Here is a 72089-nt window from a genome sequence, read left to right on the forward strand (position 1 = left end):
CATTTTCTATCTTCCTTTAATCCAAAAATTCTCAAATAAATCATGGATGTTTTTTATTGTGTTGAGATATTAAAAGTGATTTTTAATTAATTTTCCTTGTTGATTTTTGTTCTGATTGAAAATTGTTTCTCAAATGTGCTTCATTGAGTGACTTTTTTGTGGCTAGTTATTAAATCATGGATGAAGTTGTCACACAAAGAACAGAGACCCGTCCGCTCCGTGCTGCAGGGAACACTCGCTTGCCAAACTTCATAAGGAGATGGAACAGGCTTTTAGCCATCTTTTGCTTGGTTTCAATATTTATTGATCCTTTGTTTTTCTTCACAATTCATGTAAACAAGGTATGCTTAGTTTCCTTTTTTTTTTTAAATAAAAAATCTTACTTTTACCTGTTTCAAATAAAATAAAAACTTTCATTTTTTGATTGTAGGAAACCAAATGTATTCCTATAAACTGGGTAATAGCAAAAGCTCTGGTTGGAATGAGAAGCATAACCGACTTTGTATTTTTACTAAACATTCTTCTTGAGGTAACTTTCATTTTAATTAAACTAGTTTTTTTTATGTAGTTCTTTAACTGTGATTTTAAAAGAGAAACTTGGCAATATGACTGTTTCAATATTTTTCAACTCTTACTTTAGTGGCCCTTAGTACCTATTGCAAAATGGATATTTTATTTATAATTATAAACAAGTTAATTTAGTGCAAAGTTGTAAAAATTAGTAATACTTGAAAGTTGAAGGAGAATAAATGAGATGATTTAAAGTGACAGCAACAATATAAAATTGCAGACAATAGAAAAGAAAGAGATGGCTAGAGTTTAACTAATGATACATGAATGAAGAACACAATGCTTCTGTTAGAATCCTTAAATCTAATTTAATTGAGTTTGAAGCAATACTCTTGATAAAATAAAAGTATATATGAGACAAATAAATTTGGGTATCCAATAGCAAAACCAAATTGTTTTCATAGGTACTGGTTTACTATTTGGATCACAAATGGGTCACCTAATGTTATATTTTAACTTTTGAATTGGATTTTAAAAAGTTGAACAGTTTGGTTATCAATTTGGTTATAGAGAACCGGTTTTTTTTGCACACCCCTACTATTGATGGTTTTAAATATAATGTTGGGTTAGTGTAACCATATTTATTCTGATGTAATCATAAACTATATACAACCTTGATGAGCTTATTTTTGTTTTTATACTATTATACTTTACAGTTTAGGTTGGCATACGTTTCTCCCAAGTCTAGGGTGGTTGACGGTCCTACAAAAATAGCTCTTAAATATTTTAAGGGTTATTTTCTCATTGACTTATGTGTTGTGATACCTCTTCCGCAGGTATATATATCTTCCTTTTTCCTTTCATACTCTTTACTTTTCCGACTTTATTTTTTAGTTACTCTTTATCATAATATATGATGTGTGTAATATTTGCAGATATTATTCTTATTTCTCCTGCCAAATCCCTCAAAGTCTATTGGAGAACAACATGCAAAGAAGCTCCTTATCATATTGATCCTTGTCCAGTATATTCTCCGGTTGTTCAGATTTCTACCTCTGCTGATTGGCCAGTCTCCATCTGGTTTTATATTTAAGTCTGCTTGGGCGAATTTCGTCATAAATCTTCTCTTTTTCATGCTATTTAGCCATATCGTTGGTTCATGCTGGTATCTCTTTGCTCTACAGGTGAGTAATAGTTTAATTTAGTTAATGAATGTTAAATAATTTGTAACTTTTAATTTATTAACTTTTATCTGATTACTTTTTTTTTCTAGAGGGTTGACCAGTGTTTTTTAGAAGCCTGCCATCTTGCCGGTCTACCTGTATGCAAGGCATTGATAGACTGTAATTCTGATTTTCCGGGTATGTCCCCTGCATGGAGAGCTGATTTAGGTGCGGAAAATTGTTTAAACGTCACATCTGGTGATTTCTCGTACGGAATATATGCGAATGCTCTACCGCTGACCGTACAAGCCAGTGTGACGAGCAAATATATATATTCCCTCTTTTGGGGATTTCAGGTATTCATTTTGTTCCTTTATTTTTTCCCTCATTTGTAATTACTATCCCTTACCGATTATTTATTTACTTACCAATTATTGATTTATGATGCAGCAACTTAGCACCCTGGCAGGAAAACTGACTCCCAACCATTTTGTGTGGGAAGTCATGTTCACCATGTCCACCATTGGATTGGGACTCTCCCTTTTCGCAGTTCTCATTGCCAATATTCATAATTTTCTCCAAGGTCTCGCACGAAGGTTGAATGTTTTTCTCTAACTTATGGTATTCTAAGATGTTTCTTCCTTAGGATTGCAAACAAATTAAATGCATTTTATTCGTTGCTGCTTACAGGAGGCTCGAGATGCAGCAACGAATAAAATGCCGTGACGTGGAGCATTGGATGGGCCGTCGTGGCTTATCTGAAGATATCAAAATGTATAGAATGTTCTAACTCTTTCAACTAATCACACCAATTGCTAAATTGCTAAATTGCATCTGTCAAATAACTGTCATGCAGAAGAGTAAGAGAAGCTGAACAGAATGCTTGGGAAGAAACACAAGGTGTTCCGGATGAAATGATTCTCTGGAACTTGCCAGAGGGACTCGTGACTGACATACGTCAGTTCCAAGAGAGCGTCGAGCATTCTGTTTAGAGGAACGTGCGGCTGGGTGCGGAATCCGTTTAGTGCAGACAAGTATTTGTGGTTGAAGGCTTGGATAATGTTGCAGACAGTAGAAATTTCTGTCTTGTAGGTTTAGTGTGATAAATTTATTTTGGTTAAGACTTTTGAAGTGTCTGAATTCTTCTGCTTTACTTCTGGTGTGGTGGTCTTGGCAGGGATTCAGAATTACTTCTGGTTTACTTCTGTAGGTTTTTGTTCAAAGAACATCATAAGAAATTATGTATTCCTCTATTTCCGAAAGTTTAATGTGTTATATTATTACTTATCTCAAGCTGTTGGTTTGGTTCAATTATCATTTGAGGATGCTCCTTGAGTACTTAAGTAAAATTTGCAGCTTTTCAAACCCTTGTTAAAATCATATGCATTTCTAATTGATAAATGTGGCCTATTTTAAACATTCATATATATACTCCAGGTAAGAGAATGAGAAACAATACAATATGAATTATTGATTTCGTCCTGTAAAAGAATGTTATTGAGTCAGTTTTGATATTTTTTCTTGCACTAGTATTCGATATAGTGATTCAAATATAATCTATATAATATCTTATTCTAAGCTAACAGAAACTACATGAGGCTGGGTGCACTGATATTTGCTTACCAACTGGAACTGAGTGAATTCCAGAAACTTGGAAGACTCTCAAACTTAAGCGCTACATGAATCAGTTCATTTTTCAAATGTGCTGCTTCTGGTTACAGCATTTATTCTTTCTTCCAATCTTAGGAGAAACAGATATGTATGACTCAATTGCATCTTGAAACGGTAAGGAATAAACTGGACTTGGTCAGAGCCATTGATACATAGGTAGTGTTCATTATAATCTTTGTTCAATTATGCTATTGTTGAACTTTAATTCATGTTAGATAGTTCATGACAGTAGGAGATATGGCCTTAAATTGTGGTTCACTTGCATATGGAATATTTGGAAGATAAGAAATGGGCAATTGTTCTACAATAAGGAAGTTCTCGTAGAAAGGATGGTAGAGAATAAAAAAATTACCTCTTAGAATTGGCTGAAAACTAATTCAAATAGCATCAAATACAACATAAGCAAGCCTAGACAGCTAGAGTTCCTTAAGTTTCAAGCTGAAGGTGTTGGTTTCGATTTGGTCAAATCATCAACTAGAGAGTGGTCTAGATGAGGAGTGCTTAAAGTGTTTCAAGGGAAGCTATTGTTTTGATCATTTCAGGATATGTTGGGGTCGGAGGGAAGTGGATTAGTAGTTCTAGTTCATTTTAGGCTTCCTGTAGGTTGAATTTGGTGTTGTAAATATTTATCTTGAGGTTCTGCAGCTTCGGTTTGTTGCTGTCTGCGCAAATTGATTTTAAATTTTGGTGTTGCAAATTTATATATCTTGAGGTTCTGCAGGTTTGGTGTTTCTAATATTCTTCTCGAGGTTTCTGTTTAGAGGTTTTTTTTTTGCTTTTGATTTTATGCTCTTATGTAGTCTGTGCGTGTCGGTGTTTTTGCTGTAGCTGTTGGCACGGGAAGGCAACTGCTTTGTTGGAAGAATATATTTTTGTTGGATCTGATGGGTGCAAGAAATGGTTACAGTTGTTATTGCTGTTTAGGATGTTGTTTAGTTTTGGGGCTCTGTTACAGAATGAGGTTTGGTTTGTATTCTTGATGAATGTGTTTTTCAAAGACCAATTACACAAGTATGCATTGGTGTTTTTTGATGATATTCTTGTGGGTTACCTTGGTCATACTATATCGAAAAAAGGTGCGGAGATGGATAAATCCAAAATCCAAGCCGTCATGGATTGGTCGGCGCCTCAGTCACTAAAACAGCTTCATGGTTTCTTAGGCTTATCGGGTTACTATCGACGTTTCATTTGTAATTTTGCTATGATTGCCTAACCATTGATTGCTTTATTAAAGAAAGTTGCTTTTATATGGTCGCCTGCAGCAACAGGTTCATTTATTACACTGAAAAGTGCAATTGCATCTGCACTTGTCCTAGTTCTTCCTGATTTTCAAATGCCCTTCACATTGAAGACTGATGCTTCGAGATCAGGCATTGGTGCAGTCTGTAGTCAGGAATGCCATCCTATTGCATATTTTTCAAAGAAACTGTGCCCAAGCATTCAAACACAATCAGCCTATGCCTGAGAACTGTATGCTATAACAGAGGCTTTAGCCAAATTTCGTCACTACCTGATTGGCCACAAGTTTGTCATCAAAATGGATCAGCGCAGTCTTAAATCACTTACTGAACAATCTATTCCGGCCCCAGAACAGTAGCAATGGCTTCACAAATTCCGGACTACGACTTCACCATTGAGTACAAACCAGGAGTGAATAATATTGCAGCTGATAGCCTCTCGCGTTCTTTCTATTTGGATCTGTCGGTACACACACGCTGCAACTGCTCTCTATCATTCATTCAGCTGTGACTGAGGATCCTATACTGGTGTAAATCCGGAATCAATGTTTATTGGGAACCTGTCTGTCACCTCATTATCAGGTCAAGCAAGATATGTTATTTTGGAGAAATTGGTTGGTTATACCTCAAAACCCTGATTTGATCAAACTCATTCACACTGAATTTCACTCATCACCAATTGGGGACAAGCTAGAGTTAACACACTAAGGACAAAAGTTATATTACCATAACCAATTCTCATGATGAGAATGGACAGGTGGCAAATGATCACGAAATCAAGGAGCAAGGACGTTGAATGAGAGTGAAAACACGTAACAGAAAGTAAGTTGAGGGGTTTTTTAAATAGGAAGAGAATCACCAATGATTAGGTGTGGAATTTAGTGGTGGAAACCTGACTCCCTTCTCCTTTGCTGAAGCTTATGCTTTTCTAGATCCTTCCTTAAATTCCATGTATTGTTTCTGCAATTAGTTTACCTTTTCCATCATTTTATTACTGAGTTGTAACTGTACTGTTGCATTGCAGTGATTATAGTACAATTTCCAGCTTATTTCCTAATCCGTTGAGTTAAGTTATTAATTCATAACATTTGCCAACAAGCAAAACACTCAACAACATTACCAGCTGGATTACTTCAACCTCTTCCCATTCCATAATAAATTTGGAAAGATTTGTTGCGAATTGCGATGGATTTTATTACGGCACTGCCACTGTCTAATTCATATACTGTGATTCTTGTGGTTGTGGATCGCTTATTCAAATGTAGTCACTTCGTTTCCCTCAAGGCTGACTATAACAATTACAAAGTCGCAGAGGTTTTAAATGACAAACAATTGCTGCTTTGAAAAGTAGTGGATTTTAGAAAAAAGTGACTAATAAAATTGTATTGTAGTACTAGTTACTGACAGCAATAATTTATGGAGGGTAATGAATGGAAGTAGAAATAAGAAACTTGCATTGGCCATCAATGAGGAGGAGCGACCGTCGTAGCATTACCGGCATTGAATTAGCACAACTAAGATTCAATCATATGAAGTCGGTATATCATTTATGACAAGCTTGTACATGACAGTTATTGGATGTAACTGATTATGATAGCAAATTATAATTTGCTAATAATTAAAGTGATTTTGTTATCCATTTCTTTCTGTTTCATATCAACTCTACATTGTACAAGCTGACATGACTACAAGGAAGTGTCAAAACAATGATATGTGGTTAGTTACTAATCTAAAGAACATCATTAATCATGAATTTCAAAAACTATAAATTCACCTCAAAACATATTGGCCCCATATTCTATCTGTTATTATTATTATGATTATGATTATCTCTCTCAAATAAGCCAAGTTGAGATAATCTAGAGGAAAATTGTAAAACAAACTTGGAGGAGTACTATACTTTTCTATACACATGCCAAAATTGTAGACTAGTATATTATGGTATTTATTATTAGTAGCACTTTGGAGAGAGTACATTGTACTCCCATTTTCTGCTTCACCGCACGATGATGCTAGCTTGGTCTTAATTCAAGAAATAAGTTACTAAGGCATTTGTTTATAATATATAGAGCTAGACAAAGAGTGAGAGTGATATTTGATTTAAGAAAGGACTTATTGAAGAGTACGGAATCAGCACGGAAGGATAAAAAATAGACCAGGAGTTAGAAGGATAAAAATTAATTTTCTTCAAATTAAACAAACCTCATACTTATATATATATGTAAATAAAATTGGAGCAGAATATACTCGTTATTTCGTTAACTACCTTCTAATAACACCATACAACATGGAAATCATCTCCACTATATCAATCTTGCTGTATTTTCTGAAAAGCCTCTCAACATTATATTGTCTTGCATCGAAATCCAGGTTTCCACAAAAGTTCGGCTTCATTGTTTTCAAAGCTTATGTAACCAACCTGCAATGCAATGCATAAACTGGGAAATCGACTGGAAAAGAGAATTGAGCTCAAAGAATTATTAGTGAAAGATGAAGGAGCAATGGTGAATCTGATGCTTAAATTATTCGGATCAATACACTTCTCTTTGCATGTTTACTTCACGCGCCATTATCAACCATGTCGATTATTTTGATTTGCCTCTTATTTAGTTTATGCAGAATAAGGTATCGCTTCCTTTGCTTTCTTGTTAGTACTATCATGAAATCAGGGTTTCAAATTTTGCTTCTGAATTCATGAAATCAAATCTACCTATATTGCATGCTTATTGCTTAGTTCATGAAATCAGGGTCATATGAACTTGGAATCACTTCCATTGTGACTTATGGGCTTGTCATGCAACTTCTGACTAGATTGAAGATTATTAAAGCGGACAATAATGTTCGAGAAGATCAGGCTCTTTTGTAAGTGCACAACTTTTCATTTTTAATGAACATGTTATGTTTCCTCGGCCCATGTCAATAATTTCAGTCGGTCTTACAGTTGTGATTATTTGAGTATATCTTACTCTATGGTTTACTACACTTGTGTTAACTATTAAGTTTCTTTTCTATGGCAGAAACGGAGAACAAAAGCTACTTGGTATTTTGATAGCTGTTGGAGAAGCAGTTGCCCACGTTCTTTCAGGGATGTATGGTAGTGTAGGCAAACTTGAAGTAGGAAAAGCTATCCTCATCATCATCCAGCTCCTTTTTGCGAGTATTATTGTGATACCTTTAGATGAGCTTCTTCAAAAAGGATATGGTCTTGGTTCTGGAATTTCCCTATTCATAGCTACTAATACCTGGTACGTTTTTAGTCTCTGCTAATAAAATATATCCAGCTTTAGTCTATGAAATTTGTGCTATCTTATAGAAATTTCTAACAACAGGGAATCTTTCCTTTTATCGAAACTTAGAAGAATTTCTCGTTATTTTACAGTGAAAACATTATATGGAAGGCATTTAGTCCCACCACCACTAATAGTGGGCGCGGATCTGAATTTGAGGGTGCTGTTATTGCTCTGTTCCATTTGTTGATAACTAGAAAAGACAAGGTTCCTGCTCTTCCTGAAGCATTTTACCGGCAGAAATCATTTGCAACTACAGAAATCATTTGCATCTGAATTTGGCCACATTAATGACAGTGCTACAAACAGCTTATGTCCAAGTACAATATATCAACAAACAGGAGCAAGATCTCCAAGAAATATTGCTAGCTGGCGATTTGTTGTGTATGTTATCAAACTTTTGCATATCACAAAAGGTGATGATGACTCTCAGAGGACTCGACAAAGACTCCATCACAAAATTGATCCTTCGAGAGATAGTTTCTGACTAAAAGGCATCTAGCATGAAGTTTTCAGTGAATTTAAGTTTGTATTCATTTTCAGGAGATGCACAATTGTGTTATAAACCTCAATGTAAGGTACATCCGAACTTTCTTGATAGAAAAGGAAATCAGTGTTCTTTGTGCATGGCGTGTGATCTGTTAATTTTCTTAATCCTTTATTTATTTTTCTTACCTATTTAAATGTGAGCAGGAAAAAGAAAAGTTGTGGTCAGAAGACTGTGAATGTACCTCTATTTCTGTAATGTCTAAATTCATACTTTGGTCAGATGCTTAACAGCAAATGTCAATTTCCATTTTTAAAATTTGTGAATGTACCTCTGTCATTTGAAGTTGAGAGGAAGCCAGAAGCTTTGCGTAAGCTGAAATTAAATAAAAGTGCATAGTCACTAGCATGAACTGCTGCACATGTGTAGACAAATTTTAAAACAAGGATTTATGGTGTGAATTGATATCGAACGAGTGTATTTTAAAACAAGGATTCATATCAAACTCATCTATTTAATTATGCTAAGGATTCATTTATTTACGGTGTAGGATGATTAGAAGTTGGATGAATTTTTCTAATGCAGTGATTAGAAATTCGTTGATAACTATGTATAGTCTGTATAATTTACTTAATACTTTGTTGGTGCTTTTGTTCTGATGTTTTTATTTAGTATTTCAGTGGTGAAGGAATTCGCAATATATTATTACTATTGATTGCACTCTGTTATGACTAATTAGCTCTCCGAAAACTGCAGCAATGACAGAGGAGTATCGCTTTATCCGTGCTCTGATTCCGGAATTGAGTACGACTCGTGCATGATACAAAAACACCAGGATATGGTGAATCGTCACAATATGTGTCTCAGTCGCCTCATGGAGACTTCCAATTAGGCTGAAGCTATTCAGCGAGCGAACAGGCAAATCTGATTTATTGCAATTGGAATTTTGAAGCTTAGAGGGCAAGATTTGATTCAAAGGAGCAGAGCATTTTGATATGGTTATTTCTTCTGATTTATGTGTTCCGTAGTGATTCAACAGCCTTGACGGAATCAGAGCTAAAAGCACATGAATCGCCAGGAAAATGAAACTGATAACCACCTTCTTCACACAAAAACAAAGAATATAAATAACCATCAATGCTCACTGAAAACGTTTGTTGTGAGACAAAATCAACCTTCACCTTCATCGAAATTCTTACGAACTCAAAAGAATTACCCTTACTAAAATTCACATCCATACATACAAAAGAACCCAAACACTCGCCAGAGCCCAAACAGCAGTATTCCACGCAACACAGGGAACACCGTAAATGCGTACCTTAGCCATCCTCTCGTCATCGACATCCTCAGCCTTCCATCTACGGACCTCCAAGAACCAAGATTTCCACCTCGCGTCTCCATCCCCTAATAAAACCTCCAGCACCCTGTTCTACTTCTTCCAATAAATACAAATTGGGGCTAGCACTGAAACCCTTATAGAGTGAAAGCCCTCCATGTCTAACAATGTTTGAATCCTAACTGCTAAACCCGCAATCAAAACTTTCCCCACCATAGCTTTCGAAAATCTGCTCCTCTCCTCCTCCTTCGATTCGTACTTCATAATTACTCTAACTTCTTTATCTACCTTAAGACCATTGTGAGCCACCACTTCCGCATAAGAACAACCCTCCCTCCTGTTATTGAGACCCCCAACCTCGCGCCGATTCGTATTAAGTAGTATGAATAACATTTACTAAACTAGTTGCAACTTATATATTTAAAAATTAAATATCAAAATAATAAGATAAATATTTAATAAGATTAATAAATGCAAGAGTAACACTATGGATTCAATCTAGTTTTGATTTTGTTGTCAAGCCCTAACACTACTAGATGTCACAAAAGGGGCCTATCAAACACTATTTTATGTCACAACTTTGGGCATATTTTGTTATCTTGTTTCAATACAGTTATAGAAGACTTTACTATGCTCAAGACTACCGTTGTAGAGTTGGTATCACATTGTTATAAGTATTGCAAGATGGACTTCGAAGATGCATGATCCATATTTTTAGCACTTGAGGGTGTCTAATTTTCATAGGAAGTGTGAGGGTTTGGCCATTGTTTTGCCAAACAAGCTAGTGTTGCCTTATTTCTAGACAAAGTCTAGTCTAGACTACCCTAGTTTCAACCTAGCCAATATATGATTTGATGTTTTAATAATGATGAAAATTAAGGACGTGTTTGGTTTAATTTTTATCTTCATGTTCATTTGATAGTTTTTATTATTAGTAATAATAATAATCTTGCATGATTTTTATTATGTTTCTAGTTTCAAGAATTTTCAAAGGATTGTAAGCCGTTGACGAGTTATGCAACCTAAAGTTTTACCTGCTTTTCAATTATTGCGAGCAAATTTTAGATTGCGAGGTGCTAACGAGTTGCTGAACAATACATACAATGTTGTTCAACAGCTGAACTCGCAAGCGATAGAAGAAAGATTGTTGCGGCTAGAATCTAAACAATGCTTCTCCACGAGGGAACACTACAATATCCAAGAAGAGATATTGCCGTCTTTGAGCTAACCGCAATGAAGATAGAGAAAATTTTAATCACTCTTCTTAAAATTATACATAAAATGTATAAAGTTAATTTTTTTGGTACGCAAAAAATTATTTTATATTTATCCATAATACAAGTCTCATTTTAATTAGACTTAAATAATTTCACCATATTTATAAAATTTAATGTTTGAGAACATGGCAGAAAAGAATTTAGTTTGTACGCCAAATTGCATAATAAGTCACAAAAATTTAAAATAATTAAATTACATTAAAACTAACATTCATCTCTCATAGCTCGAGTTAAAGAAATTTGACGACTTCACAATATTATACCATCACGAACAAGTCATTACAATAAATATATGATTATATGAATTGATCGTACCTGATCAGAAGAATCGTCGTAGGCTGCTCGGACTGGATCTTCTAGGAAGGAGGAGGAGGGGGGTGTACCTGCAAGGTACTCCAATGCCAAAGTAAGATGACGAGCAAAGGAGCGCAAGTACTAGCTAAGAGTGAGTGAGAATTGAATACCTGACCCTCTAGTTAAAGAGGGTATATATAGCCCCCAGCGCTGGGCCATGATCTCGCTATTGGGTTGGATTCCCAAGCCCAACTAGGAGACTGCCAGGTTTCCTGAGCGGAAATATCGGAGGTGCGTGTACGCCCTCTGTCCTGGTTAACCGCTCCGAAGTCCAAGGGAGGACGCGGTCTTTTAGGAGCCACGTGGGATCCGAGTTATTCGGAGGATTGGATATGAAGGAGCCCTGCGCGGAGCAGGGTCCTCGGCAAGGATGATGTCCGGGGGAGAATGAACGCCGAGCGCGGTGTTGGTGCCGAGCAAGGCGTGTCGGAAGGCCATGAACTATACATGGGCCTCTGAGGCTTATTGGGCCGAAAGCGGTGTTGGGCCTAGTCTTGGCCCAGTCCAGAACAGGAGCCCCCCAAGTCGGAGTTTTCTGGTTAAGAAACTGTGACTTTGCTTCTACGCTCGGACCCCCATTTCTCGTGGTTGCTCGGTGGATCGGTCCTCGTCACATATACGCGCTCGGAGGAAAATCCAGTGGTGGGCGAAACGTCGCGCGTGGGAAGCACGCGCTGACGTGGCATAGGCATTGATGGCCTAGGGTCTAGGAGGCGGCGCCTGTCAGGAGAGGTGACGCTTCGCCTTCCGAGCCTTTTTCCTATAAAAGGGGGCGAATTCTCTCATAAGGGAGTTTTCCTTTCTCTATTTATCTGCTCGGCTTCGATCAAGGGTTCCTCGGAGAATAATTTCCCAGCTCGTTCGTCATATCAAGATCGTTGCTTAGCGAAGGATTCTCCCCAGCCATCTATATCATGTCTGCAAGTAAGTTCGTTTAGCCTGTCGTTGCTTTACTATTTTTCATAGGATTTGTGTTTCGCTTCCGAGGTCTTCGCCAACGTCATCCTCCCCGGGTTATCTAAGCGATGCCCGGGGGTCAGCGTGGGTTGGTAGGCCGGAGCACGTTGGCGTTAAACTGCTTAAGATAAGCTTTCCGGTTGTCGTGTCATCTGTGAGTCCTCGGCTGACGAGTGTTGTTCCTCGATGGGGTTTGGCCGGGGGCTCTGCTGCTCCTGCTCTACCCTTTCGCTTGCCTTGCGGTGGAAGGGTGGATTTGATAGACCATCGAATTCACTTCTCCCTTCTGCGTGCAGGTGAATCAGATTCGAGCGCTACCTCAGGAACTGGCTCGGACACCGACTCGACGACCAGTGATTCCGACAGCTCGACGGCAACTAGTTCCGACGTCGAAATTATTGAGGAAGATGGCACTCCCGCGGCTGAAAGCGTTCACACGGGATCCCCTGGTTCGAATGCCGAGGGAGGGGTTTCTCCTATGCCGTTATTCAGTTATGAACATACCGTTGCGCCCGATTGGATAGCCGAGGAGGCTCTGTCTGTTGTTTCTCGGTATACCGCGTCTCTGGATGGGGCGTTTACAGAAATTGAGGTCCTGGGGGAAGGAGATCTGCCCAATTATCAAATAGGTTGCCCGTCTCCAGACGAACGCGTGTGCTCTCGGTTTGCCGGGGACGGATTTGCGATGTACGAGTACGTGTTCAGGGAGCTCGGCTTCCGGTTACCCTTCTCTGATTTTCAGGTTTCAGTCATGGCGTTTCTATCTCTGGCACCGTCCCAAATTCATCCGAATGCCTTTGCCTTTATGCGGGCATTCGAGATTGTTTGTGAGTATTTGGGTATAGGTGCAACGTCTGCGTTGTTCGGAAGGTGTTTTCGTGTTCAACGGCAGGCGTCAAACGGGCGGTACAGCTGGGTTTCGTTCAGGAACGCCGAGCGTAAACTCTTCGGAATGTATACTGACTCCGTGAAGGGTTTTAAGGATCGATACTTCGTTGTCCGCCCCCTAAGTCCAACGGCCTATTCTTCGGTGTCGGATATGGTGGCCGAGCGGGATGCCGAGGGGGAGATAGTAAGGGATGAACATGGGCAGGAAGTAAGGGAGTTCTGCACAACGTTTCCATTTTTCTGGTGGAAGGGTCATTTTGCGTCTCCTCCGAAATACTACGCTTGGGAGGACGATGACTTGGATGATCAAGACCGGGAGTCGTACTCGGTCCTCTGCAAATACGTAGATAGCTTTACCCTGTCTCGTTGGGTGACGAGGAATGGAGATCCCATATTGAACGAGGACGGGGTGCCGATCACGGAGCAGCGGCCTATTAATACTAAGGCTTTGCTAGCTTGTCGGACTCCCGAGGAGACCTGGGCGTTGTTAGGTTGTGTCCATTACCCTTGCTTTGTGATCTCTGTCCGGTATTTTGCTAACTCGTTTATTTTTTCTTTGCAGAGGCTATGCCGGAGAAGGAGGATAATATCCTGAAACAGGCATTGGATGCGAGGAAGAATCAGAAGAAGAAGAACCAGGGTACCGGAGCTGGAGAGAACTCAGGCTCGGCAGGCTCTCCTCACAAGATTCATGTCGACGAGAGGTTACCCAAGAGACCTCGTGCTTCCGAGGGGGGACGTCCAGACCAGTCGAACCTAGGTCCCGGGCGCGCCTTCGTGTTGCCTTCTTGCTACAAGGATGGAGGCTATTTTGAGAAGTTCCCCTTGGCTACCTCACCGGATGAAGCTCGTCGGATCAGTGATATGGATCCCCCGTCCCTTCAGAAACAGTTGGCGTGCGACAGTGCCGCCGTGGTGAGGGTCTTGGAGATGGCCCAAGTGTTGGCTAGTGGAGGTTCGGGCTCGACCGAGGCCCTGAAGGAGGCCGAGGCGGCTAAGAAGGTGGCCGAGGACAAGGTGAAGACCATGGAGGTCGAGCGCAAGGAGTTGAGGAAGAAGGTCGACGCGGCCCTGAAGCAGAAAGATGCGGAGGTCGCGGCTGAGAAGAAGAAGCTGGCTGACCTTCGACTCGAATGGGCTCCCTCGGCTGACGAGTCGCCGGATGTGGCAGCTCTGAAGTCTAGGGCTGAGTTTGCGGAGAAGATAGAAAACCTGAAAATAAGCCTGGCCGACATGGCCGACGTCGGTTTCGAGCGTGCTCTTAACCAGCTGAGGCTTCTGAACCCTGGTTTGAAGGAGGATAATGTCGGGCTCTCTTCGAGGATCGTAGATGGCGTGTTGGTGCCTGAGTCCCCGGGGAGCGAAGAGTAGGAAGTGTAGTTCCGGGCCTGCGTGTCCGTTTTTCTCGGCCTGCGTGCCATTCTTTTTGTTGGGCTATGCCCGGATAATTTTTGGGGCCTGCGTGCCCGGTAATGATTGTAACCTTTGACATCGCCGGCCAAGTTGGTCGGCAATTTTAATGTCTTACAATTCTGCTTGCTTATATCTGTTTATTTTTACTTTCGGCGTTATCACTGTATGTTTGTTCTATTTGATAACATTCCTGCCGTGCTTGTATGACGAGGTATTTCCTCTATACTTAGAGTATTTGCGGTTGTTCTAGGTGACTGATGACTTATGCTCGGACATGCCGGAGAGTCACCAGTATACTTGTGATATTATTGGTTTTGTGGGCTATGCTCGACCTAGATTGATTGCCCGGGCGTGTTGAGTACGGGCCGGGTGCGCAGAGCGGGTATGCGCTTTTAGCGAGCGCGAGACCGCGGTTGCGGGCAAGTGTTCGCGGCGTGAACGATCCCATCGCGAGCTGGGGTTCTGCCATGCAGGTACTTCCACGGGGGGTCTAGGTGTAGAATCCGCCGAGGGGTCGGTCCATCTATCCGATGAGAGGAACCGATCGTTGCTGTCGTGGAACACTCACGTCCGTACTGACGACGTGGATCCGTGCCCGTCCGTTGCCCGAGTTTGGGTTAGAGGCCGGGCGTTTTAGCTTATGTTTAACTGTAATAACGTCTGAGTTTTTCAGCATTCCAGGGTCGAGCAAGTTTTTCGCCGAGAAGATTCTCGAGGTAGTAGGCGCCGTTCTCGGTTTTGTCATAAACTCGGTACGGGCCTTCCCAGTTTGGGGCTAGCTTGCCTTCGCGCGAGTCTTTCATGTTTCTGCGAAGTACCAGGGCGCCGATTTCAAATTCGCGCTTTATAACTTTGGCGTTATGGCGAAGAGCTATTTGCTGTTTTAGTTTAGCTTCTCGGAGGGCTGACCCTGCTCGAATCTCTTCTACCATATCGAGTTCTTCCCTCATGGCCTCGTCGTTAAGTTCTTCCTCGAGGGGGAATTCGGTGCGCCGAGAAGGCTCTCGGACTTCTACGGGAATTACGGCTTCGGTGCCGTAGGTTAGTCGGAAAGGAGTTTCGCCTGTGCTCGAATGGGGTGTCGTCCTGTACGCCCAGAGTACACTATGTAGTTCCTCGACCCAGGCTTTTTTGGCTTCGCCGAGTCTTCTCTTTAATCCTCGGAGGATGACTCGGTTGGCTGCCTCGGCCTGCCCGTTCGTCTGAGGGTGCTCGACTGAGGTGAAGTGCTGCTTCGTGCCGAGCTTGGCCACAAACTCTTGGAATCTTTTGTCAGTGAACTGGGTGCCATTGTCGGTGATTATGGCCTGGGGGACCCCGAACCGGGCAAGTATGTTTCGTTTGTAGAAACGGAGCACGTTTTGAGATGTGATCTTGGCAAGCGCCTCGGCTTCTATCCACTTCGTGAAGTAATCGACGGCGACCACGAGATATTTATTCTGGTACGATCTGACCGGGAAAGGGCCGAGGAGGTCCATTCCCCAGGTGGAAAAAGGCCAAGGAGAGGAGAGGGATTTGAGCTCGGTGGGAGGAGCTAGGTGCATGTCGGCATGCCGCTGACATTTGTCGCATTTTTGAACATGCTCTTTGGCGTCCTGCTGCATGGTCGGCCAATAGTAGCCGGCTCTGAGGGCTTTCCTTGCCAGCGACCGGCCGCCGAGATGCTGGCCGTTAATCCCTTCGTGGATCTCCTGCAGTACTTCCATCGCCTGCGAGTCGTCGATGCATTTGAGGAGGGGAATGGAGAAGCCGCGCCGATAGAGTTTATTTTCGATGACTGTGTACGAGCAGGCTCTCCTTTTAATGGCTGAAGCTTCCTTTGGATCGTCGGGGAGCTCGTCGTTCATGAGGTAATTGTATACCGGAGTCATCCAGCAATGGTCGTCTCCGATGGCAAACACTTGTATGGCCTGCGCGTTTTTGCCTACGCTCGGGTCGGACAAGATTTCTTGTATCACCGATTTGTTCCCTCCCTTCTTTCTCGTGCTTGCGAGCTTGGATAGGAGGTCGGCCCTCGAGTTGTGTTCCCGAGGGATGTGAGCGACGTCTGCCTTTGCGAATCCTTTCATCTTTTCTTTGACGAGCGATAGATACTCGGCTAGTGTATCGTTTTTGGCCTGGTAATCGCCGCTAACTTGCGACGCGACCAGTTGTGAATCGGTATAAATCACGACTTCCCGAGCGCCTACGTCTTTGGCAAGGCGTAGGCCTGCTAGGAGGGCTTCGTACTCGGCCTGGTTGTTCGATGTGGCGAAGGAGAGGACTAAGGATACTTCGATGAGGAGCCCCTCGTCGTTCTCCAAGATGATACCGGCTCCGCTGCCCGCGTGGCTTGAGGCGCCATCAACGTAGATGGTCCACTTATTCTCGGTGGGTGTTGGGGAGTTGGAGATCGTCGTCATCTCGGCCACGAAGTCGGCGAGTGCTTGGGCTTTTAGCGCTTTCCTGCCCTCGTACTGTATGTCGAACTCGGACAGTTCGAGGGACCATCTCAGCATTCTTCCGGCCATATCTGGTCGGCTGAGAAGCTGTTTGATCGGTTGGTCTGTCCGGACGATGATAGTGTGGGCGAGGAAGTAGTACCTCAGTCTTCTGGCGGCCGTTATTAGGGCCAGCGCGATTTTTTCTATCTGTTGATAGCGGACCTCGGGTCCTTGTAGGGCTTTGCTAGTGAAGTACACTGGCTTCTGCCCGTCTTCCGTTTCTCGGATCAGGGCCGCGCTGGCCGCCTCGCCAGAAACGGCCAAGTAGAGATAGAGAACCTCGTTGCTGTCTGGTCGGGATAGCACCGGGGGTTTGGAGAGCACTTGTTTGAGGTGGGATAATGCTTGTTCGCATTCCTCGGACCATTCGAAAGCTGCTTCCTTCCGAAGAAGCTTAAAGAATGGAAGTGCATGCTGGGCGGATTTTGCGACGAAGCGGGATAATGCCGTGAGCATTCCGTTTAGCACCTGGATGGATTTTTTGTTGGTGGGAGTAGGGAGGTCTGAGAATGCTCGGCATTTATCAGGGTTGGCTTCTATTCCTCGCTCTGTTAAGTAGAAGCCGAGGAATTTGCCCGCCCGCACTCCGAAGGTGCACTTCTCTGGATTGAAGCGCATCTTGCAGGACCTGGCCTGCTTGAAAACCCGCTCGAGATGTAGCGTGTGGTCGGAGTCTTCTCGAGATTTGACGATCATGTCGTCCATATACACCTCGAGCGTGTCGCCGATTTCTCTTCGGAAGACCTTGTTCATCATCCGCTGGTAAGTGGCTCCGGCGTTTTTGAGTCCGAAGGGCATTACGTTGTAGTAATAATTGCCCGATTCGGTCATGAAAGCCGTGCATTGTTTGTCGCATTTCGCCATGGGAATCTGGTTGTAACCAGAATAAGCGTCCATGAAGGACAACAGTTTATAGCCGGCCGAGTTGTCGACCAGTCTATCAATATTAGGTAAAGGGTAGGCGTCCTTTGGACATGCCCGGTTAACATCAGTATAATCAACGCACATTCTCCATTTTCCATTAGATTTTTTAACAAGTACAACATTTGAGAGCCAAGTTGAATACTTGGCCTCGGAAATAAATTTTGCCTCTAGGAGGTCTTTTACAGCTTTCTCGGCAGCCTCCGCTTTCTCGGGAGACTGCCGACGCCTACGTTGTACTACGGCCTTGGCGGTTGGATTGATGGAGAGGTGGTGACAGGCGACCTCAGGGTCGAGTCCGGGCATCTCTGCGGCGCTCCAGGCGAACAGGTCGGCATTGGCTCGAAGGCAGGCTACGAGTTGCTTCTTCGGCAGGTCAGGGATGCCTTTGCCGATCTTCACTGCTCTGTCGGGGTTGTCTCCCAGGGGGATCAGCTCGAAGTCTCCGTCGGGGACAGGCCGGACGGGATGAGGGGCTTTTGATAGTGTCTCTTCCCCGGATTTCAGTTCTTCCTGTGTAAACCTTGCGTCAAGGTCGACTGAGCTGACGTTGGCCGTTGGAAGCTGATCTTCCCGAGGATGCTTGTCTTCGGCTCTTGGTTTTTTGTTGGAGCTGGTCGGAGGAGCGATCAGCTCTAGCCCTTTGACGGAGGCATCGAAGATCCTTCTCGCGGCTTCAATGTCGGCGTTGATGGTGGCCACTTTCCCTGTCCTCGTGTAAAACTTCATCTTCAGATGGACCGTGGAGGGTACGGCGGTTAGCTCGGCCAGTGTGGGTCGCCCGATGATGCAGTTGTACAATGTCTTGCAATCGATTACCAAAAACCTGGTTTTGACTTGCCTGGACGCTTCCCCTTCCCCGAAGGTGACAATCAGCTCGACGTAGCCCCATGGTTTGGTGGTGGCTCCGTTAAAACCTTGGAGGTCGGAACCCACATAGGGAGTGAGGTGCGAGTCGTCCAGCTGAAGTGTGTGGAAGAGGTGGGAGTACATAATGTCGACTGAACTGCCTTCATCTACCAGGACCCGTCGCACATCGAAGTTTGCCATTCTGGCTCGGACGAGAAGGGGAATGGTGGCGTTTGGAGCTCCGCCGGGCAGTTCTTCGAGGTAGAAAGTGATTGGCTCTGACTTTCCTCGGAATTTCCGGAGAGTAGGGCCGAGATCTGCATTGGCGCTGAGTAGCTCGTCGAACTTTCTCTTGACCGAACTGACCGTGAGAGAGCCGGGGTCCCCGCCGTTGGAGATGACCATAGCGGTGGGGAAATGTTCCCAGGTGCTGAGGGCGGTCGTCACGCCGAGCGAAGGGATGAAGTCTTCCGGTCGGCTTACGGACAGTGCGACTTGAAGTGGTCTGCTGTCTGGTGAGTTCCCCTCGTCCGAGTTTCGAGGGATGCCTCTTCTGGGGGGTTCTCCCTTCTTGGTGTATCTTGCCAGGTGGCCCTCTTTGATCAGGGTCTCTATGGCATCTTTGAGATTTATGCACTCGTCGGTCATATGTCCGTGGCTTTTGTGGTACTTGCAGTACTTGGACTTGTCTGTCCCCGGTCTTGTAGGATTTGACTTCGGGGGCCTGATGTTGGATTTCTTGAACTCGGCGTTCTGGCAGTCGGCCAGAATTTTCTCCCGGGAGGTGTTCAAAGGAGTGTAGTCGTTGAAACGCCCTGCTGGTCCTCGCCGTTCTTTGACATCTCGGGATCGGTCGTCCCTTCTTTTGTCTTGTCCTCGGCGCGACCCCGGGTCTTCGAGGTTTGAGTTGCGAGAGGCACCGCTGCCCCTCGGGGCTCTGATTGCGGCTGCCTCGCCTTCCTCAAAGTCGATGAATGCCTTTGCTTTGTTGAGGAGGTCATTCATCGAGTGCACCTTCTCAATCTTAATAGCTTTTTTGAAGTCACTGCCGGGGAGAAGTCCTCGCTCCAAGATGTACCTCTTCATGTAGTCTTCTGTCTGTACTTGGACGGCCTCCTTGTTGAATCTTTCAAGGTAATCTCGAAGAGGTTCGTTGGGTCCTTGTACTACGGCCTCGAGATTGGCTTCCGATTTCGGTTGCCGTCGGGAGGCTGTGAAGTGGCTCAAGAAGAGTTCTTTGAGCTCGGTCCAAGAATGGATGGAGTTCGAAGGGAGGTTCCTGTACCAATTCATCGCTCCCTTCCTGAGGGTGGTCGGGAAAATGCGGCATTTGATCGAGCCTCGGACGACGTGATAGTCCATGACCGCTTCGATGCTCCGGATATGGTCGTCGGGGTCAGTGGTTCCGTCGTATTGGTCCAACACTGGCGGTTTTTCCATTCCCCGAGGGAGGCGGGCTCTCCGGATACTGGCGGACAAGGGGCTGCGGAAGTCCTCCTCGTCGCTCGGTCCTGGTGAATTGTAGTGCCTGTTTCGTCGGGGATCCTCTCGGTTGTTACCGGTCGCAGCTTTGGAGGGGCCCCGATGGCCCTGTTCGGGGGAGGGGCTTCTTTGTTCAGCGGTTTCAGGTTTCTGGTTCTTCCTGTTCTTTCTGTGTGGAGAACGGGAACGAGTCCTCCGGCGGCGGTGTCTTCTCGGGGGAGACCTTGAAGAGGATGGGGAACGCCGACGGTATCTTCTCGGCGGCGAGCGTGAAGAGGAATAGGAGCGTGACCTGTAGCGCCTCCGTGGAGAAGGGCGACGTCGCCGCTGTCTTTCCAGTTCGTGAATTCGGTCATCCTGAATTCTGAGGAGGCTGTTCGTCAATTGTATTTCTTTGAGTAAGCGGACGGTGATGGGGTCAGCATCCTCGGGAATGTTGAGCGGTTCCTCTTCTTCCCCATGACGGGCTCTCCGCCTCTCGGAGGTGTGGGTGAATGAGGAAGCATGTTGCCCGTCTCGGGGGTCGGTCTCATTCACATTCTGGGCATGTTCCGGCACGTTGGTCGTTCTGATCTGCTCACCGTTCTGAACGTGCCCTTCTGGAGGAACATGGTCGACATTCTGGACCTGTTGTAGGACCTGCAACAGCTGGGTGTCCTGGGTTTCATGCCCGGACCTTTGTCGCCGACGATCCCCCCGACGATGATGAGCTAGCTCGCGGGAGGATTCCTCGATCAGCTCGTGGAGGAGGAAAGGGTCAGCGCTTGGGATGTTGTTGTTCTCAGCCATGACGATTGGAGATGATTAGCTTTGATCTTTGTTCTTTAAAGATGGGGAAGCAAGATTCCCACAGACGGTGCCACTGATCGTACCTGATCAGAAGAATCGTCGTAGGCTGCTCGGACTGGATCTTCTAGGAAGGAGGAGGAGGGGGGTGTACCTGCAAGGTACTCCAATGCCAAAGTAAGATGACGAGCAAAGGAGCGCAAGTACTAGCTAAGAGTGAGTGAGAATTGAATACCTGACCCTCTAGTTAAAGAGGGTATATATAGCCCCCAGCGCTGGGCCATGATCTCGCTATTGGGTTGGATTCCCAAGCCCAACTAGGAGACTGCCAGGTTTCCTGAGCGGAAATATCGGAGGTGCGTGTACGCCCTCTGTCCTGGTTAACCGCTCCGAAGTCCAAGGGAGGACGCGGTCTTTTAGGAGCCACGTGGGATCCGAGTTATTCGGAGGATTGGATATGAAGGAGCCCTGCGCGGAGCAGGGTCCTCGGCAAGGATGATGTCCGGGGGAGAATGAACGCCGAGCGCGGTGTTGGTGCCGAGCAAGGCGTGTCGGAAGGCCATGAACTATACATGGGCCTCTGAGGCTTATTGGGCCGAAAGCGGTGTTGGGCCTAGTCTTGGCCCAGTCCAGAACATGAATAAATTTATAAAGTTTATAACTATCGTTTTTGTGATCTATTGTATGAGTTAGGTTTAATAATCTCAACCATTTTTTTTTAATTTAAAATTTATCTTTATTACATTATTTTACATAAATAATAAGGTGTCAGGGTGATATTTTTCAATTGATTCATATAATTATAAATAAAATATATAAATATTGATAAATTAAAATTTATAATATAAATAAGTAGAAGACAATTATGAATTTATAATTAATCATAAATTTAAAATAAAATATTTGATACGAGAATAAAAAATTGACTATAAATCATAACACTTTTTAAAAAAAAAATTACATTAATATTATCTTACTACTATAAAAAAGATATTAAAAGTATATTGTTGAATATAAAATATTTGGATGAATGTAAAATGAAAAAAAAAATTGTTAAAATAACGAAATTGAATAATGAAAGAAAAAGAACGTAAGCTATGCACATGAAAACATTAACCAAACTTCCAAAAGTGGAATCTGGTGCAAAAAGAATGCAGGCTGAAAAATAGACAAGTTTGGTCATCTATCCTAGTTTCCTTGATCCCAACAAGACAGAGGGGCAGTGATCTATATTCAAATCACACAATGAATTTCAAATATTAGGCCATTCCAATTTCCAAGCTAATCTCACATTTTTCTTCCTCTTCGAATCTGAGTTTTGTGCAAGCAAGCTTCATTCTCTCAACATTTTCCTCTTATTAAGGAAGATCTCTGGGTTTCTATAACTCGCTTACAAGCTCAGGAGCTCGTGGATTTATTTTCCACTAAGGTAAACTTCCTCACATCTCTCTTCTTGCATGTGTGTAGTTCGTTTGTGAAAATGGTGTCAAGTATGTTGTACCTTGCTGCTTGATTTTCTCTATGATTACTTGTTCATTTTTGAATTTTTGTGATGATATGTTGTTCCTCTTGTTTAGATCTACAGTTTTGATTTTTATTTCGTTTGATTTCGTTAAGAAATGAAAGAGTTATGCTAGTGTGAAGTTTGGTTGATAAACATGGGAACTAGGGCATGAAAATCGATTTTGGGTTGTTGAAGATGGATAGGTGGCGTGTTTTAATTGGCCGGGCAGACTTTTTGTCTTTTACGTTAATGTATCACATTTTATTTTCTTTTTTTATTTCTTCAACTTCTTGATTTTATTTAAAATACTTCAATAACTTCAAAATTTCCAAAAACAATCATGAACATATTTTAGAGTGTCTATTATTTGATTCTGATTTTTATTTATTTTTTTCAAATTTTGTGACAAATTGGATAATTGTTTTGATTAAATGTCTCATTTGGTCAAAACAATTATTTAATTAATCTTTTGATTTTAATTTTAATTTGTTTCTAATTAAAAAATATGAAAAAAATTATTTACCTTGATCCTGAATGTTTGAATATGATTTTGATGGTTTTTATACAAATTTATTTTGAAATTTGCTTGGTTCTAAAAATTGTTGAAGTTCATTGTTGATTTTGGTCCTATTCTTGCTTATGTTACAAGTTTCACCTTCATTTTCTATCTTCCTTTAATCCAAAAATTCTCAAATAAATCATGGATGTTTTTGATTGTGTTGAGATATTAAAAGTGATTTTTAAATAATTTTCCTTGTTGATTTTTGTTCTGATTGAAAATTGTTTCTCAAATGTGCTTCATTGAGTGCCTTTTTTGTGGCTAGTTATTAAATCATGGATGAAGTTGTCACACAAAGAACAGAGACCCGTCCGCTCCGTGGTGCAGGGAACAGTAGCTTGCCAAACTTCATAAGGAGATGGAACAGGCTTTTAGCCATCTTTTGCTTGGTTTCAATATTTATTGATCCTTTGTTTTTCTTCACTATTCATGTGAACAAGGTATGCTTAGTTTCCTTTTTTTGTTTAAATAAAAAATCTTACTTTTACCTGTTTCAAATAAAATAAAAACTTTCATTTTTTGATTGTAGGAAACCAAATGTATTCCTATAAACTGGGTAATAGCAAAAGCTCTGGTTGGAATGAGAAGCATAACCGACTTTGTATTTTTACTAAACATTCTTCTTCAGGTAACTTTCATTTTAATTAAAAATTAGTAATACTTGAAAGTTGAAGGAGAATAAATGAGATGATTTAAAGTGACAACAACAATATAAAAATGCAGACAATAGAAAAGAAAGAGATGGCTAGAGTTTAACTAATGATACATGAATGATGAACATATGTTTCTGTTAGAATCCTTAAATCTAATTTAATTGAGTTTGAAGCAATACTCTTGATAAAATAAAAGTATATATGAGACAAATAAATTTGGGTACCCAATAGCAAAACCAAATTGTTTTCATAGGTACCGGTTTACTATTTGGATCACAAATGGGTCACCTAATGTTATATTTTAACCTTCGAATTGGATTTTAAAAAGTTGAACAATTTGGTTATCCATTTGGTTATGGAGAACCGGTTTTTTTTGCACACCCCTACTTTTGATGGTTTTAAATATAATGTTGGGTTAGTGCAACCCTATTTATTCTGATGTAATCATAAACTATATACAACCTTGATGAGCTTATTTTGTTTTTATACTATTATACTTTACAGTTTAGGTTGGCATGTGTTTCTCCCAAGTCTAGGGTGGTTGATGGTCCTACAAAAATAGCTATTAAATACTTTAAGGGTTATTTTCTCATTGACTTATGTATTGTGTTACCTCTTCCGCAGGTATATATATCTTCCTTTTTCCTTTCATGCTCTTTACTTTTCCGACTTTATTTTTTAGTTACTCTTTATCATAATATATGATGTGTGTAATATTTTCAGATATTATTCTTATTTCTCCTGCCAAATCCCTCAAAGTCTATTGGAGAACAACATGAAAAGAATCTCCTTATCATATTGATCCTTGTCCAGTATATTCTCCGGTTGTTCAGATTTCTACCTCTGCTGATTGGCCAGTCTCCATCTGGTTTTATATTTAAGTCTGCCTGGGCGAATTTCGTCATAAATCTTCTCTTTTTCATGCTATTTAGCCATATCGTTGGTTCATGCTGGTACCTCTTTGCTCTACAGGTGAGTAATAGTTTAATTTAGTTAATGAATGTTAAATAATTTGTAACTTTTAATTTATTAACTTTTCTCTGATTACTTTTTTTTTTCTAGAGGGTTGACCAGTGTTTTTTAGAAGCCTGCCATCTTGCTGGTCTACCTGTATGCAAGGCATTGATAGACTGTAATTCTGATTTTCCGGGTATGTCCACTGCATGGAGAGCTGATTTAGGTGCGGAAAATTGTTTAAACGTCACATCTGGTTATTTCTCGTACGGAATATATGCGAATGCTCTACCGCTGACCGTACAAGCCAGTGTGATGAGCAAATTACTATAACTTACCGATTATTTATTTACTTACCAATTATTGATTTATGATGCAACAACTTAGCACCTTGGCAGGTAACCTGACTCCCGACCATTTTGTGTGGGAAGTCATGTTCACCATGTCCATCATTGGATTGGGACTCTCCCTTTTCGCAGTTCTCATTGCCAATATTCATAATTTTCTCCAAGGTCTCGCACGAAGGTTGAATGTTTTTCTCTAACTTATGGTATTATAAGATGTTTCTTCCTTAGGATTGCAAACAAATTAAATGCATTTTATTCGTTGCTGCTTACAGGAGGCTCGAGATGCAGCTCCGAAGCCGTGACGTGGAGCATTGGATGGGGCGTCGTGGCTTATCTGAAGATATCAAAAGGTATAGAATGTTCTAACTCTTTCAACTAATCACACCAATTGCTAAATTGCTAAATTGCATCTGTCAAATAACTGTCATGCAGAAGAATAAGAGTAGCCGAACAGAATGCTTGGGAAGAAACACGAGGTGTTCCGGATGAAATGATTCTCCGGAACTTGCCAGAGGGACTCGTGACTGACATACGTCAGTTCCAAGAGAGCGTCGATCATTCTGTTTAGAGGAACGTGCGGCTGGGTGCGGAGTCCGTTTAGAGTTCAAAGACCATTGAAACAGGCTTGGAAAATTATAGTTGCAGGTGTCCAGTTGAGGGCAGTCAAGTATTTGTGGTTGCAGACTTGGATAATTTTGCCGACAGTAGAAATTTCTGTCTTGTAGGTTTAGTCTGGTGTATCGGTTAAGACTTTTTAAGTGGCTGAGTTCTTCAAGTTTACTTCTGGTATCCACAACAAGAAAACGATTCTGCAGAGCTTAAAACTCCGGTAACATCTTCTCATGTTAGAGGAAAGAGTAAAGTGCAAGCAACGCCGTTTTACAGTGCAGTAAATTGTAGCAAATGTCGTTTTGATAGGCTTGAGACTTCGTCTTATTGGATTGGACAAATCAAATTGGCAGAAACTGTTGGGAAACACTACGTTGCTTGTGGATTCTTCAAGCTTGCTTTGAAATCTCAGGCTGAGGTATTGAATAACTAATGTATCAGGACATATATAGACCATATATATTATATATTTAATAAATTTAAAAAGTAAATTTTCTCTTATACATAAGACCAGAGTGAATATATAAAATATGTAAGTTCTGATAATTTGGTATGTTATATTTATTTGATTTGAAGTTTGGTGTGTTTGTGTAGCCAATAAGGAACCTTCGGATTGAGCTTAAGAGATATTTGTCAAGGCATGGACACTTATCTGAAGAGAAGGAATGGAAAAAAGTTGCTGCTAGGTATGGACTATTGAAAGATGAAAGCATCACAAGTGAAATGAACTCAACCACTTGAATTATGATGTATATGTAGGAAAATTTGAAGTGATATGAGTTCAATATGAAACATTACTAATGTTTAGGATAAGTAGTGGTTTGTGTGTATTGGTTGTAATTGTTGTACAATTTAAAATATTGAGTTGGATATAGACATCTAAATAAATTACTAAACTTTTATTATAGTTCCAAAGTGCAGTTTAATACAATTTGTGTACAGTTAGACAGTTAGACACATTATTCTCTATTTCCATCAACTAGCATATCTAAAGTTTAGTCTTTTGTGAAAATTAATGCTTGCATTTTCTTCTATGTTTCTTTTGTTATTTTAGATATGGATGAATATCATATCTATTTTAGGGTTATATTTTATTTATTTTATTATTATTTGCTATTTATTTATTTATTTATTAGACTTTATGAGTAAAATAAATATTTCAAATACTTTATCAGATATTAACATTCATTAAACTAATTATATTTTTAATCTATCAATAAATAAAATAATTGTAATAAATTTATTGAACATACCTTTTTTTTTATTTCTTTGTAATATATAAGGTTCTGTTTGGCAAACCCTTTTTATATACGAGAATAAATTTACTATTAATTTAAAAAATTAAAATTTATATACGGGAATAAATTTACTATTGATTCCAATAATTTTATAAAGAATGTCAAAACAAAAATAATATTTACATACGAGAAATAAATACAGGAAAACATATTTTTATATACAGAAAAATAATAGTTATTGTTCAAATAAAAAAATGTCTTTTTAAAAATACTATGAATTACTCAAGGTGGCCGACAAAAACCTAAATATTAGTGGTTTATAAAAAAAACTCCTATATTATATTGGAACACATTTAATATTTTAAATTTTAACTTATATATTAATATTAGACTTCTTTTTTATCTTTTTTTTATAATTTATTTTGATTTTTTCTATTATTTTTGAATTCCATATTCTAACTGGAAACATAAAACCGATCCACACCAGAACCCGTGCGGAGGCACGGGTTTCACACTAATTTTTTACATGATGTAAGATATAGTATTGTTGAAGAAGTGAATATATAGAGATACAATTTTGAATTTGAAATAAGAAAAGAGTCGTAAAATATAATAATAATTAAATGGTTTGAATGTGTTGAAGAAGTGATCTGACGAAAAGTTAATGCATGATAGTAAAAATGAATGATGTGATGAGAAGATGGGTGTTTATCAAAAACATAAAAGGAAGAATAGTATATCAAAGTAAAAGAAAGAATAAGGAAGTAATACTGGAAGCTTAGGTAATCCACGTGGATAGCCTCAATGGTTAGTATTGGTTAAAAAGACAAATTAAAAATTACAAAAATATTTATCTTTCTTATATGATAAATTACTTTAAATAATATTAATTTTTATTTTTAATATATTTAACTTATATATATTTTTAATTTAGCTCCAATATGTATTGTCTGAATCTGCCCCTGCTAAGCATTTGTTTATACATAGAGATAGATAAAGAGTAGGGAAATTACTTGGACTTAAACTCTTTCTTTTCTTTGACTTTTATGCATAGCATGTGTATGAGAAATCTACATGCCACCCCCGAATTACACTTGGCATCCCCAAAAAGTATGAAATGACATAAATGTTCAAAGATTTTCGTTATCACATTTTAGCAAATCGATGTGAGATACTGGATTTTTCAAATCTTTGGATGATATCAGAAATTTTACATTCATACTAGAAATTTGACAAAAACAAATAAGTTTTGCGGTAGATTTTATGAAATTTCAGGTATTTTTTCTAGGAAATTGTGAAATTTCCGATATTTCATACAAGAAATTTTAAACATTCGGGGTATTTTGAAAATTCATTCAACAGAAAAAAAAACATTGAAATTAGAATAGAGTTTACGGCTGTGATTTAGGTCAGGTGTAATTAATAGAAAATAATAATGTAATTTTAATGGTAAGTAATAATTAGAGACGTGTAATCACATTTAAAATTCTGATTTGGTTTGGTTAGGATAAGTAAGTAATATCTTGGTAGTTTACCGTAGATTCATTGATGCCATAATTTCTTGATCTTCCCATTTTGATTTGAGCTTAAAGCAAAATTCACCTTACTCTTTCGAACCACCGTTCCTAATCCCATATCTTTCCTCAAATCCACTTCACAAACTACTCTTTTTCGCCATATTTCTTCTACTCCTAAACGCGACGATAAACTACTATCCACCACCACCAACACCTCTCTTGGCATGTTTCCAAAAAAGTGACCAATTTGCAAGGTCCGCCACATGTTTAATTTAATGGAATTCCCGTTAGAGATGTTGTTAAATGGAATACTATGATTTCGAGTTATGCTTCTTGTGGGTTTTCTAGTCATGCCTTGTGTTAGACCATCAATCTTCAGTTATGTTCAGGAACAATATGTGAAGCTTCTCTGTATTTTACGAGGCATAAAAACCAATAGAATATGCCGAGACAAGTACATTTGGCTTGCTGACCCCTATTCATGGCTTTTCAGTTGGGCAGTGCTACAAACAGCTTATGTCCTTGTACAAAGATCTCCAAGAAATATTGCTAGCTGGCGATTTGTTGTATCATGTTATCAAACTCTTGCATATCACAAAAGGTGATGGTGACTCTCAGAGGACCCGAGAAAGACTCCATCATAAAATTGATCCTTTGAGAGATAGTTTCTGACTAAAAGGCATCTAGCATGAAGTTTTAAATGAATTTAAGTTTGTATTCATTTTCAGGGGATGCATAATTGTGTTACAAACTTCGATGTAAGGTACATCCAATCTTTCTTGTTAGAAAAAGAAACTCAGTGTTCTTTGTGCATGGCCTGTGAGCTGTTAATTTTCTTAATCCTTTATTTATTTTTCTTACCTATTTGAATGTGAACAGGAAAAAGAAAAGTTGTGGTCAGAAGACTCTGAATATACACCTCTATTACTGTCATGTCTAAATTCATGGATTGTTCAAGACATTCTTGTAAGTCTAGTACCTTCATGATTGATCTTTATTTTATCACTGTAATGTCTAAATTCATACTTTGGTCAGATGCTTAACAGCAAATGTCAATTTCCATTTTTAAAATTTGTGAATGTACCTCTGTCATTTGAAGTTGAGAGGAAGCCAGAAGCTTTGTTGTAAGCTGAAATTAAATAAAAGTGTATAGTCACTAGCATGAACTGCTGCGCATGTTTAGACAAATTTTAAAACAAGGATTTATGGTGTGAATTGATATCGATCGAGTGTATTTTAAAACACGGATTCATGAATCGAACTCATCTATTTAATTATGCTAAAGATTCATTTATTTATGGTGTAGGATGATTAGAAGTTGGATGAATTTGTCTAATGTGGTGATTGGAAATTCGTTTATAACTATGTATAATATGTATAATCTACTAAATACTTTTTCATAGAATCTGATGTTTTGGAATTTGTTTAGTATTTCAGCGGTGAAGGAATTCGCAATAAATTATTACTATTGATTTTACTCTGTTATGACTAATTAGCTCTCTGAAAACTCCAGCAATGGCAGAGGAGTATCGCTTTATCCGTACTTTGACTCTGGAATTGAGTTCGACTCATGCATGATACAAAAACATCAGGATATGGTGAATCGTCACAATATGTGTCTCAATCGCCTCACGGAGACTTCCAATTAGGCAGAAGCTATTCAGCGAGGGAGAAAAGAATTCATATGTAATACTTAAATTTCATTATCTTGCACATGAACTTTGAATCAAAAGAGTATGTGAAGCATAATTGGTTGAAACTTTTGATGAAGTTCACTTTAGACTAATGAAGTATGTGAAGTATAAATGGTAGAAACTTTTGATGAAGTATGATTTCTCTCTGCTTCTGACTAAAGATTTTTAAAACAGGGTCCAAGTGTTTTCGTGACACCTCATCCAATGAAGGAACTTTGTGTTATGGTAATGTTATATATTCTGAATTTGATTAATTTAGTTTACTATCACATTTGTAGCTAGCTTGATAGGAAAATTATAATGTTGGTATTTGATCAATAACTATCAAGTGTACATGTGGCCAATAGACTCTTTTGGTATTGGTTGATATTATTTTTTTAAGCATGGTTTGGGTAAGAAAAAGGCATATAGAAATATGAATGGGTGTGAATGATAAGTAGAGTGTTGGAATTTCAGGGACTTAAACATGTTATTGTTGGTGCTAATTTATATGCGGTGAAGCTTGACGATGATTTAGAATATCTTAAATGAAGCAACTTGATGTTACATCCTGGAACTCTTTGATATGGGCCTGTCATAGAGCTGGGCGGTAAGAGCTTTCTCTAGAGCAGTTCTATTCAACATTGATGAGTATTTGTTCCAGCTTGCGAGATTTGGAAAAGGGTAAGCTAGTTTTAAAGAATCCTATGCGACTTTTAAAGAACAAAGAACAATGGGACTCGACTCTCTGCAGCTCCATAATTTCATGTTATGCTAGACATGGTTTGGGGAAAGACGCTCTTCAGCTCTTTGTGCTGACATTAAGAAAGAATATCAGACTGACGGAATATACCGTAAGCTGTCTTTCTTCAGAGTTTTGTTTCAATTTTCTTGCCAGTAGAACTGGGCAATCAAATCCATGCATTGGTTCCTAAGTTGCGTTTCGAGTCAGATACAAGATACAGCTGTTGCCAATTCACTTGTTGATATGTATGCTAAATTTGGATTCATTAATGCTGTCATTAAGTTTGTGTAATAAGTTCTGTCATAAAGCTTGTGTTGTGTTTTGTATATGTTGGGCCTAATAATTGCTATACCATTATAACATAGCTCTTATCTTTTAAAACATGATTTTATCATTAGCTAAAAAAGTAAAATAATGTGCCGTCCTTGTTATGGTTTGTGAGTTTGGATGAATTGATAAACTTAATAGATAGATAACACCATAGTTTATTCTTCATGCCGTGCATTTTTGGCAATCAAAATAATTGCAAAAATTAGCATGGACTACACCAAAAGAGTTATGGAACCAATTACTTTGCTTGTTCTTGTAGAGTGCATTTAGCACAGCATCCAATGAAGGAACTTTGTGTTATGGTAATGTTATATATTCTGCATTTGATTAATTTAGTTTACTATTACATTTGTAGCTTGATAGGAAAATTATAATGTTGGTATTTGATCAATAACTATCTATTGTACATGTGGCCAAATGACTCTTTTGGTATTGGTTGATATTATTTTTTTAAGCATGGTTTGGGTAAGAAAAAGTCATATAGAAATATGAATGGGTGTGAATGATAAGTAGAGTGTTGGAAGCTTAGGAAGGAAATGATTACGGGAATTTTAACATTATGCTTAATTTATAGAAATCAAGCTACAGAAAGTACAGTTGCTCATAATTCATATTGTTAAGTTTCAGTATTCATCTCAAAGTGCAGCTTAGAGCTTTGAACTACTATGAAATCCCTTTGAATTTGCACTACTATATACGACATGGCTGGCCTTAATTATTTATAGTGAATGTGAACTTTTTTTTTAATAAGCAATTGTATATAAGATATCGCACTAGGGGTGCAACCCTTACAACAAGAACACCCTAAAGAGGTATTCTACAAAGCAATGGAAATTTGTACCATTCGTAAAAATTAAGTCTACTAGGAAGCTCCTTACTACTAAACCATCTCCATGAAAGCTTGTGATTTGTATATGTTGGCCCGAATAATTGCTATAACATTATAACATAACTCTTATATTTTAAAACATGATTTTATCATTAGCTAAAAGTAAAATAATGTGCGGTCCTTGTTAAGGTTTGTATGTTTGGATGAAATGATAAACTTGATAACACCATAGTTTATTCTTCATGCGATGCATTTTTGGCACTCAAAAATTGCAAAAATGTAACATGAACTGCACCAAAAAAGTTATGGCACCAATTACTTACTCGTTCCTCATCTGTTCCATTATCTTTGCTTGTTCCTATAGAGTGCATTAAGCACAATTGTTGTTTATGGTGTATTACATCTGTTCTCTTGTCTTTGTAATCATATGTGGCTGAATCGGAGAGTATGGCATATGCTTGAGAGTGTCAAAAAAAGGTTGCGTGGAAGAGGCTCGAGGTGAATAACTTGCAGTATAATTCTATGTGGAACAGGACATAGCAAAGAGTGGTCCCACATTGTTTTCTTTAGAAAACATTTTAGTGTTTGTAATGCTATTTTATCAAACTTTTGCAAAAGTGACCAATTTGCAAGGTCCGCCACATGTTTAATTTAATGGAATTCCCGTTAGAGATGTTGTTAAATGGAATACTATGATTTCGGGTTATGCTTCTTGTGGGTTTTCTAGTCATGCCTTGTGTTAGACCATCAATCTTAAGTTATGTGCAGGAACAATATGTGAAGCTTCTCTCTATTTTACGAGGCATAAAAACCAATAGAATATGCCGAGACAAGTACATTTGGCTTGCAGACCCTATTCATGGCTTTTCAGTTAAGCAGTCCAACAAACATCTTATGTCCTTGTATAATATATCAACAGACAGGAACAAGATCTCCAAGAAATATTGCTAGCTGGCGATTTGTTGTGTCATCTTATCAAACTTTTGCATATCACAAAAGGTGATGATGACTCTCAGAGGACCCGAGAAAGACTACATCATAAAATTGATCCTTTGAGAGATAGTTTCTGACTAAAAAGCATCTAGCATGAAGTTTTAAGTGAATTTAAGTTTGTATTCATTTTCAGGGGATGCACAATTGTGTTACAAACCTCGATGTAAGGTACATCCAATCTTTCTTGTTAGAAAAAGGAACTCAGTGTTCTTTGTGCATGGCGTGTGATCTGTTAATTTTCTTAATCCTTTATTTATTTTTCTTACCTATTTGAATGTGAACAAGAAAAAGAAAAATTGTGGTCAGAAGACTCTGAATATACACCTCTATTACTGTAATGTCTAAATTCATACTTTGGTCAAGACATTCTTGTAAGTCTAGTACCTTCATGATTGATCTTTATTTTATCACTGTAATATCTAAATTCATACTTTGGTCAGATGTTTAACAGCAAATGTCAATTCCCTTTTTTAAAATTTGTGAATATTGATTGTCTGTCATTTGAAGTTGAGAGGAAGCCAGAAGCTTTGCTGTAAGCTGAAATTAAATAAAAGTGTATAGTCACTAGCATGAACTGCTGCACATGTGTAGACAAATTTTAAAACAAGGATTTATGGTGTGAATTGATATCGATCGAGTGTATTTTAAAACACGGATTCATGAATCAAACTCATCTATTTAATTATGCTAAAGATTCATTTATTTATGGTGTAGGATGATTAGAAGTTGAATGAATTTGTCTAATGTGGTGATTTGAAATTCGTTTATAACTATGTATAATATGTATAATCTACTTAATATTTTTTCATAGAATATGATGTTTTGGTATTTATTTAGTATTTCAGTCTTGAAGGAATTCGCAATAAATTATTTTACTCTGTTATGACTAATTAATTAGCTCTCTGAAAACTGCAGCAATGGCAGAGGAGTATCGTTTTATCCGTACTCTGACTCTGGAATTGAGTACGACTCATGCATCATGATACAAAAACATCAGGATATGGTGAATCGTCACAATATGTGTCTCAATCGCCTCACGGAGACTTCCAATTAGGCTGAAGCTATTCAGCGAGGGAGAGAAGCATTCATATGTAATACTTAAATTTCATTATCTTGCACATGAACTTTGAATCAAAAGAGTATGTGAAGCATAATTGGTTGAAACTTTTGATGAAGTTCACTTTAGACTAATGAAGTATGTGAAGTATAAATGGTAGAAACTTTTGATGAAGTATGATTTTTCTCTGCTTCTGACTAAATATTTTTAAAACAGGGTCCAAGTGTTTTCGTGACACCTCTTCCAATGAAGGAACTTTGTGTTATGGTAATGTTATATATTCTGCATTTGATTAATTTAGTTTACTACCACATTTGTAGCTTGATAGGAAAGTTATAATGTTGGTATTTGATCAATAACTATCTAGTGTACATGTGGCCAAATGACTCTTTTGGTATTGGTTGATATTATTTTTTAAGCATGCTTTGGGTAAGATAAAGGCATATAGAAATATGAACGAGTGTGAATGATAAGTAGAGTGTTGGAAGCTTAGGAAGGAAATGATTACGGGATTTTTAAACATTATACTTAATTTATAGAAATCAAGCTACAAAAAGTACAGTTGCTCATAATTCATATTGTTAAGTTTCAGTATTCATCTCAAAGTGCAGCATAGAGCTACCTTTTCTGCAGTATCATAACTCGAACTACTATGAAATCCCTTTGAATTTGCACTACTATATACGACATGGTTGGCCTTAAATATTTATAGTGAATGTGAACTTTTCTGTCTCTGAGGAATAACATAGTTGCTATCATTAAGTTTGTGTAATAAATTCTGTCATAAAGCTTGTGATTTGTATATGTTGGCCCAATAAATTCTGTCATAAAGCTTGTGATTTGTATATGTTGGCCCGAATAATTGCTATAACATTATATCATAACTCTTATATTTTAAAACATGATTTTATCATTAGCTAAAAGTAAAATAATGTGCGGTCCTTGTTAAGGTTTGTATGTTTTGATGAAATAATAAACTTGATAATGATAAACCTATTAAATAGATAAACCATAGTATTCTTCATGCGATGCATTTTTGGCACTCAATAATTGCAAAAATGTAACATGAACTGCACCAAAAAAGTTATGGCACCAATTACTTACTCGTTCCTCATCTGTTCCTCATATGTTCCATTATCTTTGCTTGTTCCTGTAGAGTGCATTCAGCATAACTGTTGTTTATGGTGTATTACATCTGTTCTCTTGTCTTTGTAATCATATGTGGCTGAATCGGAGAGTATGGCGTATGCTTGAGAGTATCAAAAGTAGGTTGCGTGGAAGAGGCTCGAGGTGAATAACTTGCAGTATATTTCTATGTGGAACAGGACATAGCAAAGAGTGGTCTTTAGAAAGCATTTTAGTGTTTGTAATGCTATTTTATGCTAAAGACTTTGAATTGAGAGGTGACTGTGTGGGCCATATGAGCTAAATATTTAATAAGATAAATATTTAATAAGATAAGATTACCATGGATTAAAACTAGTTTTGATTTTGTTGTCAAGCCCTAACACTACTAGATGTCACAAAAGAGGCCTACCCAGTACTACTATACTAGTATGTCTCAACTTTAGGCATATTTTGTGATCCTGTTTTAATACAGTTATAGAAGACTTTACTATGCTCAAGACTACTGTTGCAGAGTTGGTATCACATTGTTACAAGTATTGCAAGAAGACTTCAAAGATGCATGATCCACATTTTTAGTTCTTGAAGGTGTCTGATTTAGGAAGTGTGAGGGTTTGGCCATTGTTTTGCCAAACATCTGTTGTCTTGTTTTTAGAGTCTAGTCTAGACTATCCTAGTTTCAACCTAGCCAATAAGTGAATGATTTGATGTTTTAATAATGATGATAATTAAGGATGTGTTTGGTTTAATTTTTATTTTCATGTACATTTGATTTGTTTTTATTAGTAATTATAATGTTGCACATTTTTATCATGTTTTTAGTTTCAAGAATTTTCAAAGGATTATAAGGCGCTGACGAGTTATGCAACCTAAAATTTTGAAATTTTTTCCCTAATGCCACAGCTGTGAAAACAATTTCCCCGAATGTCACAATTTAAAAAAAAAAATTCCAATATGCCACGGAATTGAACCATGTCGCCAAATGGAGTGGCGTAAGCCCTTTTTTTATTATTTTTTGTTTTTTTTATTTAAATGATTTTTTTTTATATATTTATGATTTATAAATCTAATAAATATTTTTAATTGGTTAAAAATTAATTTTAATTAATTTTAAATAATAAAAAAAAAAAATAATTCTTTCAAAATTTAATATAAAAAATAAAAAACAAAATACTAATTTAAAAAATATATTATTATACATAATATTAATACAACTTAGTATTTGTAGCACACAACAATGTGTAACTAGTTAGAAGGGCCTGTAGTATTTGGTCGATGCAGATATTTTTTGCGCGTATGTTTTTCTTGACAGATTTCACATCGTCTTTTTATTTTCTCAACGGTGTCCATTTCAGTCCTAATGCGAGTGTTGTTCGGACAATCTTCTTTGGGAACACCGGTGAAGCTCTGTTTGAATTAGGACTGAAATGAACACCGTTGAGAAAATAAAAATACGATGTGGAGTATGTCAAGAAAAACATATGCGCAAAAAATATCACAACTGAGTCACTAGTTGAACGGCATGACTAAATCAGATTAAATTAGATAACTCGGTTGAATAAACGGTCTCTGTTATAATATTATATATTTATTAAATCGATCGAACCGGATGACTTAGTCTCTAAAAAATATCACAACACCATCAAAATTTTAAAACTTTAAAATATCATAATTTCACATATTTATTCTTTACATTCAAATTCTAAATATAATCATCACTCACAATAAAATAATACAAAATATAAATAAATTTTAAATCATGTCTAATTGCAAACAGGGAAGAAAGAGGAAATTTTAATCACTCTTCTTAAAATTATACATAAAATGTACAAAGTAATTATTATTTTTTTACGAAATTTGACGACTTTACAATATTATACTATCATATTAACTTATTCATAAATCAAGAACAAGTCATTACAATAAATATATGATTATATGTATAAATTAGGCAAAATAACCTTTTCTGTCCCTTATCTTTAGTTCGGGGTCCAGTTTAGTCCCTTAATTTTTAAAAAATGCAAATTGCTCCCTTAACTTTCTAAAATGGGGCAGGATGGTCCTTTCCGTCCATTTTATGATAACAGACGTTTATTAAGCTTGCATGGCATATGATGTGGACAGTAGGTTCTTCTTCATTTTTTCTCCTTTCCCTTTTCTCCTATTCTCTGCAAACGTGAAATCAAATTACGGTTCTTCTTCTTCCTTCTTTCCCCCTTTTTAAAAATTGAACGACATCTACTTGAAATGTTCGAGTTGTTCGTCATCTTTGATACAAAGAAGCCATGAAAGTTTGAATATGTCATAAAAACCGTTTTGCCACTATAGAGATAGGGCGATTCTACAAAGGACGACGACAGCTAAGAGCTTTGGGAAACATTTTTGGGGATGTCCGCATTATAAGGTATGTTATTTATCCATTGAAAGTTAGTTGTAAGGTTTAAGAAGTTAAACAACATTCTATGTACTTTGCAGGGATTTGGGCAACCCAGTTGTGGGTTTTTTGAATGGTTTTATGAGGAAACTGAAGATAATAAGGGGCATGTTGTGATGTCTAGGTTGGAAAAGCTTACTAAGAAATTGGAAGATATGCAGATGGAGTTTTTCAAAGTTGAAGTGTCATGTGAAGAAACAAGAAAAGAGATAGATCAGTGTAAGAGGAAGTTGAACAAGATGAAGCTTGAAAAATATTGGATTATGATACTTTTTTGTAATGTTCTTAGTTATGGGTTTTATCATGTATTAAGTTTTTCTGAGTTAGTCATGGTTCTGTGTTACTTTTTTGAATATTAAAGTTGTATCAGCTACTGTGTTAGTTCTTTTGAGTTAGTCACCATTTGTATCAGTGTACAAGAATTTTATTGACTTATGATGTATAAGCTATTGTGTTACGTATCAGCTATTGTGTACCATTTGAAAGCAGTTATTGTAGCATTTTATTGACATGTTCTTGAGTACCTTGTCTAATTAATGTGTTATGTAATGTAATTGATAATAGAAGACAATAAATTTGAAATATTAGACGCAATATAAAAACACAAGAAATGACATTGATTGACATGTTCAAAATATTGTACTTAAATCCAAAAGTGGTTTCAAATCTAAAATGGTTCCCATACAAAATACAAATATTGTTCAAACTAAACTCAAAATACAAATGTTGTTCAAACTAAACTAAAAATACATATATAATCTCAACCATTTTTGTTTTTTTGTTTTAATTTAAAATTTATCTTTATTAAAAAAGTTTACCTAAATAATAAGGTGCCAGGGTGATATTTTTCAATTGATTCATATAATTCTAAATAAATATATAAATATTAATAAATAAAAATTTATAATATAAATAAGTAGAAGACAATTATCAATTTATAATTAATCACAAATTTAAAATAAAATATTTGATACAAGAATACAAAATTGACTATAAATCATAACACTTTTAAAAAAAAAAAATTATATTACAACTATAAAAAAATAGTAAAAGTATATTATTGAATATAAAATATTGGATGAATGTAAAATGAAAATGAAAAAAATTTGTTAAAATAACGAAATTGAATAATGAAAGAAAAAGAACGTAAGCTAGGCACATGAAAACATTAACCAAACTTCCAAAAGTGGAATCCGGTGCAGAAAGAATGCAGGGTGAAAAAAAGACAAGTTTGGTCATCCATCCTAGTTTCCTTAATCCCAACAAGACAGAGGGACAGTGATCTATATTCAAATCACCCAATGAATTTCAAATATTAGGCCATTCCAAGCTTCATTCTCTCAACATTTTCCTCTTATTAAGGAAGATCTCTGGGTTTCTAACTCACTCTTACAAGCTCAGGAGCTCGTGGATTTATTTTCCACTAAGGTAAACTTGCTCACATCTCTCTTCTTGCATGTGTGTAGTTCGTTTCTCAAAATGGTGTCAAGTATGTTGTACCTTGCTGCTTGATTTTCTCTATGATTATTTGTTCATTTGTGAAATTTTTTGGTGATATGTTGCTCCTCTTGTTTAGATCTACAGTTTTTATTTTAATTTCGTTTGATTTCGTTAAGAAATGAAAGAGTTATGCTAGTGTGAAGTTTGGTTGATAAACATGGGAACTAGGGCATGAAAATCGCTTTTCGGTTGTTGAAGATGGATAGGTGGCGTGTTTTAATTCGCTGGGCAGAATTTTTGTCTTTTACTGATTAAATCAAAGTGGACGTTAATGTATCACATTTTATTTTCTTTTTTTATTTCTTCAACTTCTTGATTTTATTTAAAATACTTCCATAACTTCAAAAATTCCAAAAACAATCATCAACGTATTTTAGAGTGTCTATTATTTGATTCTGATTTTTATTTACTTTTTTCAAATTTCGTGACAAATTAGAAAATTGTTTTGATTAAGTGTCTCATTTGGTCAACACAATTATTTAATTAATCTTTTGATTTTAATTTTAATTTGTCTCTAATTAAAAAATATGAAAAAAAAATATTTAATGTTTGAAGATGATTTTGATGGTTTTTAAACAAATTTGCTTGGTTCTAAAAATTGTTGAAGTTCATTGTTGATTTTGGTCCTTTTCTTGCTTATGTTACAAGTTCCACCTTCATTTTCTATCTTCCTTTAATCCAAAAATTCTCAAATAAATCATGGATGTTTTTTATTGTGTTGAGATATTAAAAGTGATTTTTAATTAATTTTCCTTGTTGATTTTTCTTCTGATTGAAAATTGTTTCTCAAATGTGCTTCATTGAGTGCCTTTTTTGTGGCTAGTTATTATCATGGATGAAGTTGTCACACAAAGAACAGAGACCCGTCCGCTCCGTGGTGCAGGGAACAGTAGCTTGCCAAACTTCATAAGGAGATGGAACAGGCTTTTAGCCATCTTTTGCTTGGTTTCAATATTTATTGATCCTTTGTTTTTCTTCACTATTCATGTGAACAAGGTATGCTTAGTTTCCTTTTTTTGTTTAAATAAAAAATCTTACTTTTACCTGTTTCAAATAAAATAAAAACTTTCATTTTTTGATTGTAGGAAACCAAATGTATTCCTATAAACTGGGTAATAGCAAAAGCTCTGGTTGGAATGAGAAGCATAACCGACTTTGTATTTTTACTAAACATTCTTCTTCAGGTAACTTTCATTTTAATTAAAAATTAGTAATACTTGAAAGTTGAAGGAGAATAAATGAGATGATTTAAAGTGACAACAACAATATAAAAATGCAGACAATAGAAAAGAAAGAGATGGCTAGAGTTTAACTAATGATACATGAATGAAGAACACAATGCTTCTGTTAGAATCCTTAAATCTAATTTAATTGAGTTTGAAGCAATACTCTTGATAAAATAAAAGTATATATGAGACAAATAAATTTGGGTATCCAATAGCAAAACCAAATTGTTTTCATAGGTACTGGTTTATTATTTGGATCACAAATGGGTCACCTAATGTTATATTTTAACTTTTGAATTGGATTTTAAAAAGTTGAACAGTTTGGTTATCAATTTGGTTATAGAGAACCGGTTTTTTTTGCACACCCCTACTATTGATGGTTTTAAATATAATGTTGGGTTAGTGTAACCATATTTATTCTGATGTAATCATAAACTATATACAACCTTGATGAGCTTATTTTTGTTTTTATACTATTATACTTTACAGTTTTGGTTGGCATATGTTTCTCCCAAGTCTAGGGTGGTTGACGGTCTTACAAAAATAGCTCTTAAATACTTTAAGGGTTATTTTCTCATTGACTTATGTGTTGTGATACCTCTTCCGCAGGTATATATATCTTCCTTTATCCTTTCATACTCTTTACTTTTCTGACTTTATTTTTTAGTTACTCTTTATCATAATATATGATGTGTGTAATATTTGCAGATATTATTCTTATTTCACCTGCCAAATCCCTCCAAGTCAGATGGAGAACAACATGCAAAGAAGCTTCTTATCATATTGATCCTTGTCCAGTATATTCCCCGGCTGTTCAGATTTCTACCTCTGCTGATTGGCCAGTCTCCATCTGGTTTTATATTTAAGTCTGCTTGGGCCAATTTCATCATAAATCTTCTCTTTTTCATGCTATTTAGCCATATCGTTGGTTCATGCTGGTACCTCTTTGCTCTACAGGTGAGTAATAGTTTAATTTAGTTAATGAATGTTAAATAATTTGTAACTTTTAATTTATTAACTTTTCTCTGATTACTTTTCTTTTTCTAGAGGGTTGACCAGTGTTTGATAGAAGCCTGCCACCTTGCCGATCTACCTTTATGCAAGGCATTGATAGACTGTAATTCTAATTTTCCGGCTATATCCGCTGCATGGGGAGCTGATTTAGGTGCAGGAAATTGTTTTAACGTCACATCTGGTGATTTTTCGTACGGAATATATGGGAATGCTCTACCGCTGACCGTACAAGCCAGTGTGACCGGCAAATATATCTATTCCCTCTTTTGGGGATTTCAGGTATTCATTTTGTTCCTTTATTTTTTCCCTCATTTGTAATTACTATCACTTACCGATTATTTATTTACTTACCAATTATTGATTTATGATGCAGCAACTTAGCACTCTGGCAAGAAATCTGACCCCCAACCATTTTGCGTGGGAGGTCATGTTCACCATGTCCATCATTGGATTGGGACTCTCCCTTTTCGCAGTCCTCATTGCAAACATTCATAATTTTCTCCAAGGTCTCGCACGAAGGTAGAATGTTTTTCTCTAACTTATGGTGCTCCTTTGTATTTTCTTCCGTAGGATTGTAAAGAAATTAAATGCATTTTATTCGTTGCTGCTTACAGGAGGCTCGAGATGCAGCTCCGAAGCCGTGACGTGGAGCATTGGATGGGCCGTCGTGGCTTATCTGAAGATCTCAGAAGGTATAGAATGTTCTACTTCTAACTCTTTCAACTAATCACACCAATTGCTAAATTGCTAAATTGCATCTGTCAAATAACTGTCATGCAGGAGAATTAGAGAAGCCGAACAGAATGCTTGGGAAGAAACACGAGGTGTTCCGGATGAAATGATTCTCCGGAACTTGCCAGAGGGACTCGTGAGTGACATACGTCAGTTCCAAGAGAATGCCGATCATTCTGTTTAGAGGAACGTGCGGCTGGGTGCGGAATCCGTTTAGTGCAGTCAAGTATTTGTGGTTGAAGGCTTGGATAATGTTGCTGACAGTAGAAATTTCTGTCTTGTAGGCTTGGATAATGTTATGAATAAGGACAAAAGTGATATTATCATAACCAATTCTCATGATTAGAATGGAGAGGTGGCAAATGATCCTGAAATAAAGGAGCAAGGGCGTGACTCGTAACAGAAAGTACGTTAATGTCCAATGATTAGGTGTGGAAACTTGACTCCCTTCTCCCGAACTTATGCTTTTCTAGATCCTTCCTTAAATTCCAAGTACTGTTGCATTGCAGTGATTAAAGTACAATTTCCAGCTTATTTCCTATTCTGTTGAGTTACGTTATTAGTTCATAACATTTGCCAACAAGCAAAACACTCAACAACATTACTAATTGGATTACTTCAACCTCTTCCCATTTCATTTATTTTTATTTGTTTAGTTTTCACTGGAGTAAGACAAAATATTAAGAAATAGTATTTGTTTTTTATATCACAGCATTTGGGCGTTACACCCCTTGCCCATTAGTTAGTTTGTTTTTTTAATCCATTTTTCTTTAAATTTTTGTACTAGCTTTTAAATAAATAAAAATGAAAAAAATAGTTAGCACTCTCTTAATTATAAGAAGTAGATTAGAAACAAATAACAAAAATGTTTTCTTTTATTAAGATACTTTCAACAAAAGAGAAAAAAGATTCCTTTCAAAATATTTTCAAATTTCCACACAGTTAATTCTAATATCCAGCTCCCATCAAGATATTTAACAGAACCTATATGTTTCTTCTTGTTTGAATCAACTCTTCAAATAAACACCAGACAACATTGCCACACTTCCTAGACTTGTGAAGATAAATAGTGAACTTTAATACTGATGCTTAGTTCACACGAGTCCATGAATTCTTCATACAAATACTCAGCTCCCGACAGAGTATATAAATCTTGCATTCAGGCTGCACATCTAATAAGTACTAAGTCTCCCGTCAAAGTACCTATCAGTTAGTCAGTTAGAATTGACTACTCATACTAGATCATTCTGACTGATTGCCTCTTCACACTTATATACTTTTCTCTTGGCAATTTAATACTTTTAAATAACTGAAAACCTTGAGATGATGTTGTAACATCTGATATGACATAATCCTTCATGGTTCTTGGTTAACATCTCTAACATCTAATTCATAGCACTTGGGGTGGAAACAATAGAGTGTAATTATCAGCAACATCCAGACATATCAAGGAATGGAATAAGACAACATCTCAATAAGCTTTTCTTCAGACTTTCATTCTGATTTTGAGATGATGGATGCCATAGTTTGTACCTATAGAGGAGATTCCCTCATTTAGGTTTCTGAAACAGACTCAGTTATGGCATAACACTGAATTAGTCAGATTCTTCATAGCCATCTGACTTCCTTAATTCTAAATAACACTACCCTTTCTGGATAACAACTAGGGCAGTCAACATTCGTGGCCATATTTCATTGTGGTTGAGACACAGTATTCAGCTCCAACAAATGCTCTATGGTTATGAATGAAAATTCACATATCTGTTTCCTTTGATCCGAAGAAGATACCAGGTATAAGCTCATCTTGAGTTAAACATAACGGATCAGAAAGGAATACCTTCATGAGTTTACTTTAGCATTGAGCTTTTACTTCTAAACTCCCATAAGTTAAGATTTGGAGTAGAAGTACATGTTGATCGTGTCCTGATCAACTTATAATCATATGTCTCCTCTTCCAGATCAGGAGTAGGTGTTGCACCCTAAATTTTGCCCTCTTTTATGTGCTATAAGTTACGGTAGACGTTTATTTCGTCTCCCAAAAATCGAAGAAAAATTATAAAGAGTTTCTTGTGCATGGTGTGTGTGATCCTTAACTCGACTGAGATTCATTGAATTTCATGTTGAGATGTCCTCATGTGCTTCAATTCTTATATTCTTCAAGTATTCCTTAAGGTGTAGTTATGATGTAAGAACCGTGGTTTGTGCGAGAAGTGGATCCATCTGTCTTCAAATACATGAAGCCCATATTCTGTATGGCATGACTGTTTCAAAGACCGAGGCACTATTCTTCCTAATATTTGTTACTTGACTCACATTTAGATTGAGGGAATTGAATTGAGTCAGAGTTTATTGAAGTGGCAAAGTAATTTGGTTTTTGTTCATTAAAAGTCGAAGCGATTTGAGTTCAAAGGATAATAAAAAGGAACCAAAGTTCTTAAACATTTTTGGGTGTAAGTTCTTGAGAAAAAAAGAAGAATGATTTGCGTATTGGAAGCGTGTCTTTGGGTTCAAAAATAACAAGAGTACCATACATTTCAAGTTTCATTCAAAACTCATAACAAAACGATATATACAAAGCTCATAAACCAAATTCAAATATCCAAAGATTACAAATAAAAGTTCTCAACAAATGTCCATAACACTATTCAAAGGCCCAAGTCATATTATACAAAAAAAACGAAATTCTGAACAAATTACACAAAAAAAACTCCAATTATCTCAGCAAGCCAAACCGGTCTTGCACATCATAATAGACTGAACCGCATAGCTTGCACAAGAAAACCGATTCTGAGTATTTCAAATAAAAAACAAGCTGCACTCACGAAGCTCCCTTCATCTGAAATAAAAGCCGGCATCATCAAGATAAACTCAGTCTACACAAAAAACCAGCAGCTCATAAGCAAAAACCAACACGAAACCGAACCGGCGGAAAACAATAAATTACAACTTCATAACTTCAAACCGGTTCAGCAGAGAATTGCTAACAAAGAGATTAGAAGAAAAAATCAACAAGAAAGGGAAGAAATAACAAAAAGAGCATAACAGAATTTCAGGAGGGGAGAAAACCCATAACAGAAAACGTAACAAACTCACCTCTTCATCACTCTCAATCATCCACCAGAATCTTCATCCATCACGATTCAACAGAAAAAGCTTCATCAGAAAACACTCTTCAATTCTCTCTCGATTCAACCTCGTAACAGAAACCAAAAAAGCATAACAAACTTTACCTCCCTCTCTGAATTCACCTCATCCACAATCTTCATCTACCATAACATCATTCGTCGATCTTCAATCACAAAAAAAAACTCAGAACCTCTCTCTCGTTCCATTCACCATCACCAAATCAATCTTGACTCTCTCAATTCGGAATTAACAACTTCAATTCGATTCTCATTCAGATCACCTTCACCAAATCTTCACCATCATCAATCTTCACGGATCTTCATCTTCCACATCAACACCATCAACGCAGCATCACATCATTTCCCTCAATCTTCAACATACCTGCATCACTACAATAATACGAAAACGTTTCAGTAACTCAGCTTCGTCGCATATCAGCATATGAACAACAACATCGCGACGGCAACGAAGTCAAATCAGAATAAGGGATAACACAGAGAAGAATATGAAGCCGAAAAGAGAAGAAAAAGAATCGATAACAGTAAATCGTACCTGAATCGTTTTATCTCTGAATTTCTCGTTGTCGCGCTCGAAGAAGCATCAGACTCGTCTCTGATTAGTAAGCCATGTGCCTCATCCCCGGATTCTTGTTCATTCTTGTTGTTACCGAGCCCGTGTTGAGTTCTATTAGCTTGAATTGAAACGGAGATTCGAAATCGGAGAGTTTGAGAAGCAAGATGAGTGCGCAGGACGTCGGAGGAGTGGAGTTTCGTTTGTTTTTGTTAACGGCGAAGAGAAGGGGAGCTCGCCGGAGAAGAAGAAGCCTCTCCCGGCGCCACCGTTCATTCATGTGAAAGGAGGGGAAGCTGAGTTCTCCTAAGTCTGATGTTCATTTAAACCTGAACCCTAATCCCTTTCCTATTTTTACTTTAACACTAATGTGGATTAATTGATAATAATATGCTGTTAATTGACTCATAAATCTGCATTAAATGATATTAATCTGATGTGATTAACATAATGTTTAATTTGAAAAAGGGAATAAATCTGAGTGAATTAATTGTTGGTGGATCTACTGATTATTGGGCCTTACACGAAATTCTTGTTCTCACCCCCTCTGAGCCCAGGTTGCACTACTTTTGTCACAAAAACTGAACAAAAAAAAACACTCCTTGGGCCTAATCTCTGGGCCCTGCGCCCTCATCATCATGCTGCACCACTGTTTTCAACTTTTACCCCCTGGTTATCCATGTATTTTTAGTCATAATCTAGTTTTGTACATAACTTTTTTTTCATACTTTTGATAGGTTTTTAGGTGATAAATATGACATAAAAACAATACATTTTGTTAGTTTTTTTACAAGATAAAAATGAAATAAAAACATGTAATATCTTTTGCTCGTTAGAATTTAATTGTTTTGTACATAATTGTGTTTCGTTGCTTTTTTAGATAAAAATGTCACAAAAAACAATTTGCTCTTGTTAGATTTTGTTTTAGAATTTAATTAGAATTTCACATCTATTTTGGTTTCGCAATTCGATTGTGCGACTTTGTTCGCATTTCCTTGTTATTACTGATTTGATTGTTGAGATGTGTGAGGTACTTTGAGAGAGCCTTCGATTACGTAAAACTTGTCTCGTGTTCCACTTTATTTGTGGGACACGAATTCGCTTCCAGTGCGATTTATCTTGCGACTTGATTTGCGTCGTGTTCCACTTTATTTGTGGGACACGAACTTATTTCCGATGCGATTCATCTGATCTCTCATTCATTGAGATGTATATTCTTGCGATGTCTCGATTGTGTTTCTCTTGTAGGTTATTTTTGTGGTTATGCTCGACGCGTACCACATGTCACTTGTGATTTATTTTCACGACGACGCTTTCTGACTTACTTTGCTCGATGATGGCTTACGCGAAGTATTCCGAACTTCTCTACTGAGATGTATAAAAATTGAAATTTATGTCACATTAGAAATGAACCTTATTAGATACGGTGTAAGTCTACGATGTCATAATTTGGGTGTCATAATAGCATTCCTCAATATTTAATTTAGGATTTTTTGTGCAATTCTAAATACCCACTGTGGATGCTAATGCGTATGAGGACGCACATAGGAAGGAGGAGATATTTGTTATCGTTTTCTTCATACGTGTATGGATATGCGTCTCCTGCCTGCTTCAAAACCCATACACATATTGATACATAAGTGATACTACTTTACATTTAATTATAAAAAAAAAACAAACTATAAAAATTTAACAGTTTACATTATAAATTCAAATATATAAATTTATTTACAATTTATAATTAATTTATTTCTTCTAAAAAATACAACCCTGTTTTCGGAAATTATTTAAATTTTCATTATTTTAAATTCTTGAATATACATGGTTTACTTAAGAATTTTTTATTTTTATTAAAATATTAATAAATATATGAATTGTATATTCATAAAACGTATGAAACTTGGGTTGCGGTCAAAAGTTATAGAAGTTTGAGGCACTTAATGCGGAATCAGATCCGTTTTCATGGATATAATTTCATGAATGATATAAGTTTCATTCATCATCATGATTTCAATCTCATTCATCTTCATACATTACATTTATATATACATTCATCATCATGATTTTAATCTCATTCATCTTCATACATTACATTTACATATACATTCATCCTTCTATTCTACAATGTATATAATTTTTTTTTTCAATAGACAATGGAATTAGAAACAGGAGTATAAGGGATACTCCGCCCAAAGAACAAAACGGAAAGCTTCTACCGCTCGAAATAAATGAGCGCTTGTGCACTTTATTTTTAATAACATGGTTATGTGCTCGGCATTATTTCTATAAGTGATAATATGACATGTATTGTTTCCATAAGTGATAACGTGCATTGCCTCTTTCACGTAGCTCTGCATTGTTTTGAGTAGGGGTGGAAAAACGGGCTCGGCCCGCGGGGAAAGCCCGTTTTACCCGTACTTTTATGCGGGGCGGAGCAAGATTTTAGGCTCACTCCCTTTAATGTATCCGTCCCGCCCCGCACCATTTTTTGCGGGCATTAGTTTTTTCCATACAATTTTACTATATTTAGGCCTAGAAAATTCAATGCCCGCGGGCTTTCCCCGTCCTGCCCTCACTTTTTTGCGGGGCGGGACAAAGTTTTAGGCCCGCACAATCAAATATGCCCACCCCACCCTGTTTTTCTACTACTTTTTCGGGACAGCCCTAAACGGGGCGGACATGCCCGTTTGCCATCTCTAGTTTTGAGAAGGTAAATGGTGAAATGCATATCTATGATCTTGATGCATATTCTATGTTTTCCATATCCCTAAAAGAAGTTTTAAAAATGCAGCTAATAAGACTAATGGTGTTGACCATATAATTCGTTTGAAGGTAATTATTTTATTTTCGGTTTAATTACATTTAAATTTTGAAAAGTAAGTTTTACAAACGTTTTTATGTAAAAAAAAAAAAACATTTTGATTATTTGTTATCTTTTCTATTTGGATTACAGTTTTTAATATATTTTGTTCTGTAAAGGTTTATAATTATTCTTGATTTTGAAAGCATTTTATTTGATTGAGAGGATGATAAAACCTCTTTTATTTTATTTTTTCTCAATTTTAATTTTAGAGTTTATGTCTATGTTATAGACTAATTTTCTGAAAATGTCAAATTCTTCTATTGATTGGATATTGAATGTATGATAAAAGATGAAGCATATACAATATATAACGAATGAATGAGGTTGTTGAAAATTGTGATGTCAATAATATATTTTTTTGGAAGGGCACTAATTATTTAGATTTTACAGAGAAATTTGTGATAACTTTATATGGTCATTTGTTTTGCTGGCCATGCTTAAATGAATTTATTTAAGATCATTTCAAACAAAACAATATCATTTCATTTAATATAATAAAGCAAAATGAGTACTTTGGCAAGTTTGCCAAGTGTCACTCACTTATGCATTCTAACAATTTTTTTCCATTCTATAGTAACTTCTATTATTTCTTTATTTGTTTTCTATTTAATTTATTTAATTATTTAGTTATATTTAGTTAATTATTTAGGGTTAAATAAGTTTTTAGTCCCTATAAATAAGACACCCTTTAATTTTAGTCCTTACAAAAATTTTCGTCGAACTTTGGTCCTCCCAAAATTATCCGTCATGATTTTTGGTCCCTACCGTTACATTGCACTAACGGATGCTTACGTGGCACGCCACATATGACGCCACGTCAGGTAAAGTCAAAACTAAAAAAAAAAGACAGATTGCGGGGGTTTTAAGCCTCCTTTATATAACTTAAAAACAATAATTTTAAAGCACCAATTCCCAGCATTGTCCTTTTTTTCCCTGAATTTGAAGAACAAATTCAAGCACCAATTCATTCCATGAGCTGGAACCTATGGATAAACTTGTTAACAAATACATCATATTCTTCAACCACTCTTAAAGACAAGTATGGATAAAATTGTCAATAAATACATAACTAAGATGGATAAATTTGTCAACAAAATATTTATAAAAATGAAATATTAATACAATCTTAAAATATGTAGGATTTTTTAAACAATTGCTTGTCATAAAAGTTAAAACTATCGTTTACATCTCTAATTCCTAAAAAAAATCATTTAACTTGTTTGTAATCAATCAATCATCGTGAATATAATTTCAGACTCTAAGCTAATTCACTCCAAGCTTAAGTAGAAGCAAATTATATTATTATTGGCATGAAAAGTGGTATTACCATTCACCGACGTAAGCTTCAAGAACCTACCAAAATGAAATTTGGTAGGGACAATTTCACATAATCCCTAATGTCAACATTCTACTGCAACTTCCTCGACAACCTCTCTCTTACTAAACCCCTCAAATCCAAAGCACCAATCATGTCTCGCTTGCCAATTGCATCATGAACAATCAACTGTGAATATATAGTGATTACTAGCTTTAATTCTTCTTACCTGCCGTTAACTATATAAAAGTATTTTCATCTCATTGAATTCAGAAACTCACCTCAGTTGAAGGAAGGTTTGAAACAAGTTATCCAGCTAAGTACTAAATGATACTAATAGATACAAGTTCAGATACCAAGGAAGGTTTGAAACAAGAGATGGAATTTTATTGATGAATCTGGGTTACAAAAAATGAAGACAAGATGTTTTTGTTTCCCCATAAAAAGCATGTCCATCCAGTAAAACTTATGTTAATGAATAAATTGCTGACATATCACACATGCACATCAATCTCAAACCACAAACATGAAATTGTAATTATGAAATGCATATTAAATTGTTTATTCATGGTTTTAAATTGCGGTTGCGGATGCAGATGCGGTTGCGGTTGCGGATGTTGCGATTGCGGTCATTGCGCTTGTTGCGATGCGCATTGCGGCCGTTGCGGCGTGAATTTTTAAAAGGAAGTGTTCGAAATATTATATTGAAAAACACTTAATGTTATGTTTTTTCATTATATAAGAAGTAAATTGAGTTTTAGAATTCTAATATATTGATTTTTGATGAAAATACTTAAAAAAACATGATTAAAATTACCCGGTGGGGTTCCTAATACATCCGGAGACGAGATTTCAAAATCACACCGCAATTGCGGTCCGATGCGGTTGCGGAGGTAACCGCATCCGCAATATTGCGGGTGCAATTGCGGTTGCGGACCGCAATTTAAAACCATGTGTTTATTATATTCAGCTAGCCAATATTCTCAGAAGACCAAACAACTATCTCAAACCACATCTACCCAAAGCTCCTTCAAACACTTTAAATTTTGAATAAGATGATACAACACTTCTTTGATTCATATCATCAAACACATAGAGTAAATTAACGTAAGACCAAACAGCTTAATAAAAGTAGGATTAATGAAGACACCCTGCACAATTATCAGATCTGAATGAAATGTAAAATGACAACATAGCTTGCATGGGTAAGAGAATTAAAGACATAAAAATATTAATATAGATTGAACCCAACAGGCTGCAGCACCCACATTAATGGCATCTTGACAGAAGGAATAACCGTGCAGTGTAGACTTTGTATGAAATAGGAATTCAAATTGAAAATACTCCCCAAATGATATATACGTGGGTCAGGCGGGGTTTTGAATTTAGGTGTTTGGAGTATTTTTTTGTCACTGAGCAGTAGTGCATCGAGTTTGGAGTATTTATGTGAAGAAGAAGGGGAACATATGAATCAAGATTTTAATTGATACTGACATTTGTAGCTAAGAAAAAATTGGAATGTAACAATTGAAAAAAATCCTTAAATTTAGGGAGGTTTAAAACCCCCGTAATCTAACATTTTTTTTGCATGTTGACTTTTAGTGACGTGGCATGCAACATGGTATGCCACATCAGCTTCCGTTAGACCAAATAGACGGTAGGGACCAAAAATATGGACGGAAAATTTTACGAGGATCATTCTTTGAAGAAATTTTTTATAGGGACTAAAATCAGATTTTGGGTTATTTATAGGGACCACCAACATATTTAACCCAATTATTTATATAAAAGTTGTAATTGGTCTCACTATTGCGAATCTCAACAATCCCTTATGAATGATACTTTCACGTGAAATAAAGAGTGGTTGGATCATTGGGAAGATCATCTGTCAACTCCTTATTCTTATCTTATGTTAGGTTCTATTTTGATTCTCACGTTTGGAATTTATTGGGCCAAAATTCAATCAATGCCGAGCTGCTCCAAATTCACTCATTTCTCACACTATAAAACCATACCTTCACTTCCTTCAAGTCATCTACAACTCTCATCCTCCATTATCCTCTCCACATCCAAATTTGAAATTCCCTCAACCATTCTTAATCCGCTCAACCATTCACCATAAACCCCAAACTCAGAAAAATTTGAGAGAAATTGGATACAAGGAGAGTCCAGATCCGGAAGAAAGATGGAGAAAAAAAATAAGAAGACAGTACCTAAATTTTTTTCCTTTTTGCTTCCTTCGATTTTGTTGTCGTATTTTAAATTTTGCATCCACATCAAGGCATGTAACAGTAAAATTATATAATCGATTGAATCGTAGAGAAGATTTAGTTTTATTTGTATGGTTTTTTTAATTGATTTAATTTAGCTTTTAATTGATTTTATTGGAATTGAAAAATAGATTACTAGGATTAATGAGAGATACAAGGGACTCATCGGATTTTTTTTGGAGAGAGAAACATGTTTGGTTCAGGAGACAATTTTTTTTCTTTTTTATTCGATGAAGAGACTTGGATTTTTCTATTAATTTTCATTTTTATTTAAGTATAGTATTTAATGAAAGGAATGTGGGCACTCGTTTCCCCTTTTGTAAGATAGTTTTGTTTTTATTTTATTTTATTTATTTGATATTCATTTAATTTGATTTTGTTAAAATAGAATCTATTTAATCTATTTATTTGGCACCCTCTCATGCATTCTCTTATATTTTTTTTTGTTGCTATAAAAGTAAAATTTGTATTACTTTAATTCTATTAGCATTTGATTGATATTTATTAACTTCTTACTGATTTCAAGCTTAGCAGTATAAAAATTTGATTGATATTTATTAAGATAGATTTCAACTTTGAGCAGCATAAAAATTGCATTGAAACCGCTGCTTATGTATTATACCTTTTTTAATGCCCAATAATAATTGCAATAAAAAAAAGAAATTAATGCATTTTTATAATATTTTTGATTAATTTTGTATTTCATTATTTAAAAAAAAAATAAAATTCAATCCTTTTTAGTTTATTTGTTGTTTTTATTAAGTACAATTTTTTAAAAAATTGGTTAAACAAATTTTAAAAAATATTTTAACAAATGGAGCGCTCCTTCCCCATTTATAGGATAGTTTTTTATTTTATTTAATTTATTTTTTATTCATATGATTTAATTTTGTTAATAAATTTTAATTATTAAAAAAATAAACCATAATAACTCTGTATTTGGTCTTTTGTTTTCCTTGAAAAAAATAATAAACAATTTTTTTGGAAAATATATCAGATTGTTTTCCAGTTATAGCAATTAAATATTATAATATAATATAGTAAAATATTTAATATAACACATGAAAATTCGGTCTTACTAATTTTCTTTCGTCTTTTATCACATGGAAATACTAATTTTCTCTACCATTATTATTTTTATGATAATATAATCATTATTACTACAAATTTTTAATAAATAATAACAAATAAAAAATTTAAATTATAAACGTTTTTTAAATATTATAAAATATTTAACCCGTGCCTCGCACGAGTCTAAATTGTTTTGTTTTAAAATGATCTTAAATAGAGCCATTTATATAAGAATGACCAATAAAATAAATAACTACAAAAAATTACCACAAAATCTAAATAAATATTATATTTATTTTAATCTACGTCACTGCCACACTTTTCAACTATCTCTTTCATTAATTAATTATGTATTGTACAATTCTTCCTTCACCACACAAAAAATATACAATCCATAAAAGAATTTAGTTTTCTCATAAAATTAATATATGTAACATAGACACAAACCATAAAATCAAAATTGAGAAAAATAATAAAAGATTCAAGATGCACTATTACAAAAATATCTTTTTAATAGAGAGTGTTAACCCAATTCGTCTGTCACTTGACTTTAGACCTAACGTGGTGGCAATTATAAAATTATTTATAATTTAGTTATGTCGATTGCATTTAAATTGACTTAACAAATAATTAATAAAAAAAATATAATTCGCGTTAAATTTCTTAAGTCGATGGTTTTCAAAGAGTGACTTATGAAATTTATTTACCTCTTTCACAGCTTATGTTAATTCTAACCCTACAAAACCATAATTTATTTCTTACTCTCATTACAATCCTCCTTCAACATTAATTCACTCGCTATTTATAATTTAGTTGAGAAGTTAAATGGTTGTTGGTTGGTTGATCCAGTATGAGATCGTTATTGCAACTTTGCATTTTGGCTCAGATTTGTTCATGTAGTGTTGTTGTTGGTTTATACGAAACATTCCCCTTGTTTTGATGGTGGCTCGAGCTTCAAGACTTGAGAATCAAGTTGAAGTAGTATTTTTTTTATTGTTTTTAACTTAATGCTACTATAGACACGTGCTGGTATACAAGAAGTACATTTTCTTCCATTCAATCCTACTGATTAGCACACAACAATGACTTATATTCTGATCAAGAGGTTAAAATGCATAGAGAAGCAAATGTGCACCTGAACAGGTAACAACTAACAAGTAACACTTTTAGATATTATATATTTTTTAAAAATATCATTATTGTTTTTAGATCCTAAATCTGGAACACAATAAGATAGACATTAAACGAATATTTCATGCAATAATAGATAAGTTTGCAGAGCGAGGCTTACGATCTAGCATACATAGGTAATTGAATTATTACTTAATCAATCGATGCAGTTGTAAACTAATTTAATTAAGGTGAATTCTTATCTACCCAACTCAAAAAGTTGGGTAAGGTTACCTGTAAAATGTTTTGAAAACAACAAACTTTTATAATATTTTAATAAATAATTAAATGTATTAAATGAGATGGAATCATGTGATTGGTTGGAGGTACACTACCCAACTTTTTGTGATGGGTAGAGAAGTTGTCTCCTTTAATTAATTTTTTAGATGAAGTTTTTTGGAACCTAAATTGGTGAAATTTAATTAATTACAAATTAATTAATTTTAAAAGTGGAAGTTAATTATTTATTAATTGATTTCGTGAAAATTAATTAATACTAGACGTCTACCCGTGCGATGCACGGTAAATTCTATTAAATTGTTATTTATAATTATTATATTTAAAGAAATCATGTCGAATATATTGCTATAAATATTTTCAAGAATAATTATGTTTTTTATTAAAATATAAATAATTGATTTGAAGTTTATGAAATTTATATAATATTAGCCACACTTTTGATTGAAAGGTAAATGAAGTAAAATGGAGGTAAATAAATGTAAAATTTAAAATAAAAAATAATGTCACACACTTTACGATGTTAGAATTAAATAAATAATTTTAATATATTACTAATACCTATTTTATATTGTAAACTACTTCTTTATAAATGATAAATGTAAGTGGTGTTTATATCTTGACATTTATTCGTCGTTATCAATAATTTTAAATTATTTTTTTATGTAATTTTTGAAATTACAACATATAATTGTGCATGTGAGAAAATAAATTGTGCAAGATAAACAAATTGTGTTGGTTCATTCCACCACAAACTATTGTAATGACCACCCTTATAAAATTGGATGCAAATAAGTATAAATTATTTGTGCATGTATTCAAAATCATTATGATTGACTTCCGAGAACATCTTCAACCATTTCTTTACCAAAAATATAACTTAAAATTATTACCTAAAAAAACATGATAAAGATTAGCAAACAACAATAAAATTAAGAATTGAATAAATAAGAAATCAAATTTCTTTACCAAAATGTACAGTTTGTGATAACTTAAAATTTGTATCTAAAAAAAACATGTTAAAAAAATTAGCAAACAACAGTAAAATTAAGAATTGAAGGAATAAGAAATAAAGACAAGTCACCACAACAACAACAACAACAACAACAACAACAACAACAATAATAATAATAATAATAATAATAATAATAATAATAATAATAATAATAATAATAATAATAATAATAATAATAATAATAATAATAATAATAATAATAATAATAATAAAGAAGAGAAATAATGAAGAGTAAACTTCAACAAAGAAAAATACAATAATGTTATAAATAACATATATGTTAGTTGTGTTGAAATAATAAAGAATAAATATGCAAAAAGATAGTAAAAAACTTCAACAGTAAAAAAACATAATATATATTACAAACTTGTTAGTTGTGTTGAAAATACTAAGTGAATAATTAAAGAAAGGAAATAATGAAGAATAAATATGCAAAAAGAAAATTGTGTGGATAATTTTCATAGGAGAAAATAATGAATAATAAATTTGGAGAAAGAAAATTGTGAGAAGAACTCCCATTGAGATAAATTTATATGTGAAAGAAAATTGGTAGTTATTTTGAGGAAATTGATAATTAATGGTGACGTATGTGAAATGTTATTTATTTAATTATTACTACTATTAATATTAAAAAGTTATTAATATTCAATTATTATAAATATTTGTTATAAATTTTTGGAGAGAAACTTTGGTAGGAAGAAGTTATAGGATTATTATTTAGTATGATTAATTTATTAACGTTAATGACGTGTCACTCATTATAACCTAGTCTTAACCTAGTTTTGTTTGAGTTATATGGTAAACACCTTTAGTTTTATCAACAACATTTTTAAAACTTTTTAAAAAACTTAACAGTAAGATCTCTAATGAGTTCATTTTAGGGTCATATAGAACATAGAATATGCATTATGAGAATGTATATCATATGCATCAAAATCATAGATCATAGATCTTTGCTTGGAGATTGTTTAAAGGCAGAGTGGCAACAAGGGTGGAGCTTGTAAAGAGAGGTATTATTGAAAATAATGATACTGCATTGTGTGTTTTTGGCTGCCAGAGTCAGGAAAACATTCAGCATCTGTTTCTTACCTGTGCGACAGCAGTAGGGGTGTGGGGGAAAATTTACCAGTGGCTTGGGATTGTCCAGCATGCTCACACTGCATGTTGCGAAGATTTTCTGCATATGGTGGGAGTGTTGAAAAGGAGCTGCGCAAAGAGGAGGGTGGGAGTGATTTGGGTGACAGTTTGTTGGTGTATATGGAAACAACGAAACTGTTTGATATTCAACAATGGTGTTGTTGACTTAGATGAAATTGTTCACAATGTGAAAATGTTTACATGGTGGTGGTTAGCAATTGGTAACAAACAGAAAATCTACTGTAATTTTTATGAATGGAGTCATTCTCCTCTAGATTATATGTAGTATTAAGGTGCTTAGGTGTTTGCTAGTTGGAAAGGCTTGTTTATGTCTGTAACTGGTTGAGAACTTCTAATTCTCTCCACTGTTTGGCTCTGTTTATATAAAAGATCATTGTTTATCAAAAAAAAAAAAAAAATAGATCATAGATATGCATTCAATTTTAAAATAAGTTGTGCAAAAAAATAACAAAAGTGAAAAATAATTAAGATAAACAAAGGCTATAAAACAATTTCAAAAATATCCTTTGCGTGCAAAATACACTGCATTATGGAACCACACCTACAACATATGACCGTAACTACATGCAAAAGCAAATGTAGTATATAACTGCACCAACAAGAAAGGAAGCAAACGCAGAAAATGAAAACATTACAACCAAACTGTGATTCCTTCACGCAACATCACGGGTTAAAACTATTTTAATTTACTCCACCTGCATATAAGTCATATGAATAAACGTATCTGAACCCAATGAGTTTTGTTAGTCTCATAACTAACACCAAAGAAATTATTTAAAACAAAGAGAGTATGTCCATCCACTTTGCCACGTCATCTCAAAGTGGCAATATTTCCTTCTAAGTCTCCTTCTCAAGATCAAAGGAAATAATCATATTTTGATTAGAACTAACACCTCATTTTTCCAACTACCCAATTAAGAGTGTCAATCACAAATTTCCATAACAAAATAAAGTTCCTAATGTGCGCAAAGGAAATATTATGAATTGTTTTCTAAGAATCTTCAACACAGGGATTTATTTTTGTCAAAGATTGACTAGAATCATCCTTATTCTATGCAAATACTAGCACCGTCTACTTGTCTTTAATTTTATCATAACCAAATCCATATTTCAAGATCATCTGATCAAGGGAAATAACTTTTGGAGATTTGTTGGATTTAAACCTGATAGAAGAGTTCCACTATGTGTGGCACGGCAACCCATTGCATTAACCAAAAATCCAATAGTGTTGCTTCATTGTGTGACTGAAGCTAACATAATATAATAGGTTTTGTAATAATTGCTTTAAAGGGTAATACAAGATTTTGTAGGATTCATTCAAATGATAAAAGAATAATCGTTGGTGCGTTAAACTTAGTTCTGCGATTTAGTTTCGAAGATGGTGTTTTACAAATTGAGGAACCGAAGTTAGAGTTTTCTGATAATTTACAATTTCATTTCTAGCTTGATACTTGTGGTAAGATCCCTGAATTAATGCAAATGCATTTTCAAATTATGGAAAAATCTAATTTCATATCCTTAATTTGTAAACCACCATTTCGAAATTTTACCCGCCAAACAACCTTAACCCACCAACGATTGTTCTTTCTCATTAGTGTGAATCCTACAAAATCTAATATTACTCTTTAAAGCCATTATTCAAAAACCTATTACTTCCCTTTAGCTTCAAAGACACGATGAGGCAACGAGTCTTTCTTTCACATGCAATGAGTTGTTGTGTCAGAATAATAGACATCAACATTGTGTCAGACAGTGGAATCCTTCTATAAGGTTCAAATCAAAAAAATATCTGGAAGATGTTTCCCTTGATTAGATGGTCATGCAATATTGATTTGGTTATGATCAAGTTAATAACAAATACAAGGTACTAGTGGTTGCGTGGAATAAGGATGTTTCTAATAATTTCTTGACAAAAATATATACGTTTGGTGAAGATTCTTGGAAAGTCATTCTGAATTTTTCCTTTGCGCCTGCAGTAAATCCTTTTAATTTGTTCAGGAAAATTGTGAGTAACACTCTTAATTTTATATTTGAAAAATAGGTATTAGTTCTAATCAAAATGTGATTCTTTCCTTTGATCTTCGGAAGGAGACTTAGAAGGAAATATTGTCGCCTTGTGTGTTTTGAATAATTGCCTTGGTGTTCGTTACAAGACAAACCAAATTCATTGGGTTGCATGGTTCATGAAAGAGTATGGAGTTGTTGAGTCGTGTAAAAAATCATGATCACCCCTTTCATGATGTTCAAAAACAACCTCTTTTTGTATACCTGGCAGATTTTGTGTAACGCCCCAAACTGCTTTAAGGATTATCGGGTGACCCCACAAACCAACACGGGTCATTTCAGCATGCTTTAACCTCACTCACATGTTTTCCGGGAAACTTCCCAGAAGGTCACCATCCTTAAATTGCTCTAAGTCAAGCACGCTTAACTATGGAGTTCTTATGCAATAGACTACCGAAAAGAAGATGCATCTTGTTTCTATAGGTAGTACCCATCAATCCTTATAAGTCTTCCTTCCACCATGCAATCCCATACGTGCACGACGTCAATATCCCTCTCCTTCCGATGTGGCGACCACCCTCGCCCTCTTTGGCCTTAGGTGTTACATGTGGTGTAACCACCCCTCGCCTTCTTCGGCCTCGGGTGTTACATGCCCACTAGATTCCGCATGGTTCGTCCTCGAACCACATCGTACTGGAAGAGGTTTGGCTCTGATACCATTTGTAACGCCACAAACTGCTTTAAGAATTACCGATTGACCCAACAAACCAACACGGGTCTTTTCAGCATGCTTTGACCTCATTCACATGCTTTCCGGGAAACTTCCCAGAAGGTCACCTATCTTTAAATTGCTCCAACTCAAGCACGCTCAACTATGGAGTTCTTATGGAACGGACTACCGAAAATAATATACATCTTGTTTGTATAGGTAGTACACATCAATCCTTATAAGCCTTCCTTCAACCATGCAGTCTCATTCCTGCACGGCGTCAGGATCCCTCTCATTTCGATGTGGCGACCACCCTTTCCCTCTTCGGCCTTATGTGTTACATGCAGTGCAACCACCCCTCGCCTTCTTCAGCCTCGGGTGTTACATTTTGCGCTTGCAATCTTGTGTTTTTTTCTTGGCTTAATGCTTTATAATCTCTACGGTTTCCGACTGTGTCACTTTACATTAGAGCATGATTTCTCCTATTCTTTTCTTAGCTTGACAACTATGGCGGATCAACAATTAACTAGAGAAGATCTTAGGGAATTATCACGTCTTTTACCATAAGTCTAACAACTTTGACTTAACAATTAGCGAATTTAGCCAATTAGGTGAACACCGCCAACAACAACGAGAATCATGGAAGAGATGTGAGAGAGGAACCGAATGGGATGGGAACAAATATGTTGAAGATTTGAGTTTTTAAGAAAGAACCATATGAGGAAGAGATTGATCATGGAAATCGGGTGAAAAACCATGAATATCGAGTAAAATCTAAAATTCCATTGTTCTATTGGATGATAAGGGTGGATGACTTTCTTGATTGGAAGATCAACGTTGACGTGTTCTTTGACTTTATGGTCGTCATTGAGAACTAACAATTTAAGATGGTGGTGATCAGGCCTAAGAGTGTTGATGCATCCCGGTTGTATTAACTTCTTTCTCAGCAAAGGAATGTGCAAGTCAAAATTTGGCGGATAATGAAACAATTGATGTTGTAGTGGTTTTATTGGAGGAATATGAATAGATTTTTTATAAGATGAACATCGAGTATGTTCAGAGATAGAGAAATATGACTGAATACACTACTGAGTTCCTGCGTTTTTTGGATCGCAATGAACTGGGAGAATTAGAGAGCCAGAATGTGGTTTGCTACATCATTGGCTTAATGGGATCCTTGTAAGAGAATATAGGTTGACAGAATGAATGGACTAAAGTTGAGGCATCCAATTAACTTTTTAAGAAAGAATTGATGAAGAAACGTGTTATAATTTTATCGAAAGAGGATAACTATCAAATGTTTTTCCAACAAGGGGCGCAACTACTATTGTAGTTGAAAGGTAGGAGGATGAGGAAAGAGAATATACCGACATTGAGTTTGTGGAGGAAGAATATGATGAGTTGGTAAATTTTTTTTCTTGTAGAGAATATTACTAGGATCCAAAGATGAATAACATCACAAGAATTTACACAAACACATTGTTCTATCAATAACCAAGTGTGTAATACGATCGTGGATACTGGCAGCACAAAGAATCTAGTGTCGCAAAAATCGGTAGATTATTGGAAGTTGTTCATAGAACCACATGAAAAGTCATACACCCTCGGTTGAGTAAGCAAGGGCTCTCAAGTTCGAGTAACACTAGCCTATAGAGTTCCTATCTCCATTAGAAACCATTACAGAGAAAATGTACTTTATGATGTTCTTGATATAGATGTTGTCATACAATTGGTAGACCTTTGCAGTTTGATAATAATATCACTTATCGAGGATACACATAAAATTGTTATAGTTCCTATTTTTCACTTTGATAAGAATTTAAGAGGAAGGAAGTTTAATTTCATGGTGACGATGCATAGTGAAAAGGAGCTTGATGAGGTTGTAAAAGAAACTGAATGTTTATGTCCGGTGGTGATCAAAGGGTAGATGAATGTTGTAAACGAGGAAACAACGATAGGTTTCCTCCTATCCAGGGATGTTGCATCCTTTCTCGTTGGGCCCTTTCATAGTTAGCTTGGACCCTTTGATTCAGCATAATCGAGCATCTTGGACACATTAGCATCCGTCCAGCATTTTTCTCGTGACACTTCCAGAGATAATATTTTAAACTTTCAATTTTATGTGGATTTCCATAATTTCCTTTTTCCCCCAACAAGCATTTCTCTAGTTCCTCTACTTCAGATAAAGGCTGCCTAACATTCACCATGTTGACACCTGCTGGGGGAGCTTCAGAGATCTTTATCTGTTGGAGTTTCATCCTGAGGTCTTCAGTGGCCTCGCTAGTTTTCTCCTTCATATCTTCATTGATTTCGGTCTCGACAGATTCTTCAACATCAGTATTGAAGGCTGCATTGTCATTTAGGCTCTCAGTAGCCTGCTTTCCGACTGGAATTATCTCCCACTCAGCAATATCAGTTTTAGACACATTCACCATGTTGACATCAACTGGTTCAGCATAGTTAGTGTCAGCAACATTCAGGGGGTCTGTGTCAACCTTCATGTGATTTTTTGCCTTATTAGCGAATTTCAAACGTCCATCCTTGATAGCATTCTGAATTAGATCCCTGAAAAGAAAGCATTGTGAGGTTTTATGGCCTAAAAAACCATGATATTTACAAAAGCCTCGTTTCTCCCGTTGTTCCAATGGAGGAACTTTGGAATTAGGAGGTACTATCATCTGGCCATCTTTTACTAGCAAATCAAATATTTCGTCACATTTAGTGACGTCAAAAGTGTAGGTTTTCTTTGGAAATCTATCGCTTTTATCATTCTCGACTGGATTTTTTCCATTCGAAGGGGTGAGCAATTTGCAAGAGTAAGGTGGTGCTTCTTTTAATTCGGCTAGGTCTATTTCGAACTCTTCGACGCTGTATGAATCTTCGAAGGCTTCGCTTTCAGCGTCTTCAGCCTCAATATATGCTACCCTCTCCTTCTTGTTACTTTTATTCGCTCTGGCCTTTTTTCCGCTTTTAGTCGTTCGACTTGTCAAACCCTGTCTGCCAATTGGGCCATATCCCTTAGGTATTGGGTATCCATTTTTTCCTAATTGAATAGTCTAGGCCGCCTGCAGCCATTTCGACTAATTCATGTTCTGGGACAACTGTGAAGCATCTTGATTTTAACAAACGGAACCTGTTTAAATAATCATCTATGGGTTCCGTGAATTTCCTCTTAATGCTAGCCAACTCTTTCAAACTTATCTTGGTTTGGCCTATATATAATTGTTCATGGAACAATCTCTCCAAGTGTGCCCATGCATCTATGGAATTTGGGAGTAAGGTAGTAAACCATGTAAAAGCATTTTTTGTTAGCGAACTAGGGAAATATTTAATTCTCAAATCCTCGTTGTCTGCTAAATCGCCAGCCTCTGTCAAATATCGAGTTATGTGTTCTATAGTCGATTCACTAGTGTCCCCTGAAAACTTTGTGAATTTAGGCACTTTGGTACCTCTTGGTAATTCCGTTTGCATAATATATTCTGCTACGGGGGATGTGTAGTTTGGACGTCGAAGTCCAGTATTAAGGCCATTATTGGCCATAATTCTTTCTATCATGGCAGTTAGGTTATTTTCCGTTGCCATATTTTCTATCCTAACCCTGTGTACCACTTCATCTGGATGTTCGTTCCTACCAACTACCACTAATCTGGGTCTTTCTTCGCCAATGTCTTGCTGGCCAGGATTGGTCCTTCGATTCAGATTTTCTAGATCTATCACTTGGTTTCTTTCAACGGGTGGTGGCCTAGGCGGAGGAACTACATCAACGGGTGTTGGCCTAGGCGGAGGAACCACATCTTGAACACGTTCCAAGACCGGGTCGCCCTCTCGATAAGGGGGTTGGTTATTTCTTCGCCTAGTTTGTGAGACTCCCATAAAATCTGCCATTCGACTTATTTGTGATGATATTTTTTGGTATGTTTCTACATTATCCTGGTTAGTCCTGGTAATGTTTGCTACTAATGGAGTAAAGAGTGACCCTATTTCTCTAGAAAGAACACCTAGCATATCGTGGTTACTTGCGTCCATTTCCTGCCTAAATGCTGCTTAACTATTGGTAGCTAAGAGAGGCATTTGGCCTGATGGGCCTGTATTTTGTGCGCTTCGGCCTATCGAACCCATATTAGGCGAAAATGTTGTGGCATTAGGTGCAGTATACGTAGGTCCTGCCCCCTGTAATCCTGCCATATATGAATGCGGCATTCCATAAGGATTTCCAGGCCTCCAACTATCAAATGCACATGAGGATGGCCTTGGGGTATGTACCTGACTTGTCTAGAAATGGGGTATCTCGTTTGTGCCTGTCACATGAGGCATGGTGGTCGAACTGGAAATTGGAACCGTTCCTGTTGGCCCTGATGTGTTTTCGGGCATGGCTTGGGAACTAACTATAGCCGCATACCCTCCCGAAATGGGTATCTCCTGCTCTTGTGACATAGAAGTCGAAACATTTGTAGTACTTGCTGCTACTGTTCCTGACCCTTGTGGAGGATCTTGATCTCCCCTTCCACTAGTCGAATTGACCATTTTCTTGTTGTACCTATGTTTAGGAATCGGTGGCGCACTGTTGGTTAATTTACCGTTCCTAAGGTTCATACAAGGTTGATCGGTCACCATTTTACACTTAATTTCATCATGAATTCGACACACGATCGTCATGTTTGGTAACACTTTGTGTTTGTTTTCAAATGTTTTCTTTAAATTATCGAGTTGTAGTTTATTTATTTGCAATTTGTTTTTGTGCGATTTTCGTTGTCAATTAGGTGCTTTTGATCTCGTTTGGTTATGGGTTCAGGTTGGCTTTGGATTGATGAAAGATCGCATGTCCAAGTGGTACGCAAAAAGGAAGCAAGGAACATAAATGAGTAAAGAGGCAGAGGCTGACACGGTCTGCCCGTGTCAGGCCTCCTGAAGTTGTTTCCCCCAAGACCAGAAGCTGACACGGTCTGCCCGTGTCAAGTGACACGGCCGTGTCAGCGGGTGCGGACATAATTTCTGAATTTTGATGTTTCTACAATTTTAAAGACTCAGAGGCAATTTTGGTATTCTGGCTGGGATCTGGAAACCTAGAGAAGTTAAAAGTGATTTGAGAGACAAGGGAAGGACACTTTTTTAGATCGTACGATAGAATTCCAGAGAGGAGAAAGATAGCTTCATCAAGGTTTTGGAAGGCGAAGAGATTCAACGGTGGACACCATTGAAGATCAGAGTTCTCCTAATCTTTGTAATGTCTAAACTTTTCAATTTTGGTTTCTTGAATATTATGAGAGGCTAAACCCCCCAATGCCAGGGGGTGTCCCTGATTTGAATTATAATGACTATGATCTTCGTATTTCTTTAATCAAGTATTCGTATCATTCAATTTAATTGTCTAATGTTTTTATGCCTTCTTTGTTGGACAAACAAGGATTCATCTCTGGTTAACAATTTGTAGGACTATGATTGTTAAGGTTTTTAGGCAATTGAATATGAAAATATCACCTAGGGATAGGGATACAGTAAGGTTATTTGAACATTCTTGATTATTTACATCTTTGGTTTACAAACCTATGTTTCTAAGGACTTAGGCAATAGGATTGCAAACCAAAAGGTTTTCACTAAGGACTTAGGAAAACACCCTTAAGAACAAATAGTTGCATCACATGAACTTGTTAAAGAGATCTTCTTACAGAGTCATTATAAGGCAAATCATACACCTACCTTTGCATTGCTCTAAATTTATATATAAAAGTTCAACTTTAATTTCAGCTTATTTTTATTATTTTAGCTTATTTCGTTGATCATTTAAAACAACACCCCTATGCTCTTTTGTTTAATTGACTTAGTATAATAACTAGTATTTCCTACGCAATGTTCGTGATCGATAATTGGGGTAAAACCCGATATAACTACACAGGTGAAAATAGTACACTTGCTATTTTTCCGATCAAAGGTCTTGATATATTCTAGACAAAACAAAACAACAAATTAATGACAATCTGTTTGACACTGTCCCACTGGGCGTGCCAATTTGTTTACGGTGATTTCCGGTAAACAACCGCTAGTCCTCCAAATTATAAAATATATTTTGGTTACTCGCAGGATCGACTAGATTGATCCTAGGACATAGTCAAAAAGTTGCCTTTTATGATAATTTGGTTCATATTTGTTGGTTGTTTGGCTTCGAAATATGTTTAAGAAATAAACAAACAAAATGTAAAAACTGACAATCACCTTGTTATACAGGTAAATATAACTTTGGCGAAAGGCAAAGTAAATATAAATTGCAAGAGACTTAAAGTGAAGGAACGTAAATTGCAGAATGTAAAATGCTTCGAAGTAAACTTGAACGAAAGATAAAAGTACAAGATTGTAAATGGCTAAAATATAACGAAAGATAGAAATACTGAAAAGATACTTGCATAAAGATGAATACAAATGTATTTAAAATGGTGTTGGTGTCATACGTACATCTCTCAGCGAACTCATTCTCTTAACACTTGATACTTGAGTAAATTTGTGAGTGATTTGTACAAAATGAACACACTGGATCCTGATATTAAGATCCTTATTTATACTAATTTCGACCCTAACGGTCCTACACTAACGAAATGCCACGTTGCTCACATGCATACACTTCGAATCCCTGGGGCGCCATCTATCCTTGTTCGGTTACACAAAATGTTTCGAAATTCAAATCCTCCCGCCTGAAATCTCTTTCGATACCTGGCAACGTGATCTATAACGAGAATGCCACGAAATACGCCAAGCTTCAGTACTCTTTGTATTTCGAGAAAAATGCTTAAGTCCCAAAGACAATCTATCTCGATTCCGCTTCGATTACAATCGTCTTCATCTTAACTTAAATAACATCCTCAAACATGGCCATCAGTGTAATACGGTGAACTGACTTTTTATCGATCGAAATGTCGCGGTAAGCAAGAGTCGCCACCGACTTTTATTTTATCCAAACAAATTCCGAAAGGCTAAAAGAAACAGAAAAAACCTTTTAAAGAAATCTAAGTTCAGGGGTAATTTATGCAAAGGGAAGGTGTAATGCACCCTTTGCATCCATGGTTTGCCATGGGCTCTTAATTGCTTTGCTTGCTCGTTTTCAGAAAATGTAGATGAAAGAGGAAAAATGGACTTTAGCTCGTAAATGAGCGTAGCCAGTTTTTTTGAAGAATTTTGAGAAAGAATATAGAAAATGGAGCATGGTAAGGCAATTAGGGGAAATTACCTTAAACTCAGATGATAGGTCTCTTTTTAGCCTTTCAGAATGAAAGGGTCTATCCTTGCCATAAGAGGGCAGGAAGCCTTTCGTTTGGAGGTTGAAGGGTCATCGAGATATCGTTCACCCAAAGACTGACCCATGCCATAGAGGGGCAGGTAGCCTAAGGGGAAAGATCAGAATAGCCTTTCGTAGGCAACCAGAAGATACCTCAGCCTTATTCGTGGGCAACTTTCAAGGGTCGAGGTCATGTTAGTGTATCGAAGGCAGCATCATTTTTAGGGTCTCATGACCTTTTATCGAGGCAACATGGCTGAGGTATCCTCATATTCGAGGGACTGGCTATTCTGCAAAAACACAAGGCAACAAGGCAACAGGCAACAGGCAACAAGGCAACAGAGAGGGTTACCCAAAAGCGTGCGTGTGTGCACCAATCACGTGATTATATTCAATTATATTATCTTGTAAATTAGTGAGGCTAATTCAATTTAATGGTTGTCACTCCCTATTTTACTAACCACGCATTTAAATAATATAATCAAACAGATATGGGGGAGGGAAATTGTAACCAGCGGATCCCTTAATAGGGTTTGACACAAGTAATAATTAAACAGAAAAATAAAAGGTTAGGGTTTAGGGTTACCAAACTCGTGGCTTTGGCAATTTGACAAACCCTGGAAAAGGCAAACAAAATAGGGTGAGTGCATTTATTGGTTCGAAGGCGAACACAGTCAACCCTAAAAATAAGGATATAATGTATTTAAAATAAAATAAACAAAAGTACTTAGCTTGATTTGATCTGATATGGTTAGCAGGAAGCCTCGGGGTTAACCCTGAAAAGGCAAAGGCAGGAGAAAAATGAAGGCGGGGCAAACCCTAGATTTAAAGGAAACCAAATAGACTTTAAGAAAAAGAATAAATAAGGTACTTAGCTTCGAGTCTTGATCGGGCGCGTTGTCGGAGTGAACCATGTTGGTAACCCTGAAAAGACATAGAAAACAGAAGTATTTAGTGTATGGCATGATCTTCATAAACCCTAATTTGGGTACGAATTAAATAAGAAAGTACGGATGAATTAATTAATTATTGGTCTCACGACCTAATTAATTAATCGAGATAAAGAATCGAGTGCAGAAATACCTTTTTATAACTTTTTATGGAGTTTTGTGAATTTTTTAGAATAAAGTAAAATATGTATGAAATTTTTAAATAAATATGAATAAATAAATGAATATTATAATAAAAAATAAATAAATATATTAACTATAAAATAATTTGAATAAAACATATATCACATATTATAAAAAATTATTAATGGAATAAAAATGCATAAGAAATAATATTATATAATATAAATATATTAAGATTGATTATTATTATTAGTAAGAATAAAATTTAAAAAAACAATATATATAGTTTTATAAATAAAAAACAAAGAAAAAGAAAGAGTATATATATATTATAAATAAAAGAAAAACAGGCTGTGTAATAAAAAATAAAAAAAATTAAAAAAACTCAGCTGCTGATCGTGTGCAGCTAGGCTCTGCGCGTCCATGATGATCCCACGTCCTGAGGTTCGTTGGATGCGTCTTAGATAAGATCTGACGGATGCTGCGCTAACGACTACCATAGGCATGTGAGATCAAACGCATCAGATCCACCCATCCCCTTTGTAAAAACGCGCGCGGGAGAATTTGAAAGGGGCCAGCGGAATTGTGACACGTACCGTCTTCCTCATCCAAAAACCAGTAACAGCTTTTTACAGCGCTTGCGATGGAAACGCTACAAAAGGTCTTGACCTATTACACCTGTCAAATGCTAGCAACACATATATGCACAGAAAATAAAAAAAGGAAACCATAGTTGGATTCGGTTTGTCCTTGCGACTTCAACCATGGCCATAATAGGGTCTAATTTTGGCTAAATTGTAAAGCCCTAATTTAGAGCTTCAAGATCCATCCATGGTGGATTTGTATTCCTGCATTCAAACTCAACCAAATTTTCCAGAAACGTTCCATACATTACCACAATCATGAATATGCAATTAAATTTGATTAAAGATGCATGTGTTATGCGAATCGACAAAAAATAGGAAACGGCAAACCGAGGGGTATACGTGATGATTCAGCGCGCGTTCTCTGTGTATGAGTAATGGAATAGCTTCAGTGGTGTCCAGGGAACACGTAGCAATGCTTAGAACCGGTTGAATTGCCTTGTATCTCAAATTCGAATTTGAGATTTTCTTGGTTTCTTGCAAGCTCGGGTATGGTCTTCAAACTGCAGAAACTCTGAACCCTTGCATCTTGGACTTGTTAGGTACTTATAGGAGAGTGATTAGGGTTAATAAAATTGGCAAGAATCTCTTTGAATCTTTGATTTCAATTTTTGGAAAATTTGATTGAAAATATTGTATTTAATGTTTCCAAATATGGCCATGATCAATCTTTTTCTCACCAAATTTTGGATGCACGAATTTGATTTGTTTTTAGGAGAATATATTGATTGAATCTTTGGCCTAAAATTGAAGGAAATCATATCTCTTATTTTTATTATTTTACATGATTAAATTATGATTTTCAATGAATACAAATCATAAAATATCAATAAAAATAATAAAAAATAAAAGAACATATTCTTGGGACGTGTATGGGCCTTAGATGAAGATTAAATGAAAAGAACATAGGCCCATTTGGAAATGTTTGGAGTTTTGAACCTTTTCTCTTCACATTTTTCCCTCCAAAATAGCTCCACTTTGACAAAGCCTATCTCTCTCAATTTTTGAGATATGGAAGTGTTATAAGACTTTTTAGAAACCTTAGAGAGTCCTCTAACCAGTGTCCTTGGTCTCATATCAAAATCATTTTCCATGCTCCTTGTGTGTCCTTTTGAAAAAAGTGACTTTTTGTTGACTTTTTGAAAATGACCTATAATGTTTTAGTCCCTATCTCTCAAATGAAGCATTTTTAGACTTGGCATGTGAGAGACAAAATTGTAGAGAATCAAATTTCCTTCAAAATGTGCTTTGGATAGAAAATTTCTGATGTTCCATGTGAGAGTTATGGCTGGTCAAAGTTCAGTTGACTTTTCCTATACAAAACCCTAATTTAGAAACTTTTTGATTTGTTGATTTTTGATCTTTTCTTGATGAACCATGATCAGTTCTTGATCAAATGGTGAATGATACTTCAATATGAGGATCTTGACAAAATAATCAGGAATTTTGACTTTGCTTTGACCACAGTTGACTTTTTAGGTCAACTAGTCGACTATTGATTTTCTGAATTTTTGAGTGACCAGAACTTTAAGATAGGCCTTGATACTTGTCATAGAGGTACTGTAGAATATATTGAGCCAAGATAGATGTCTTGGAGCCATTGATTCAATGATTTCCTTTTGAATTAGTCAAACCCTAGTTCAGAGCCCTTGTATAGGAGAATGTATCTATGAGCTTTGTATTTTGATTTGAATTTGAATAGAAGGAATAATGTGGGCAAATTTTGGGGTATGACAATCAGGAACCATTCTTCTTCGAACTCTTAATTCTTCAAAGAACATTTTCTTCAATCGAAATCTCCAGCTAACAAATTGCCCCCAATAAATGCCTGTTTCGAAAAACAAGAGAAATAGGCGTTTCTTGTCATGATGAGATTTCGTTTTACTCATTTTTTAGAGTTCCAAGACACCTGACTAATGTCATAATCATTTATGACTCATCTTTCAAAACGTCTTGTCATTTTCAAAAAAGTCTCTTCAAAATGTGAATTCCCACGTTTTGCCATTACTTGTGATCATTGCTCCTATATACTAGGAGTAAGGCTAACACTGTTCGACCGCCGTTAGATTAAATCATCTCTTGCCGCGTGTCTTTTTGACCTTTACTCAAAATATTTGAAAAGGTTCTTACTAAACCTTTAAATATATAAACCTTTAGCCTTCACACAACTTCATCTTTCCTTCTTCTGCAACTAAACACAGAAAAAACCCTCTTCGGTTTTTTAACCTAATTCTTGAAACAAACACATCCATGACGTCTTCTACTGTTCAAACTTCCACATCGGAAACTTCAACTGCTCTTCAACCCATTCAACAGCTTCAACGTCCCACACAGACAGGTAACCAACAATACATTCCAGACCCAAACGTAGCAGAAACTCGCGCTATCTACGCTTCTCATGTAATCATTCCTTTTGATATTTCTAGAAAAACTCATGCTTTTATGGGTCCTTTACCCGGAGGAGGTAGCTCTTCTCTGGGTAAATTCTTTCCTGCTTATTATAAGACTAGGCCCTTAGTTAGCAAGAACCAAATAGACGAAGACGGTAACTTAATCTTAGCTGAAACTGCCAATGTAGATGACGCTTCGACTGAAACCACCGTAGCCTTAGAGAAGATTAGGTTGAATTATGCAACCAATTTCCTAAAAGTCTTTAGATCAATCCCCTTGGCAAAAGATCCTGACCTGTATTATGCTTGGCTGACTAAGGTAGAAAACCAAAAGGCTTCGTTTTGGAAAGAACTAGGTATTTACGATCTAATTCAATTATCCAAAACATGTTTAAAATATAACCAAACCATGTTAGTAGCATCAATATATTTTTGGGATGCTTCTCACAACACCTTCCACCTTCCTTGTGGAATGATTACCCCCACTCTCTTTGACATAGCCGCTATCACAGAGCTTCGACCAACTGGGGAGGTCTTCCATCCCTACTTCATGGATATTGATACCATCCAGTTTAACGAAGTTAAAGCCACCTACACTGCTTTTATCCAGAGATACCATGTCAAAACGACTACTGAAGTCACAGATGAAGAACATATCACATTTCTAGCACTCTGGCTTTCGAGATGCGTTTTTTGTTCTAGGTCCCTCCAAGTGGCAAAGAGGTATCTTTGCATGGCTAACCAGATAAATGCTGGAAAAAGGTTAAACTTAAGCCGGTTAATTTTAGGATTCCTTTACGAAAATCTTGGCGAAGCAATAGATCTCGTCAAAGATTACAAAACAGGATCTCTTCTCTTCGCTGGACCCTTCTGGTTATTGCAACTATGGCTCAATGCTACTTTCGAAGTTTATCTCCCACACAGAGGTATCATGGACGAAGAAGACACGACAATCAGAAATCGAACAATCGAAGGAACTAGACTAGCTCACCTAACTCCCAAAGAAGAACCAGGAAAGCTTCGCGAGACTTTTCGAGCGTACATGATGAAGTTCGCTAAACGTTATTAG

General features: G+C 36.4%; 3 protein-coding genes, 1 long non-coding RNA gene and 1 pseudogene across 5 annotated transcripts; 4 read left to right on the top strand and 1 right to left on the bottom strand.

Moving 5' to 3' along the window:
* Window positions 1–176: 176 nt before the first annotated feature.
* LOC131635603 (probable cyclic nucleotide-gated ion channel 20, chloroplastic) lies at window positions 177–2876 on the top strand. The gene is made up of 8 exons (XM_058906236.1): window positions 177–332; window positions 431–529; window positions 1227–1346; window positions 1446–1694; window positions 1784–2029; window positions 2124–2269; window positions 2364–2447; window positions 2530–2876. Exons 1-8 carry the CDS (start codon window positions 177–179, stop codon window positions 2663–2665), a joined length of 1236 nt encoding a protein of 411 aa, XP_058762219.1. The 3' UTR covers window positions 2666–2876.
* Window positions 2877–4943: 2067 nt separating this feature from the next.
* LOC131635596 (protein transport protein Sec61 subunit alpha-like) lies at window positions 4944–8145 on the top strand. The gene is made up of 4 exons (XM_058906230.1): window positions 4944–5025; window positions 7330–7444; window positions 7600–7827; window positions 7962–8145. Exons 1-4 carry the CDS (start codon window positions 4944–4946, stop codon window positions 8143–8145), a joined length of 609 nt encoding a protein of 202 aa, XP_058762213.1.
* Window positions 8146–23440: 15295 nt separating this feature from the next.
* LOC131635597 (probable cyclic nucleotide-gated ion channel 20, chloroplastic) lies at window positions 23441–26481 on the top strand (annotated as a pseudogene).
* A 13457-nt stretch (window positions 26482–39938) lies between these two features.
* Window positions 39939–42325, top strand: LOC131635598 (probable cyclic nucleotide-gated ion channel 20, chloroplastic). The gene is made up of 8 exons (XM_058906231.1): window positions 39939–40165; window positions 40255–40353; window positions 40885–41004; window positions 41104–41352; window positions 41443–41688; window positions 41783–41928; window positions 42024–42101; window positions 42190–42325. The coding sequence occupies exons 1-8, from the start codon at window positions 40001–40003 to the stop codon at window positions 42323–42325; spliced, it is 1239 nt and encodes a 412-aa protein (XP_058762214.1). The 5' UTR covers window positions 39939–40000.
* A 1970-nt stretch (window positions 42326–44295) lies between these two features.
* LOC131635586 (uncharacterized) lies at window positions 44296–46251 on the bottom strand. Of its 2 annotated transcripts, none has more exons than XR_009293834.1 (3): window positions 45820–46251; window positions 45235–45656; window positions 44296–45014 (listed from the first exon to the last, which is right to left on the bottom strand). It is a non-coding gene; the product is annotated as an uncharacterized LOC131635586 (long non-coding RNA). The 2 variants fall into 2 exon arrangements; XR_009293833.1 differs by having other exon boundaries at window positions 44298–44977; window positions 45820–46250.
* Between the last annotated feature and the right edge of the window lie 25838 nt (window positions 46252–72089).

Source organism: Vicia villosa, unplaced genomic scaffold, assembly GCF_029867415.1.
Source record: "Vicia villosa cultivar HV-30 ecotype Madison, WI unplaced genomic scaffold, Vvil1.0 ctg.001514F_1_1, whole genome shotgun sequence".
NCBI classification, from domain to species: domain Eukaryota; kingdom Viridiplantae; phylum Streptophyta; class Magnoliopsida; order Fabales; family Fabaceae; genus Vicia; species Vicia villosa.

What these genes read in the sequence shown, in the direction of transcription:
- LOC131635603 (XM_058906236.1), top strand. Translation starts at nt 177, where the DNA reads ATGGATGAAGTTGTCACACAAAGAACAGAGACCCGTCCGCTCCGTGCT. An exon ending in TGTTTTTCTTCACAATTCAT is followed by an intron (nt 333 to 430) that starts GTAAACAAGGTA and finishes TTTTGATTGTAG; the next exon opens with GAAACCAAATGTATTCCTAT. An exon ending in TTGTGATACCTCTTCCGCAG is followed by an intron (nt 1,347 to 1,445) that starts GTATATATATCT and finishes TAATATTTGCAG; the next exon opens with ATATTATTCTTATTTCTCCT.
- LOC131635596 (XM_058906230.1), top strand. Translation starts at nt 4,944, where the DNA reads ATGGCTTCACAAATTCCGGACTACGACTTCACCATTGAGTACAAACCA. An exon ending in CGAGAAGATCAGGCTCTTTT is followed by an intron (nt 7,445 to 7,599) that starts GTAAGTGCACAA and finishes TTTCTATGGCAG; the next exon opens with AAACGGAGAACAAAAGCTAC. An exon ending in TTCATAGCTACTAATACCTG is followed by an intron (nt 7,828 to 7,961) that starts GTACGTTTTTAG and finishes GTTATTTTACAG; the next exon opens with TGAAAACATTATATGGAAGG.
- LOC131635598 (XM_058906231.1), top strand. Translation starts at nt 40,001, where the DNA reads ATGGATGAAGTTGTCACACAAAGAACAGAGACCCGTCCGCTCCGTGGT. An exon ending in TCACTATTCATGTGAACAAG is followed by an intron (nt 40,166 to 40,254) that starts GTATGCTTAGTT and finishes TTTTGATTGTAG; the next exon opens with GAAACCAAATGTATTCCTAT. An exon ending in CCCTCTTTTGGGGATTTCAG is followed by an intron (nt 41,689 to 41,782) that starts GTATTCATTTTG and finishes TTTATGATGCAG; the next exon opens with CAACTTAGCACTCTGGCAAG.